The sequence below is a fragment of the Arachis hypogaea genome, chromosome 12 (genome assembly GCF_003086295.3).
Source record: "Arachis hypogaea cultivar Tifrunner chromosome 12, arahy.Tifrunner.gnm2.J5K5, whole genome shotgun sequence".
Classification (NCBI taxonomy): Eukaryota; Viridiplantae; Streptophyta; class Magnoliopsida; order Fabales; family Fabaceae; genus Arachis; species Arachis hypogaea.
The window spans coordinates 18,396,625-18,468,713 of NC_092047.1; the positions used below are offsets into that span (position 1 = coordinate 18,396,625).

At 32.9% G+C, this 72,089-nt stretch overlaps 7 protein-coding genes across 8 annotated transcripts; 6 read left to right on the top strand and 1 right to left on the bottom strand.

Moving 5' to 3' along the window:
* The first annotated feature begins 5,405 nt into the window (after positions 1-5,405).
* Positions 5,406-6,840, top strand: LOC112727048 (uncharacterized). Its single transcript, XM_025776647.3, has one exon. It carries the CDS (start codon positions 5,797-5,799, stop codon positions 6,712-6,714), a length of 918 nt encoding a protein of 305 aa, XP_025632432.1. The 5' UTR covers positions 5,406-5,796; the 3' UTR covers positions 6,715-6,840.
* An 18,245-nt stretch (positions 6,841-25,085) lies between these two features.
* LOC112727049 (inorganic phosphate transporter 1-4-like) lies at positions 25,086-28,031 on the top strand. Its single transcript, XM_025776648.3, has 2 exons — positions 25,086-25,176; positions 26,170-28,031. The coding sequence occupies exon 2, from the start codon at positions 26,222-26,224 to the stop codon at positions 27,797-27,799; it is 1,578 nt and encodes a 525-aa protein (XP_025632433.1). The 5' UTR covers positions 25,086-25,176; positions 26,170-26,221; the 3' UTR covers positions 27,800-28,031.
* A 6,215-nt stretch (positions 28,032-34,246) lies between these two features.
* Positions 34,247-37,970, top strand: LOC112729794 (uncharacterized). Its single transcript, XM_025779943.1, has 4 exons — positions 34,247-34,859; positions 34,940-35,010; positions 36,894-37,106; positions 37,263-37,970. The coding sequence occupies exons 1-4, from the start codon at positions 34,247-34,249 to the stop codon at positions 37,968-37,970; spliced, it is 1,605 nt and encodes a 534-aa protein (XP_025635728.1).
* A 183-nt stretch (positions 37,971-38,153) lies between these two features.
* On the top strand, positions 38,154-38,570 carry LOC114924897 (uncharacterized). Its single transcript, XM_029291044.1, has one exon. The coding sequence runs from the start codon at positions 38,154-38,156 to the stop codon at positions 38,568-38,570; it is 417 nt and encodes a 138-aa protein (XP_029146877.1).
* A 4,363-nt stretch (positions 38,571-42,933) lies between these two features.
* On the top strand, positions 42,934-46,483 carry LOC112727050 (uncharacterized). Of its 2 annotated transcripts, none has more exons than XM_025776649.3 (7): positions 42,934-43,190; positions 43,315-43,409; positions 44,482-44,582; positions 45,052-45,121; positions 45,843-45,870; positions 45,957-46,017; positions 46,197-46,483. In XM_025776649.3, exons 1-7 carry the CDS (start codon positions 43,178-43,180, stop codon positions 46,300-46,302), a joined length of 474 nt encoding a protein of 157 aa, XP_025632434.1. In that variant the 5' UTR covers positions 42,934-43,177; the 3' UTR covers positions 46,303-46,483. The 2 variants fall into 2 exon arrangements, with proteins under 2 accessions (XP_025632434.1, XP_025632435.1); XM_025776650.3 differs by having other exon boundaries at positions 43,000-43,190; positions 43,278-43,409.
* A 2,058-nt stretch (positions 46,484-48,541) lies between these two features.
* Positions 48,542-49,030, bottom strand: LOC140176651 (protein MAIN-LIKE 1-like). Its single transcript, XM_072208185.1, has one exon. It carries the CDS (start codon positions 49,028-49,030, stop codon positions 48,542-48,544), a length of 489 nt encoding a protein of 162 aa, XP_072064286.1.
* A 13,360-nt stretch (positions 49,031-62,390) lies between these two features.
* Positions 62,391-67,269, top strand: LOC112727051 (protein root UVB sensitive 2, chloroplastic). Its single transcript, XM_025776651.3, has 10 exons — positions 62,391-62,554; positions 62,640-62,762; positions 64,047-64,135; positions 64,230-64,314; positions 64,581-64,640; positions 64,741-64,834; positions 64,936-65,033; positions 65,200-65,379; positions 65,828-65,950; positions 66,444-67,269. The coding sequence occupies exons 1-10, from the start codon at positions 62,543-62,545 to the stop codon at positions 66,867-66,869; spliced, it is 1,290 nt and encodes a 429-aa protein (XP_025632436.1). The 5' UTR covers positions 62,391-62,542; the 3' UTR covers positions 66,870-67,269.
* Positions 67,270-72,089: the final 4,820 nt, after the last annotated feature.

Here is a 72,089-nt window from a genome sequence, read left to right on the forward strand (position 1 = left end):
GCAGAAGCAACAACAATGCAACAACAACAACTAGAAGCAGAAGAACAACAACAACAATAGATAATGGAATCAGAATAACAACAACAACAAAAGCAACTAGAAATAGAAGAAGAACAACAACAATAGATAATAATAAAATCAGAAGAACAACAACAACAACAAGGATTGATGGGGGGTTCCATAATGGTGGTTATGACCGGAAATCCTGCAAAAGAAAGTGATAATTGAATAAGTTGTCTCGAAGGGTGAATGAGAAATTGAGAGAAGTGCAAACCTGAAAGAGAATTCGTCCATAAGAGTGTTGCCAACACAAGTGGCACTGTTGCTGAGCAGAGTGGTGACAACAAGGGCGGTAATCTCAGCTTGAGGGTGTGTCTTTTTCCAATCAGGGTTCCCAAACCCCGTCACGTTCCCTTCACATGAAATTTGGAGAATCATTCAATTCAACGAAGCAGATAGAAAAATGCGAATAAAAGCAAGGAATATACAAAAGACAATTACGAACATGTCCTTCACTGCAAAGGTTAGGCCATATAGCATTTGGTTGCGCGCGCCAAGGAAAGGAAAAGGCTCAAAATGCTACATAAAGGCACCGTACAACTCCTTATCGGGGGAGCTGGGAATCCTCCGCCTCCGCCGTCTACAACGAGTTTCGGTGACAAGAAGGACGGCAGTGGTGAGGCTAAGGCCGAGGAGAAGCCAGAGTTTAGCGTTGGAAACATTGCACTTTAGAAGATTGAGGACTTTGGACATGATGCAGAAAACAGAGAGAATAGAAGGTGGTAGTTGGCGGTTGAGGAAGCAGCGGCGGTGACTCTTTCCCTTTCTCTTCCCTACTTTTCCTTCCCCTTCTTCTTCCCTGAACCAACCCTCTTTCCCGGCTAGAAGTATTTTTCGGAATAAAAATTAAAAATTTGGTAAAAAAAACAATTTTAAAACTAAGTTAAATTTTAGAGGCGATTTTGTAAGAAAAAAATTGGGGACAAAAAAAATTTTCAATTCCTACTTTAATTTAGGAATTAAAATCGTACTTAACCCTAAAAAACCTATCAGTAAATTCGTCCTTTCTAGTAATATATATGAATATTTTACTAATTTTATTTAAGAAAAAGTTCTCACTTAAAAATTCTAAAAATATAGATTTTTATCCATTTTTATAATTTTATTTTTATTTTAATTATAATTTAATATAAGGTGCATTAAGGATTCTTCTTGATGAGACGCAATGCTTAAATTAAATGTAGTAGTGGATAACGCTCACACTCATCAGTAGCCAGTGAAATTGGAATGTAGTGTATATATATGACAAAGGCATCAATATATATATATATATGGAAAATTGATTGAGAGTGACACTCATGACACCTACTCATCACACAATGCACTTGGCTTATATGTGAGGTTTCGTTTTGGATATGAATAGTGAAATTGATATAAATAATGAATAATGGATGAATGAAGTTTTTTATTTCATAGCATTATTTTAATTTCGTCCCCTTTTGGGGTAGTCGCCACCCTGTTATTGGTCCAAGTTCGTTCTAGACTTCTAGTTTCTTTACAATATGGCAGTTGCCCACGTTTCCTTTGTTTCTTTGACTCACGTGCCTATTATAATTATATTTCAACATATAATACTCACTTGAATTTCATTGAAGCATTGAACTATCAAAATGTTATAAAAATATTTTTGTTTTGAATTTGTTGGGTTTCGAAAATATCTATTTTCAAGATATAACCGAATTTAGGAGAATTTTCCTTACAATATTTATTAATTTAATAGATCAAGAACTAATTTATTATAAATCAAAATTTTATTTAAAAATTTATTATTAGTTAATAAATTATTATTTAAAAATTTATTAAAATCGAATTCACAATTGTTTAAATGAAAGAGTGAACTAATTATTCGACCAACCAAAATTAATTAAAAAATCTCATTTTAGATAATGTTATATCTCTAACAGCAGTTTTTTTTTTTTTTTTTGAGTTTATATAAATTTTAGAAGTCAATAATATTTTAATTTTAGACCTTTTAATTATATGATATTATATCATAAATTTATTTATTTTAAAAAGTTTAAAGTGATAAAAAAATACACATAAATAATTATATCTCTAACAATAAAAAATCTCTTATTTGATACATACAATTAATTTTAGGCCTTAAATTTAATAATAAGTTTGGTAACCAACTTTGGTTCGTCGAGGAGTCAAGTTACTCGTCTGCTTAACTAAGTGTCGAGAGTTCGAATTCCATCTTTTATATGCAGCAACTCATTAGTCAATAGCAGGCTTTTAAATAGAACTCAGATCTGTAACACATTAATCTTTGACTTGATGAGTTGAGAAATATTATGAAAAAATAAAAATAATAAATTTGGTCACCTATTTTATATATTTATTGGAATTATTTATAAGATACGTTTTCAACTTCTTTGAACATTTGTTAAGATATTTGCATATTATTATTTATCAAAATGAGGACTTTCATATTGACAATGAGAATAATTAAGCTTCAAATTTTGTAAATTAAGAGAACATTTTTTTTATCACTTATCACTTATACCAACTATTTTTTAGGGTAAAAAACGTAAATAAGCCAAGAGAATTGAGAAATTACATAAATTCGTCAAACTAAAAATTGCTTCACGAATGAGTCAAAGCACATTACTATATAATTTCGAATTAGGTTGGTTCGAACTACAAAAACACATAATTCGAACCAAGGTAGCTCGAATATTGATGGAACAAGTGATGCATGTAATTCGAATCTAGTTGGTTCGAACTAGGATTGAGAGTAATTCGAACTAGGTGAGTTCGAATTACACGTTTGGACGCTTCAGCAAGTTGGTTCGAATTAGTCAAAGTTTGCCTCGAATAATAATTCGAACTATGCTGTTAAAAAATTAATAATTTATTAAAAAAAATTATTAGAAAATTAATAATTTAAAAATTAAAAATATATATTTTATTTCATCCAAAATAATTAAAAAATATATTTTATTCTATATAAAATAATTTTAAAAAATAGCTTAAAAGATGTTATAAGTACTATAAAAGTTTGTAATATTCTATTGATTTAGGTAAATATATGATAAAAATATTTTTTCTTTAATTTTTAAATTATTAGTGACTATGTGGAGTATTTCTTTAATGTCCTAAGTCATTAGGACATTACAAATTTTATTGTACTTCTAACATTTTTTAAGCCATTTTTTAAATTATTTTGCATAGAATAAAATATTTTTTTGTGGTATAATTTAAATAAATTTATTAAAAAATATTCATGGTAATTTTTTAATAAAATTATTTAAATTATATGGTGAGATATTACATGATTCGAATTACGCATGTGGAAGTTCCAATCACTCTGATTCAAATTATATGGTGAGCAATTCGAATTCTATACAATACTCTTCTGCCAATTCTTGATAGCTAATGAATATTTTTTAATAAATTTATTTAAATTATACCACAAAAAAATATTTTATTCTATGCAAAATAATTTAAAAAATGGCTTAAAAAATTTTAGAAGTACTATAAAAATATGTAATATCCTAATGACTTAGGACATTAAAGAAATACTCTACATAGTCACTAATAATTTAGAAATTAAAAAAAAATATTTTTATCATGTATTTACCTAAATCACTAGAATATTACAAACTTTTATAGTACTCATAACATCTTTTAAGCCATTTTTTAAAATTATTTTGTATAGAATAAAATATATTTTTTAATTATTTTGTATGGAATAAAATATTTTCTTTCATTTCTAAATTATTATTGACTATGTAGAATATTTTATTTAAAATTTGAGTACATTCATGTATTTATCTAAGTTATTAGAATATTACAAATTTTTATAGTGCTCCTAACATTTTTTAAGCCATTTTTTAAAAATTATTTTGCATAGGATAAAATATTATTTGTAGTATAATTTAAAAAAATTATTAAAAAAATTTATTAAAAAATATTCATGAGCTATTAAAAATTGACAAAAAAGTATTGTATGGAATTTGAATTGATAGCTCATTAATATTTTAAAAAAGTCTCGTAATTAAATATTTTGTTAGCTTTTTTTTAATGTATGAAATAAAATATATATTTTTTTAATTTTTAAATTATTAATTTTTTTAATAAATTTTTTTAATAAATTATTAATTTTTTAACAGCATAATTCGAATTAGTATTCGAGGTAAACTTTGACTAATTCGAACCAACTAGGTTCGAATTACTTGCTGAAGCGTCCCAACGTGTAATTCGAACTCACCTAGTTCGAATTACTCTCAATCCTAGTTCGAACCAACTAGGTTCAAATTACATGCATCACTTGTTCCATCAATATTCGAGCTACCTTGGTTCAAATTATGTGTTTTTGTAACTGGTTCGAATTATATAGTAATGTGCTTTGGCTCATTCGTGAAGCAATTTTCAGTTTGGCGAATTTGCGTAATTTCTCAGCTCCCTTGGCTTATTTACGTTTTTTACCCTATTTTTTACTTATATAATAAAAAAGTATTGTTACTTGTACTTTCAATTAATCCAAATTTGACACCCAAAATAGTTTTCAGTTTATATGTGTATTTTTTTAATATCCTAATAGTAAAGTATTGTTTTAATCTCTAATTTTTAGATTAAATTTCATCTCAAATATTTAAAACGTTTTATTTTTATTCGAAACGTTTTGTTTTATCCTATTTTTTGTCTTTTGGTTAAAATTAAATTTTTTTTTTGAAAAATATTCTTTCTTCTATTACGAATTTTTTTTAAAATAATGATAAAATTGTAATTGTAATGGTCATAATAGTTTTTTTAATTATTTGAGAGCTATCAATGACATAATAAAAAATAATAATAATAGAAAAAAATATTTTAAAAAAAAATATTTTTGACCATAAAATTAAAATAGGACAATATAAAACATTATGAAATTAAATATAACGTTTTAAAAATTAAAACAATACTTTATCATACGTCTAATTTTTTTAAGAAAAAGTATGGATAAACAATAAAAATATTAAACAATGTAAACAATAGATATATTGGATGTTCATTTTATTAGTGTATGGATGGTTATTTTAATATTAAAATTTAGAAGGTTAATTTAGAGGTATAATATATTTTTATTTAATTGATGATTGTTCATATTATTTAACAAAGTCATTGTCCCCTAACATTCTCTTTTTTTAAAAGAAGAAAAGTATGAAATAAAAGAGGAAGCCGGGAAGGAGAAGAGAAAAGGGAAACAAATAGTTTGTTTTTTATTTTTAATAAAGAGACTAGCAGAATTTAATTCGAACCTTGTTGCCACTAATAAAAAATAAATATATTTGCCACCCTAGTTACTTTTTGACATTTTATATTGAGGCTCGATAGGTTGACCGTTTAACAGTACATACAACAATGATACAATCTAAGGTTTCATAAAATAAGGAAAGACATGCATCCTCCTTGCCCAATAATCCCAATTCCCAGCATTACTTTATTTTCCTACTTTATTAATTCTTTTTTTTTAAATAAAAAAGGAAAAAAAAAATCGTCAATTGTTTTATGAATCCAATGTCTTGGGTCCTTCTGTTGTTTTCTTCCCAAACTGGTATATAAGGCAAGAACCATAGATCTTTTTTTTCAATTCATCACATCATAAAAGCATACACAATTATTCTAGCAGCAATAGTGGTTACAAAATCATCGCAGACACAAAAAGAAAAAACACAAGAAAACACAACACAAACTCATCTCAATTTAGTGTATATTCAACTTTTTGTTTTTTGGTTCCAATAATCAAGAAAAATGGATTTTGATCCTTCTTCTTTGTTCCAACAACAAAACACTACTACTCACTGCTACTCTTCATCAAATCCCTCTTTTTCTTCTTCTTATTCTTCTTTATTAGATCCTTATAATTACCCTTTAGAAGACTTATTGTGTTTCTTAAATTATGAAGAAGATAACAACAATAATGTTAACAACAACAACAACAACAACCTTATTTTTCCCTTCAACGAAATCAAGGAATCTTCATCTTCCTATGATGATTCTTCCAACAATGAAGGATCTCAAGGAAGCAACAATGAATCAACATCATCATCATCACAAGAAGTCTCATCTCAAGGCCAATTATTACCACCGGTATCGCCATCGCCGCCGCCGCCACTGCCGCCATCAACAACAACAACGAAGACTACAACAACAAAATTACCATTATACCCTCCAAGGGAAAACAAGGAGAAAAGGCCCTATAGAGGAGTACGGAGAAGGCCATGGGGTAAATTTGCAGCTGAGATTAGAGACTCAACAAGGAATGGTGTTAGGGTTTGGATTGGAACATTTGACACAGCTGAAGCAGCAGCTTTGGCTTATGACCAAGCTGCGTTGACCACAAGAGGTTCCATGGCAGTTCTCAATTTCCCTGAAGAAGTTGTTAGGGAATCACTCAAGGACATTATGGTAAATACCAACAACAACAATAATAAGGAAGAAGGCTCTTCTCCTGTTTTAGCACTCAAGAGAAAACATACTATGAGAAAAAAGTCAAAGTCAAAGTCAAAGTCAAAGGTGATGATTAGTAATAGCAACAATAACACCAACAACAATAGCAATAAGAAGGCCAAAAGGGATGATGATGTTTTGGTGTTGGAGGATTTGGGTTCTGAGTATCTTGAACAGCTTCTGAGTTTGACTTCTTCTGAAAGCATTATTTGCTGGTAGCTATATAGTATATAGTAATGTGTTATTAGTTTAATTAAAATGTTTTTTTTTTTTTTCATTTATTATTTTAACCTTTTCTGATTCTTTCATTACTTTGGTAAATTGTTAATGCTTTGCATTCTGGAATTCCCTTCTCTCTGTTCTTCATCTCCTTTATTTTGAAGTTTTTCTTTGAATTGTCAATAATAAAAAAAAGGAGAGAGAACCCAATTGTATAAAAGAAATATTCCTTTAAGGAAATTTTAGTTCATAATAATATTTTTTGAAAAAATAAAGAAACTTATTGTTGAAATTTCAAATGCAAACAATGTGGATTTTTTATAATAAGTTCTATACTAATTAAATAAATTACAGTATATATAGTTTAAGCAAGAATTAGACAAATACTTACAAATTGAAGAAACAACTAGTACCCTTGTATTCAATTAGACCAATTTTATTATCTTCTCAATTCTTAGATTTATCAAGTTTACAAATTGAGCACCAATTTAATCAACAAAATAAGCATTTCTCCTATATTAGTAGTACTAGTTTGTGCAAGAATTTGATCAATAGTTACAAAACTTCATTACCATTGAGTTTAGGAAACACAAACAAAAATAGTTTTGACATAAATAAAAAATATTATAGATAAAATTTTTACATTAAAAATATTAAACAAATTACAAACACTAAAGATAAAAAACATTCTTTACTTGTTTATGGTTGACATTCTTTCTTGTATTCTAACCATCCCACCAAACCCTAGTCATATTCAACAATTTTGTGCCATGTACTTTCCTTTTCCTTTTAAGATGTAATTTTATTCGTTTGTATTATATTGTCTATTTGTCAATCTAAGTACGTATTTTAATTTATAGCATTCCAATTACATATATAATAATATTATTGCTTATGTGAATTTTGACTTAGTTACGTGCTTATCATAAAAACTAAATATCTTCAATGATATAATAATATATAACTAATTAAACATTAAGTGGGAAATCTTAAAAAATAAAATGACAAATTGTTGATCAGTAACCTGCCATAACAACAGGACTGCTTCAATGGGATTAAAATGCGTATATATCAATTTATAATTATTTTATTTATACATTAAAATTAATTATTAATATAAAATATAATTAAAATATAAAATATATTAAAAATAAATTAAATAATACATATAAATACATAATGACGAATTTTAATAACTGAATTTAATATATAAATAATATTTTTAATCTATCTATATTTTTTTAAACTAACAAATTATTGTGTTAAAAATATCATTAATAATAATTTAAGAGAGAATGAAGGGTTATGAACTGGACAACAACAATTGATTGAAAGGATAAATATTTTTTTTTTGGTGACTGAAAGGATAAATATTTATTAACAGTGATTAATTTTGAATTTTTTTTAAAATACTAAACAGTCAAACAATTTTTTAACTAAATTCAATCAAGTCAATTTGTATTTTTTTTTTGGTATATACACCCGTTTCTTCAATTTTTTTTTTCCTTCTCTTTTTCCTCTTACTCTTTCTTCTTTTTTTTTTTTATTTAATTTCTTCTCTTTTTTCTTCTTTTTATTTTTCTTCTTTCTTTTATATTATCATCGTCGCCATCATTATCATTCTTCGTTTTTTTTCTTTTCTTTTTCTTTTTTTTTATCCACTTTTTTTATATATGTTCAATAAAATTATAAAACACAAAAATTTTAGTAGATAATATAAAAATATTTTAAAGATCATATATTTAAAATATTAATTTATTTAACTAACAAAATATATTTATAACAAAAATTCATGTGCTACGTACAAAAAATTCTATATTTTATCGAATAGAACAACAATTGATATTTATTAGAATATTATATTAAAAATTTGACCACTTTAATTCAAATCAATCTAAGATTTTATCAATAAGGAATAAAGATCTGGCAATTTATTTTCCAATAATTTTAGTCCAATGAAAAACTAACATATATACTACTTTAATCGACATATTACATTGACCTAAACTAATATAACTCCCATTTATCAGTCACATCTCTAGTTCTAATTAATTGTATGCTGCACTTTATCATTAGGAAATTAGCAATTACGACTACATGTGTGAAACATGTACGTCTGAAAAATGAAACAGTAGATTATTCGGTCTACTATATAAGTATTATATTGTTATAATGATCTTAGATATATACTTGATAGTTGTGTGTTAATATACACCTTTATAGCTATTAATTTTTTTATTTATTAAACTATGTAAAATAATAATAAATATATGATGAAATTAGTCTAAATGACAAATACTATTAAAGTGTAAACTAAAATTAAGAAGTCCAATTTATTTTAATTCCAGTCTGAATTCTAAGACACTGTTTGATTTAAGAATATATGTTTTTAAGAACTATGTGAATAAATAAATAAATTTCTATCTTTACTTTGTGTTTTAGATTTTTTTTTATTTACAAAATTAAAAAATAAAACCAAAAACTTAACATACCTTGGCTTGGAAGTTTTTTTCAGGGAGAAGTAAGAAAATAAAGTTTTGGAACTGAGGCCAGAAAATATTTGGGCTTAAAAGTTGACCCATTGTTATGATAAGCTTACCAAGCAATGCTTCGGGGGAAAATCTATAAAGCTGATCCAAAATAGAGCACCGGTTCTTTCTTTATTGGGCTATCAGGAAGTTTGAACTATGCACTATTTTTGAACGGCCTTAATTTCTTTTCTTATCTTATTTTATCTTGACACCTTAGTGTTATTGTCCAAAATAAGACAAAAAAATCATTTGGTAAAGTACCATTCTTCTTATACCAAAAAAAAAAAAAAAAACAGAAAAGTAGTATTCTTCTTTTTTATTTTTTTACATTTGAAAAAAAAAAGCTATTTTATTATGGTTAACAATTAATAAAAACTAAACAACATAAATTAGGCTTTATTTTTTAGTCGACAATTTATTTTATTTAATTTTCATTTTTTTGAACTATAGTTTTTTTTTAATAAAAATCAATTTATTAAAAATCTGTTTTTGTGGTTCAGTCCGGTTTTGAACCAAATAGCACTATCAATTTCAGTAACAACTGCAGTGATAAAGTTCAGAAAATTACAGTGCCAATAAAAATCGTGTTTTTCTACGTATCATACAATGTGCAGCATATATGAAAAATTCAAACTCGAAATTTAAACCTTGAAGAATTCAACCTAAAAGAATAACTTTATACAATTAAAATTAGAGTGATGCTAGGTAGTCAAAGAATAATTACAATATAGAAATATCAAGTAAAAATTCTCATTCTCTTGATAAACAAGTGATATACACTTCCTTATCACTTATTCTCTTTATCACTTATCATTTTGCTGCATGTCTGGAGTCATTAATGTTCTTTCCAAAATCAATTTCAGTTCCTCCCAAATCAAATCCCTAACATCTCTCAATCACATTATTATCCATTAAAATGCAATAATTCTCTACAAAAATTATAAAAATTAAATTAAATTTTTTTAACAACTTCTACTAATATATATTTTGCATATAGACTATTAAAAAATAAAAAATAAAAAATAAAATATAAAATATAAATAAAATTCAAAAATAAATTTTTAAAAATAATTATTAACTCTTCATATTAAAATCAATAAATAAACATACATACGAATATTAAAATAAAAATATTAAAATAATTAAAATCATGACCTATTAGTATACATATGAGATAATTTGAAGAATATAATAAGACGTATAGTTTAAAATTTGATAATATTAATTATAAAAATTTATTAATTATAGACATCATATGTATGAAATTATGAATATTATGAGTACAAAATTATGGATATTATTGATATGAAATTATGGATGTTATGTGTATGAATTTATGGATGTTATGAGTAAATTTATTAATTGAATAAATTAATTTAAGAATTTGACATTTTTTTAAATTTAATTATGATAAAATTTAAAAACATCTGTGTTAATTTTATAGTTACTTATGCAATAACTAGAAAATGATATGTGTATGGATGTAATATCCAATAAACATGAATTTAATTTTTAGATGTTAGTTGTATGTAATTATGGATGTTATGTATATATAAACGTATGAATGTTATGTGTATGAACTTAGTTAGTACAATATAATTATAAATACATATAAAAATACAAAAAAAAATTAAAATAATTTATTACCATACCTCATCAAAGCTAGTGTAGTTTTTCATATTCTCGAAAATTGATTAACTGACAATAACCTCGTCAGGTGAGCATGGTTCTGAAAACCGGTTCGAACCGGCCAGTCGGACCAGTCAAACCGTGAACCGTTGAGAAAGCGGTTCGGATAATAAGCAAAACCGTAGATTTCAGAAATTGCCATCAAACCGGTGAACCGAACCGAACCGTGACCCGACCGGGTTTTAGAGAAGGCAACTAAACGTTGCCGTTTCAATCCCCAAAAATCCCTAACTATTACTCCATCGCACAGCCAAGCCCTAATCGAGCTCCTCAGTCCTCTCAGTCTCGCACACACACTCAGTCAGGGGGAGGGCTCCTCAATCTCATCGAGCTCACTTCCGTCCAGCCACTGTCTCGTGCCGCCGCCGTCGTCGTTCCTTCGAACAGCCACCGCCTCGTGCTCGCTCACTTTGCCTCCATCACGCAGCAGCCAGCGCAACCTTCAAAGCCTCCATTGCGCAACCTTCGAAGCCTCCGTTGCGCAACCTTCGAAGCCTCCATCGCGACCTTCGAAGCCACCGTTTGCTGCTCTGCTCCCTCGGTGTCTCTGTCTCCCTTGGTCGCTCGGTGTCTTTGTCTCTGTCTCTTGGTGTCTCTGTCCCCTTCCACAACCACTGTCTCTTGTGTATTCTCTAGGTAATTTTTTTTATTAACTATGAATTTATGATTGAATAATTGCTTGATTCTGTGTGGTTTACTGATATAGTGAAGTTTTGTGAACTCTGATTCAAGTCATTCAACTGTAAACTGATATGTGATATAGTGATTGAATAATTATTTTTCTGTGAACTGTGAAATGTGAACTAATATAGTGATTGAATAATTGATTGAATAATTGTTTGCCTGTTTCAACTGATTTTTCAATTGAATAATTGAAATTGAAATTGAAATTCTGCAACTAATTTTCTGGTTTGAGTGAGTAAGAGTCAGCTTTTTCTGCTATTTAACTTCATGTTGTTTTATGGGAGTACAGCTTGATAGAGCTATTAAGGAAGCTTTTAATGTGGCCTACAACAATATATATGCATTCCATGCTACTCAGAAGACATCTGAGAGAATTGTTGAGAACATGAAAGTATGTATGCCATTTCAATTCTTATTCTTACTTTGGATCATCCATGTTTTATTAATTCAATTTTTTTAAACAGTTGAAAATAAATTATTTAAAGATACGTTAAGTGGTGTCCTTTTATGACAATTGTTGCTTGCCAACTTTATTTGGAAAAGGCTAGATATTCCTAGAAAGATTAAATACAAAATACGTGGAAGATTTATTTTAGTTCTAGTCAGATGTGCATTACTGCCCCTGATTTATGGATTTTCACCATTATGTTTGTGCCAAGTCCTTTGATTCTGTAATTATGCTTATGTGTTTGTTCATTCTTGGGGTGTTACACCAATATTTTTGTTTTGAGTCTTCTAAACATACCAGGGAGTTCAATGCAAGCGAGTTGCAAGAAGTATTAATTCTGTGGGTCTTTATGTTCCAGGAGGAACTGCTGTATTACCATCAACAGCTTTGATGCTTTCTATTATAAGTGAAAATTTTTATCAAACTTGAATCAGTTGGATGTTGGCATGTTTATGTTTGATTCGTTGTTTTTGTTATTTGACTTTTGAGTTTGTATTTAAATGAGATCATAACATTCTGATTTATGTAACACTTTTGATTTGGATGATATTTTAAGATTTATATTAGACTATAATTATATTTTAATGTGTTTATTTATATTTTATTTATTATTTTATTATAAAATAGTTTTTTTGGTTCAACCACGGTCGAACCGGTTGAACCTATAAACCAGTGAACCAGTAGCTAGAGCGGTTCGATGACCGATTCGGTTTTCAAAACCTTGAGTCCATCTGTTGTTCAAATTCTTCAGCACTTTCTACCATAGGTACCGTATTAAGGTTGAATTCAAATGCCATACTATTTAATGATAAAGATGATTTCTTGTAAAATTTCCTGACCTATTCTAATTGTGCTTGCAATAGTATTAGAGTTGTGAATTTTGAATAAAAATAATTGAATTAACGGAAACAAAATCATATTAGGGTAGCTTTCAGATTTTGTATTTCTCTATTAAATGATGATAAATGACTTAACAAAAAAAGAAAATTAATTACAATAAAAAACGGTAATGATAATAATAATAAAACAAAAAAGCGTTTATAATAAGAGAGTGAGCTAAAAATCAAATTATAAAAATTATAAAAGGAAATATTATAGAATGCCTAATAGTAAGGGATATGATATTATAAAAATATAATAGGAAATATTAAGAAAATATTAAATATTGATTATAAAAATTATAAAAATTATAAAAATCAAATTAATTTTTATTATATTTTTAAATATAAAAATCAAATTATAAAAGGAAATATTAAGTATTCATTATAAGAATGCCTAATAGTAAGGGATATGATATTATAATTAATATCATTAATAAGTAGAGTTGATAAGAATATGATAAGTGGAATAATAAGAGAGTGGGCTAAAAAATAAAACTGTTATTAAATGATGTAAATGAAGTATATTATAGAAAATTTTAGCTAATTATGGCTAAAACTTTTTGGTTACCAAACTTTTTCCTTAAAATTATATGATAAGTAGTCTCAAATTCTCTTCTTCTACATAAGCTAGTAAATTTTAAGGAGCTACTGAGTTAAAAAAATTTTCTTTTCGAATCAAACATGACCTGGTACAGTGAAACATAAATTGAAAAATGGTTAGATTTTTTGATTAAAATAAAGGACTCATTTGAAAGTAGAGAAGGCAAATCAATTATTTTTTCACTACAAAGATAAGAATTATCTATGGAATATAAAATCACAAAAATTTTTCAGTTCAAAAAATAAAAGAAAATGGCAAACTATGTGTAGTAATGATTTTTCCACTTCAGTTTAGGAGAAACGGCGAAAAAATGACTCACCTTCGTTTTGAGGATGAAAAGATGAAGTTGTGATGGACCTGTCACGACGATGATGATGCCGCAGTGGCATGGTGGACGACGAGGATGAAGCTTCAATATTGGTGACAAGGACGGAAAAATTGGGAAGGAGACAAGAAACAGATTTTCATATTTGAAAGAAAGTGAAATTGAAAATTTTTCTTTCTTTGTTAAATAAAGGACAAATCTATAATTGTATCATTATTTGCTCCTTCACCATCATTTTTCATCTCATGGTGGACGAAAAAAATTTTGGATGGACCCTAGACTACTTTTTTCTTTTCCTCTTAATTTTCTATGGTCATCTAAACAATGAAAATTTTGATTTTTTACCCATTTTTTTTTACATTTTCTTTCCCCTCATATTTCTTTGAACCAAACACTATGTAAATATATTTTTCCTTTAAATTACACATTCAACTTCTTACATATTCTCTCTTCTTTCTTTTACGTTTTCTTCTTTCTCAAACAACTTTTTTCTCTATTCTTTTTTTTTTTTTACGTTTCTTCCTTCTTTTGTTTACTTGTATTTTATTTATTTTCTAGAAATTTTATGAAGAAGAATAAAAGTGAGAGAGAAAAAATAAAGAATTAGTATCTAAAAGATATCAGAGTAGTAAATGAAAGAGAGCAAAAAAAAAAAAAAACAAGAAATCAGAAAGAAAGAAGTGAGTACTAGGGAGTACTGGCTATTGTATTTGAGATGATAAATTGAACCACAGAACCAAGCTACCGTGCCTCTCTTACATTATTTATAGACACAGATTAAAAATCTCTATAATACAACTAATTCAGCTGACTCAGCAGAAGCTTAACAGCACTAATAGATACTAACAACAATGCTTAACAACCTAACAATTATGTGTAACTAACTTTCTCTTGCTCATTCTCTCCATCATTCTCCTTCAAATTCAAGGATGCTAAATTTTTATAATTATACACCTTGAGTTTGGCCATTAAGTCAAGAAAAATAGCTGAGGGTAATGCCCTGGTGAGTGTATCAGCAATCTAGACCGAACTAGATACATGACTGACTCGAATCACATTCTTTGTAAAATACTCGTGCACAAAATGTAAATCAATCTCAAAGTGCTTAGAATTTGAGTCCAAGATATGATTGGCTGCCAAGAGAACTGCACTTTGATTGTCATAATAGGCAACTGGAGCTTCTGCCACATTCTACTTTAATTCACTCATCAATCCCTTGATCCATATCAGTTCAGCCACTAAATCCGCTAAGGCCCGGTACTCTACTTCAGTGCTTGATCTTGCCACTACACCCTGCTTCTTTGACTGCCAAGAAATTAAATTCTTTCCTAAGTATACACAGAAACCACCAGTCAATTTTCTGTCATTGGGATCTCCTCCCCAATCAAAATCACAGTAGGCTGACAACAACATCGAATTATCTTTGCTGAGCTTGAGGCCATAGGTTGCAATATCGCTTACATACCGTAGGATCTTCTTTACCAACTTTCAGTAATCTTCTAAGGGATTTTGCATAAACTGATCCACTTTATTAACACTATACGACAGTTCAGGTCTAGTAATAGTGAGATACTGAAGACTGTTCACTACTGACTGGTAGAGGTGGGGATCATCGAACACTGCCCCTCTGATAGCTCTAATCTTCACAGTGGACGGTAGTGGCGTATAGCAGGATTTACACCCTACCAAGCCTGCTTTGCACAACAGATCCTGTATATACTTCCCTTAAGTCATTATTAAGCCCCTATCATTGTTTTAATGGACCTGAATTTTCAGAAAATAGTGCAAGTTTCCCATATCTTTTAAAGAAAAAGCATAGTTCAGATTCTGAGTAACTGTAGAAATTACCTCATTTGAACTACCTGTGATGATGATGTCATTGACATAGATCAAAACATAAGTAATTGAGGACTGAGAGTGCTTCACAAAAATAGAAATGTCTGACTTAGTGGCGGAGAAACTAAGATCTTGCAAGGTTGTCGAGAGTTTCAAATACCATGCTCTTGGAGTCTGCTTCAGGCCATAAAGAGCTTTGTTGAGCTTGCACACGAGCATGCCATCACCTTCTTTGTATCCTTGTGGCTGCTTCATGTAGACATCTTCTATAAGCTCACTATGCAGAAAAGCATTGTTAACGTCAAGCTACCGAATACTCCAAGACTTTGCCAATGCTATGGACAATATAATTCTGATTGAAGTTGACTTCACAACTGGGCTATAAGTCTCAGTAAAGTGAAACCCAGGCCTTTGGGAGAACCCATGAGCGCCTAGCCTGGCTTTGTGCTTTGGATCGTACCATCAGTATTATACTTGATGCGAAATATCCATTTATTCTTGATTGCTTCTCTTCTAGCAAGGAAAGGCACTAGAGTCTAGGTATTGTTCCTTTGAAGAGCAGCAAATTCAAGATCCATGGCACTCTTCCACTGTAGATCCATGAGGGCTTGAACACAGACCTAGGCTCAATATTAGTCTGAAACACTGTAGGTTTCAATATTCCTACTTTACCTCTAGTGATCACGGGATGGATATTAGTATTGGTAGTAGGTTGATCAGGGATGGAAGGGAGAACAATTTCCAAATAAAAAATTAGGATCGGAATAGGAATATTGGATGGGGCTCTATGTGATGCGGATTCAAGAGGGGTGGAGGAATTTAGTAAGGAAGGCTGAGGTGATGATGATGATGATGGCAAAGAAGGTTGAATAGAGTGATGTGTGAAGGGGTAGTTGAAATGGGAATTGTGGTTGTGACCTGAAGTAGAGAAGGAACAACAGAACTTGGTTTGAAAGGAGAGAAGGAAGAACGGGTATGTGTGGTGGTGGTGGAGAGTAAACAATGGTAGAATCTGGTTGGTTAGAGCCATAAAACATGGAGTTTGGGTCTTTGAAGGGAAACCTATCTTCATGAAACACTACATTGCGAGTGATTATCACCTTGTCAGAGCTTGTGAGACATTTATAGCCCTTATGTAAGGTGCCAAACCAAGGGAAACACTTGGACAGGATCTGAATTCAAGCTTGTTCCTATTGTAAGGTCGTAGATAGGGGAAGCATAGGTAGCCAAAGACCTTTAGATTCTCATATGAAGGTGTAGTTTTGAACAACTTTTTAGCTGGGAGATATAATTTAGCACTAGTGTGGGAAGAATGTTGATCAACTTGGCTACTTTGAGGAAAGCTTCACCCCAAAACCTAGTAAGTAGTAATGCTACTGCAAGCATAGTTAACCCCATCTCCACAACCTGCCTATGCTTCCTTTCAGCCATGCCATTCTGCTGATGGACATGAGGACAAGAGAACCTGTGGACAATTCTCTGCTCGTGTAACATTCTGGACAAGCTAACATATTCTCCAGCATTATTACTTTGAAACATCTTTATTTTAGCATTTAACTGTGATTCAGCCATACGTTGAAAATGCACAAAAACTGACTTAGCTAAGCTCTATTTTTGATTAAGTATAACCAAGTAAATCTAGAATATGCATTATGAAATTCACAAAGTAATTATTTCTATTGGAACTAGAGGTTGGAGCTGGGGCCCAAATGTTAGAATATACAAGCTCTAGAGGAGCATGATACACAATTTGTGTAGCAAAAAAAGAAAGAGAATGAGATTTTCCAATGTAACAAGGTGTACAAATAGATTTATTTAGGGAAAGGGGAGTATAAAAAAACTTCAGAACTTTGGCAATAACACTTTGAAATGCATAACCAAGTCTAGCATGCTACATCTGTTGAGTTTAAAGAACTAACAACATATTATAGATGATGACTAAACATTATTATTGGGTTAAAAGCCAGTTCTGTGCTTGATTATTGTGTTTTGTGTGAAGAAAACTAATTTAATTGAAACTGGCCCAAGAAGCATGAAAAATTGGCCCAAAAATCATAAACTCAAGCCCAACATTAATTCAGCTTGAACAAAGCATTTATACCATCTTAATCAAAAATTGAGTAGCTGAACTACATGGAAGAATAGCAAGAAAACTGGCCCAAAACCAATCACAAGTCCAAAACAGTAGTCTAAGTCCAACTCTTCACTTAGTTGCTAATTAAGTAATTCAAGTTCATTTGCATCTGAACCTTCAATTACCACCGAACTAAAAATTTCTCTTCTCTTTCTTTTCTTTGTCCAACCTTATGTGATTTCTCAGAAGAAAAGAAAGAAAAAGAAAGTTCTGAGCTAGGACAAAATTAAAGAACAAAAAGCAAGTTTTCAAATCCAAGCAAAGAAGAGAAAGTCGAAAAGGGTAGAACAAAAGGTAAGATCACGTCCGAAGAACAAATCACAAAAAGGAGTTTCCAGATTTGTGCTTCATTGAAGCTCGATGAAGAAATCTTCTCTTTACAAGCACAGAAGTAGCAAGTTGAAAATATTGAAGATCATGGAGCTCTGCTGTGGATCAACGTACAAGAATTTGACTTGGAGTCAAAGCAAGAATATACGGTCCAAATTCAAGAAGCAAGATAAAAAAGGTTGAAAGATAATATAAAAGGTATGGATGCATGTTTGGTTAAGTCACTGCTTCTACTCTATCTCTCCTCTGTCACACTGCTGTTGCTTCTGATTTTAGGAGAAGAAGTCAAACAAGTGCTGAAGCAAGTTTCAACCCTTGAAAGCTTCACTCATCTATTAAAGGGGTGAACGGCCAAGAATTGGGGCAAGGGAGAAAGTACAAAGTTTGGGTTTCCATAGCTCACTGAGTTATCTATTCTTCTCCTTCATGGTTCTCATTGAATATCTTATTTTCTCAGTCTAGTCTTTCTTTGTTTTCAATAGTAAAAGGCATAACAGTGAGGTTTGTAAGAAAAAGCCATTGAGTGAAAAAAGGCAAGAGAGTTAGACTTGGAGAAAAGCCAATGTTTATTTCAGAATTCTTTTGTAAGTTTTTCTGTTTTGTTGTCATGATCCTGAGAGGATTTCCTTGCAAGTTGGGTTAGCACTTTGCTGTTGAAAGCTAGGGTGAGTTCTTAGTCAAGTCTAGTTTGGGTTAGAAACTGAATTTGTCCCAAATAGGATTGGTTAGAATCCTAAGGAGAATTGGTGAATGTAATCTTGTTGAAAGATAGTGAAATTTCGTCATTATTTTGATGGAGACTGGATGTAGGCTGTATTGTACTGAGTAGCTGAACCAGGGTATATGACTGTGTTACTTCTTCTTCTCTTCTCTATTTTTGGTTATGCACTTTAGGAGATAAAACAAAAGTATCTACTGATTCTTCTATCCAGCTATACTTCACTATAATACACCTTGCTCGTAATTCTGTTTTGACTCCTACTGTATCAAGAGACAAACCCAAAGTGTCTCATGTTTTTCTACTCAAAGAGTCCTAACAGAATCCCAGTTTGAAAGCAAAATAAAAAGAGGTCAAGATTCAACCCCCTTCTCTTAGCCACTGATATCCATCAATTGGTATCAGAACTTGGTCTCAAAGAGAGCAAGCTTCACAGCTTGGAGAAAAGATCCTGATAGCAAACATAATCCTTGTTGTGTGTTTTATGTTGAAATTGTCCTCAAAACCTGAAATTTTCATAATTCTTGTTAATCTTTGGAAAAGTTTGTTGCTGCTGCCTAATTTTTTATTGTGTTAATGTATTTTAATTGTTGGTGTTGTTGCTGTGTTACTTTCAATTTCTTATTGGTGTTGCTGCTTTATTTTATATTTTAATTGGTGTTTTTGTTGTCTTATAATTTGATACTATTTATCTAAGTTTTGGCAAATGCTAGACATTAAAGTTTAAATAATATTTTGATGTTTGTATTTTTTTTAATTTTTAAGGGTTTATTTATAATTTAAGGAAGCCATTGTTCGTTTTTAATTTAGTTTAATTATTTTCCTTGATCATTGCAAGGATGAAGAATTAACTTCAAAAATAGTGGCTTGGTGCGGCTGATTGTGCTAATTTCAGGTCAGGATCCAAACAACTCAAGGTACTCATCATTTCTCTCTCTTGTTGTTGTTGCTCTCTATGTGTTTGTAAAAATGCATGTGTTGTTGCATCAGTGTTGCTGTAAAGGGAGTAACTGCTACCATTTTTTAAGTCAAGTTGCTGTAAATAGAGGAGCATCTTCTGCCTATAATTCTACTTCCAGTGATTTTTCCTTCAGTTCTAATGAGCATCACACTGGTGAACTTCTTTATTATTTTATAACTATCAAGACATTATTGTTCATTATGTGTTGATGCTATTATAGTTAAGTTTGTAATGTTTTGAAATTGTAGAAGAAATTATTAAAACTAATCAACTAGCTCAGACCAAAAGTAAAAAGATGAAGGTATTATGTTCTTCATTGTTCTCTGTCAGTGTAAATTTTTATATTAATTAACATTTTGATAAAAAAAAAAGACAATCATGCTACCACTATGAAATAAATATCTTATTTTTGTCTTTTAATTTCAAAAAAAAGAGTCATTGACTTTTTACACTCTATATTCATACTTAAAATAAATACGGCCTTGTTGCCAATTTCTTTTACTATTTTTATTCATCATGATTGGGGCTTTGTGTTGCTTTCACTAGATTTGGATAATTTTTTTTTTACCAAATAGCTACTTACATCTACTTTTTGGTTTCAATATCTTTTTAAGTCTAGTTGTAATTCATCTTATTTTATAAAATTAGCATATATGATGAGAGATATTGAACTCATTTAGGGTTCATCGAGCTGGGTCGCGAGAAAAGATATATTATAAACCAAAAGAAGTAAAGGCTGTAATTGTTACCTGTGAAGGCCTTTGTCATGGTCTTAATGATGTCATTAAACAGGTTAGCAAGTGATCAATTTGGTCTTTTATTCTAAATCTTCTCCCTATGGAGTGGCCTTAGTAAATATTGCATTGTAGCTTCTTACTCTCTTTTTACTCATTAGCCACTATGATAGATATCTCAATTTGAAAATGCTAGTCGAGACCTAAATTTTTTGTATAAGTCATTTGCATCAACTCGTTAGTGCATTATTCTATATCCAGTCATCCTTTTTGTTTGTGAATAAATTTTAATTGTTACATGACTCACAGCATTTTATCTAGCATATGAATTTCTATATTTGTTGCTCTTTTCTGGACATTCTAATATGTAACCTAGACTTAACTTTTTTCTTTTATTTTTCTTTGATAGGTTGATGAGCTTGTTGTTCAAATATTTAAAGTCAAGAATTTAAGCAATGAGGAAAGAAAAAGAAATCAAGTCTTCAATTTCTTGTCTGATATGCATTCATCTTTGAAAGTTAAAGCTCTATCTTTTATTGCATACTCCTATTTCTGTTCATATTTCAAAACTGTGTGTGCGTGTGTGTTTGCATACTCCTGTTTCTATTCATATTTCAAAACTGTGTGCATACTCCTGTTTCTGTTCATATTTCAAAACTCTGTGTGTGTGTGTGTGTGTGTGTGTGTGTGTGTGTGTGTGTGTGTGTGTGTGTGTGTGTGTGTGTGTGTGTGTATTTGCATACTCCTGTTTCTGTTCATATTTCAAAACTGTGTGTGCATACTCCTGTTTCTGTTCATATTTTAAAAATGTGTTTGTGTGTGTGTGTGTGTTTGCATACTATTTCTGTTCATATTTTAAAACTGTGTGTAAAATTGTAATTTATTGAAGATTCACATATTTTTTAGTGTCTACTGCATTTTTATCTGTCTTATTAATAGTACAAATATATTATATATCTGCCTTATTGTTAGCAACGATTTTATAAAGTTTGATGTGATTTTGAGAAGTGAGAAAATCAAGACAAGTGCATTTTAAACTTAAATGTTAGCTGCATTATGCAAACATTGTTCAAGGCATTAACAATTTAACATATTGTTGTATGTTGTTAATTTCTGATCTTTTTGTTCCATGCAACAGGCTCCACCACTCCAGTACTTTTCTAGGAAATTGGCCATTCATTAAACCCTTTCAATAGCATGGTATTTTCTTTTCTTTTCCCCTTATAATCTTGTAGTGTGATTGTTATCATTAGTCTTGAACCAAGTATAATATGAAGTTGGTTCCTTCATGCAAATGTGTTTAGTTCTCTTTTTGTTTCTTTTTAAATATGTCTTTAATTTCAGGTGTTGAAAGTTCTCTCGACATCTCCTTTAGCTTATTCTGTCAACCCAAATTCAAAGTTAGCTACTCCTCCATCACTTACCGAAACTTCAATGTCATTAGTTTCGGTTGTTCAAGTTTTCTAACACTTCTTTCCTATTTTTTCTTAATGTTGTTGCATATATGCATGTGTTTTATATTGTTTGTTGCCCTCATTTTGTATTATTTAAAAATATATTTTTTGGTGGCAAATATTTTTTTGGTAGCTAATATATATAGCCTTATTATTTTTTGGTTTTTCATGGCATTTTTTGGTATTATTTTTTGCTTCTTGATTTGTTCTATTCTTGCTATGGTTTATTCTTCATTGCTATTGTTTGTTGTTCTTGATTTTCTATTCTTAATTTCTTGTTCTTCAGTGTTGCTAATCTTTTGTTGTTGCTTTTTAATTTGTTGTTCTTCATTGTTGGTTGCTGTTATTGTTATTTTTATTTTAAATTTGTTAATTATTATTGATTTTAATTTATTGGTTCTATTATTTTTGTTCTTGATTTTAATTTTTTTTAATCTTCATTGCTATTCTGATGACCGCTATTTTTTGCATTTAATTTGTTGTTGATTAAATAATATATTGGTGTTATGTTTTTGGTTTTTGATCACATTGATGAAATTGAAGGTGAAACTGGTGGACATATTTTTTGTGCAATTGATATGCCAAGTCTTAGATGTTGTTTGTATTTTTTATTTTTTTTTTTTAATTTTCAATGTACAATGAGAAATGAGATGTGTAATATATAACAAATTTTATGGAAGTAGGATCACATTTTTGTATCCAGATTGAAACATCTCTAAAGAAGTGAGTGAATACTTACTTTTACATGATATTGTAACCGAGTCTTTTTCTTTATTAGTTTACTAATTTAGTCATGATTTTTTAGAGCTATTGAATAGATAGAATAACATTTGATCAAACCCAAAGGTTTAGTTATTATCAGGTTAAGCTTCAATACCTAATTTCTTTAAACATGGTTTGGATTTTTTTAAACATGTATAATTTTGATGAACTAATTTTATTTGTATGCTATATAATCTTTTAGTTCAATTACTATAAAAAAATAATTCACTGTTTATTTTAGTATAGTGATATACTCGCAGTTGATGATGGTGGAAAATTAAAGACTTCATTGCGATTAAAATATGTGTGAGATACCTATCGATTTATTACTAGTTTAAAAGGAATTTGCGATAACATTTTGCGATAGTATTGCAACTAATTGACTACATATTATTTCCTAGTAAATTAGCGACTACTTTATAACTCTACTTTCTCATTTAGAATAGTTTTGGTTTAGCAAGAAAATTCCTACAAATTTGATTAAGAATTTTCAAAGATTAGCTATAGATTTGTTACAAAATGTGACAGATTTGCGATCATATTAGCGGACAACTTGCAACGAATTAAGTTCGGAAAAATTTCTCGTTAATTAGCGTCGACTAAACATTCTATTTTGTCTACGAAGTTAGCTTGGAATTAGCGATGAGTTTGCTGCGGTAGAGTTTGTCGCTAATTAGCGACTACCTTTTAGTCTATTTTTTCTATGGAATTAGTTTTTACTTTAGTTATGGATTTGCAACTATCTATTCGATAGCTAAAAAACTTTCCGATGAATTAGTGACTATTGTGTTTGTCTCACTGATCTGCGATTTGTAATTAGCGAGGAAAGCATTAGTTGCTAGGTAGTAGCTAATCCGTCACAAATTATATTTTACGTCAGATTAACGATGATTTTACGACTCTTTTTGTGGTAGCTAATCGGTCATATTTTGATAGTGCATTTAACTACAAAATATGCACAGTTCAAAATAATTTCTATATTTTTAATAAAAGTTTTTGAACTTTTTCTTTGTAATGTATATGTACAATTAATTCAACTTAAATTGATTTATTTGAGTGGAATTTTCTATTTTTTTAAGATAAAGATAGAAAGATACATAAATTATTTTGTATTAATAACAAAAACATAAAAAGAGAAAAAGAAAAAGAAGAAATAGGTTTTTATTGTGTTAATAAATTTTTAGACTAACTTAATTACTCTTGATTATCAAAATGATTTTTTTATAATTTTTTATGTTTTATTTAAAATATTTTTATTTTAAGGTGTACCTAAACACCTTTAAAACTTTATTAAAAAAAATTTTAATTAAAAATTAACATTTTAACAAGAGAAACCAATCCAAATGCACAACACATTAATAGGGTATGTTTATTTTAGTTTTTCCGTTCAAATAATAAATTTTTAATTACAAATTAATTTTAACATATTTATGTAATATATTATAATAAAAAATTTAAAAAAGTTGTAGTTATGGAAAATAAAAAAAAAATCAGAGTAACTACTTCTGATTTTTTTTTTTGGTGACTCGAGTAACTACTTCTGATTAATAAGCTGTTCTCTATTATATACAAAAATCAAATCGTAAAATCATACAAGTAAAATAAATTACAAAGGTGAATATGTCACCAAAAAAATTACAGAGGTGAGTTTGACCAAGGAATTGATGGGGAGAAAAAGAAGGGGAATATCCAATTATCCATTGCGTTATGCTAGTCGAGATGTTGAATATTTTGAAGGAATTCAATTTAGTTCGTTTTTTTTTTTCCTAATTTGGGAGCGGATTTGTTACAGAAATGTCAGTTGCGGACAACGTTACTTTCAAGAGACAAAATGACATATTTGTCCCTCCAGTTTTATTTTTAATTTAAAAATTAATTATTAAATTAATTATTTATATAAAATATATATTAAAATATAAAATATATTCTAAAAATAATTTAAATAATATATATTTATACATAAATATATGATGATTTATAATATTTTTATTATTATATTTGATTCAATTTTAATTAAATATATGGTTGAAAATTTGAATTTTTAGATTATTTACAAAAGTTTGTTAAAATCACACAAATGGCCCAACTGCAAATGTTAGAATCTCAAGTCAATATAAATTATAACCACCTTGACTCAAAAGGAACCGTTTGATTGAATAGAAACCAATCCAAAGAATCAAAATAAAAGGAGAACGATTGTAGCTGTGTAATGAATCATTGAATTCTATTTTTTGCTTCATTTTCGTTACCTATTAATAATTGTCCACTCTCTTCACCACATTTGCGCTAAGCCAATTCTTTTTTCCATCACTCTCTTTTCTTTCTTCTCCTCTCTCTCTCTCAAAACTCATTAAAGCTTCTCACATTCTTGCTGGTAAGTTTCTTTCATAATTTCTAATTTTGTTCTTTTCTTCCATTCTTTCACTCTTCTTGTGTAACTTTACTATGTATACATACATTAGGTGACTACAGGTTTCTTTTTTTCCACTAATCATCATTAAGAGAAAGAAAATCGTGGTACATTATATTGTTTTTCCTAATTAATTCTCATTTTCTGTACTGGATTGATCATCATAATTTTTATTTGTTATTATGTCATGCATTCAAGTGTGTATGTGCGCGTCAGAAATATCACAGCTATGTATTTTGTATGGTTCTTTAAATACTATAAATACTTTTAAAATATGCATTAAATATGCTTAGAATTGGACAAATATTTCTTCAGAAAGTATGTATATAACTTTCCCTTAGAAAGATCTGAATTGACATACGATGAAAACTTGATTAGATTAGCCAAATAAAATTATCTCATTGCTTTGTTTGTCCTTTTGTTTAGAAGGTTAATTGTTTTTGTGTATGAAAATTGAAAATATTTTATATTCACGTTACCTTATTTACATGTGTTTTCAATTAGTAGCAGCAGCATGCTATAGTGATTATTATTAGAGGCTCACTCTGATGCATGTTGCAGAAAAGATAAATATTGTGTTTTTTAGATTTTTTTTTATGCTTATTTTGTATACTATTTATATTTTCAATTTGTATGCGAATAATAATAATAATGATAATAATAAATATTATTATCATTATTATTATTATTATTATTATTATTATTATTATTATTATTATTATTATTATAATAGTTGAAATGATTATATAAAATTGACAATATTTAAAAATTGTTAAAATATAAAAAAATGTGTGATTTTTAAATATTGTCAAAATTATATAGTTACACTAGAACTATCATAATGATAGTCACTGTAGACTCTACGGTAGAAGTACACAGTACAACACAATAGTTTTTAAGTCTTTTTTATAAGACTAATACTTGTATTAACTATTGACATTCTTTCCTTTTTAACAGTTGTAGGTGTATTTTTATCTAGGATTAAATAAAGCTTCAGAGATAATTATACATGGCGAAGGATCAACTTCAAGTGTTGAATGCACTTGATGTGGCCAAAACACAATGGTATCATTTTACAGCAATCATTGTTGCAGGAATGGGATTTTTTACAGATGCCTATGATTTGTTTTGTATTTCCCTCGTAACCAAGCTACTCGGCCGCATATACTATCACGTTGACGGCGCACCAAAGCCGGGAAATTTGCCGCCCAATGTCTCCGCCGCAGTTAACGGCGTAGCCTTTATCGGAACACTCTCTGGCCAGCTCTTCTTTGGCTGGTTAGGTGACAAGCTCGGCAGAAAGAAAGTCTACGGCATGACTCTGATGCTTATGGTGGTTTGCTCTGTCGCCTCCGGCCTCTCGTTCGGCCGGGAACCGAAGTCGGTTCTGACGACGCTCTGCTTTTTCCGGTTCTGGCTCGGATTCGGTATCGGAGGAGATTATCCGCTTTCTGCCACCATTATGTCGGAGTACGCAAATAAGAAAACTCGCGGCGCATTTATCGCCGCCGTCTTCGCGATGCAGGGATTTGGTATCTTGGCCGGAGGCATATTTGCAATCGTTATCTCATCGATATTCAAGGCGAAATTCGATTCTCCGCCATATAAGGTTGATCCGGTAGGCTCAACTGTTCCAGAAGCAGATTTTGCGTGGAGAGTAATTCTTATGGTGGGGGCTCTTCCTGCTGCACTGACATACTATTGGAGGACGAAGATGCCGGAAACCGCGCGTTACACGGCGTTGGTTGCGAAGAACATGGAACAGGCTACAAAAGATATGTCTAAAGTTATGCAAGTAGAACTCCAAGCAGAGGAATTAAAGAAAGAGGAGGATAAAACTAAGGATTTTGGCTTGTTCTCTAAGCAATTCGCGGCGCGTCATGGTTTACATTTGCTTGGAACAGCGAGTACATGGTTCTTGCTTGATGTTGCATTTTACAGTCAGAATCTCTTCCAGAAAGATATCTTCAGCGCAGTCGGTTGGATTCCTCCTGCGGAAACCATGAACGCGTTGGAAGAAGTTTACAAGATCGCCAGAGCTCAAACGCTTATAGCTGTCTGCAGTACAGTTCCTGGATACTGGTTTACAGTCGCATTCATTGATAGGATCGGAAGATTCACCATCCAATTGATTGGTTTCTTCTTCATGACAGTGTTCATGTTTGCCCTCGCAATTCCTTATGAGCACTGGACTCAGAAAGAGAATCGCATTGGATTCGTCGTGTTGTATTCATTAACATTCTTCTTCGCAAACTTTGGACCTAACTCAACCACTTTCGTCGTCCCTGCGGAGATCTTCCCTGCAAGATTCCGCTCTACATGTCATGGGATTTCGTCGGCTTCAGGCAAGCTTGGTGCTATGATTGGTGCTTTTGGATTTCTATATTTGGCGCAGAGTCCGGACAAGACCAAGACAGATGCAGGTTATCCTCCCGGCATTGGTGTCAAGAATTCTTTGTTGGTATTAGGAGTGGTTAATATTTTAGGGTTCTTGTTTACATTCTTGGTGCCTGAGCCAAAGGGAAAATCTTTAGAAGAAATATCAGGTGAGCATGAACAAGAAGATGAGCTTGGAAATAAGGTATAGTCGTGTTGTTTGGCACAATTAGGACGAATAATAAAGCCGTGCCTTCAATTTGGTATTCGAATCACCCGGCCCAAAAGTAGGTTCTTTTCTATATGAGTTGCTCTTTTTATTTGATTTTGTGTTGTCATTTTGTATAGATAACAGGTGCTATTTGTTCTGTGATTTGGAAACGTATGTAATTGTCTATTTCATTCTTTAATTTGATGACTATATATATATGTTTCTTTACTTTTAATAACCATCTCCCTTCTTCATCACCTACGTTCCCCTTATATGTATTACTTCTTTGTTGGCCAATGTACTTTTTTGGTCTAATGTGCATTCTTTGTTGAGAAGTAATCATGGTAGTTTTTGGTTTTATCTTTTATGTTTAATTTTTATATATATTATTGACTGTCTACCAAAAAAATGTATCTTTACATTGTTACATATATTTTCATTTTATCCTGTAATTTGGCACATACTTTGTGCTCTACATCTTTACAAGATTTTCTAGAGTATACCAACTTAAAGTTGATATATTGTGAAGAATAAATACTTGTAAATATTGATGATCTACTTCATCTACTTCTAGTCTTCTACTATTATATAATGGAATGGAATATGGAATGGAATATAGAAAGGAACTGGTGGATAATTTTTTCTTTTAAAATGTCTTTTAAGTTTTAGTATAACTTACTCTCTAAATTTAAACCAAATTTCTTATTATTATCTACATCTAATTTATAAAAAAAATAGATTAATAGACACAATAATACTTATCAATATACTAATATTGATTAATTTCAGAGTTATTATGAAAATATATATTATTCAATAAACAAAAGATAGCTTATAAAGTAATTATTTTCATCAAAGATAGATATTTTATTCATTGAAATAATTAATGAATATAAGTGATCTTAAAAAGATAATCCGTCTGACTAATAATTTAGACTTCCCACGTAGTTTTTTATAAGTTAAAAACAACATAGAATTAGAGTTCAAATAGAGAAGAATTCAAGACGTGGATGTAGTTATTGTAAGTATTTTATTAGTTTTCAATTCCTTTACTTTAAAGATCTTCCAATTCTTTGTCTTTCAAATTTGTCATAGAATCGTTGCCACCATAGATATTTGCTTTTATACTTTATTTCAGCTTAAACTTTTGGTTCGTCTCTGTCCACCATTTTCATAGCTCGCCGGATTTTGGTATCCTCAAAGTTGAGATTATTCAGCTAAGTTCTAGATTTTTTTTGGTGTGTGAGTAATTTGTGCCAGAACATTTTAGTTTTGGGTAGACATTTTAACTTTTAGATTACCTTTTGAATTTGCTTTTGTTGGCATTATTCTGTGGCGTCTTAGGAGGAGGACGGAAGAACTGAAAAGTAATTGAGTAGCCTGAAACATAATTTTCTTTTTCTATTAAAAAAATGATGTAATCAATATTATGATTTTAAAAAGCAAATCAAATCGGTTAGTTCAACTGGATTAAAAGGGATACCATCTAAGAAGTGGTAAATTCGGTAAAAAAGAATAGTAAACTCACATTATTCATGTAGCCTATTTTTTGTCTAATAGACGTCACGTTCTTCAATATTCACGTTCTGATTAGTGAATAATTACTCCACCTGCAACACATAATATTAATATGGGAAATGCTAGTTGTACAATACTAATCAGCCTTTAATCAGCCTTTAATCAGATTTAAATAATATTTAATTATTTTTGTAGTGTAACATGTTCCTATTTTGTAGATACATATCTATAATTAGATTTTAATTTAAATTTAAATTTTAAAATCCACCCACTTCATTGGTGGTTACGGTAACTTTGTTTTACTTTCGTAACTTTACGTAACAGATACAGTTTTTTAAATTCCTTATTCTACGAGACATTCACACGCATTAGTGAATCCCAAACCAAAAAGGATGCTGCCAGCTGAATTCTCCATCTCGTTTTCATTGGTGAAGACCATCACCACCTTCCAGCTGAAGTACTCTCTCATTTTGTATTGGTGAAAGATATCATTATTTTCTACACATGTGTTTATGTAATTTGTTAAGAAATATCATGTTCAACATTTTTAATTATATTTTAATTTAAACATAAAAACACTCTGCTGATTTAATTAGAACAAGGTTGATCTTATTTAATTTTATTAATAAAGTTGTTGCATAAGTATTTTCTACGTTAGTTTGAGCAAAGAAGCAAAAAAAAATTTGGAGTTTAAGAGAGAAGATGTAGTTGATATAGTCATAAAAATTCTGTTGTTATTTATCAATTATAACACATGATAGTATGATATTTTATTCAAAATATTTTTAAAACACATCCAAAATCAGGCTAACTTTAAATATTTAAATTTAAACGTTAATAATACAATTAATCTTTTGATTTTTTATTCGATCAAATGAATATAATACTTATTACTTAAATTATCAGTTAAATTTTTTTCGATACTTATTAGTTTTCAAAATTATTATAATCAACAATTAATTTAAAATTGTGTTGTTATTTTTCGATTATAACACATCTGATAGTATGATATTTTATACAAAATATTTTTAAAACACATCTAAAATCAGTCAACTTTAATAATACAATATAAATGTTAATAATACAATTATGAATGGTCGAATATAATTATATACATAAACTAAAATATTTTCAATTGTAGTTTCTTTTTCAATTGTAACACATTTAAAATATTAAGTTATACAAAAATATTTTTAAAACACATCCAAAATCATAAATCTAAAAATTAAATTTAAACATTAAAAAATAATTGTAACACATCTAAAATTATGAAGTTATACAGAAAATATTTTTAAAACACATCCAAAATCATAAATCTAAAATTTAAATTTAAACATTAAAAAGACAGCGTTGTTGTAAATGAGCGCCGAAAAGGAGGAAGGCAGCGTTGAGGATGAGCGCGGAAGAGGAAGGTAGCATGGATGAACGACAGCGGAGGATGACTTCTCTATGTGCACCTCTGAATTTTTCATATGCGCCTCTGGATTTTCGACATGGCACAAACGTGATTTCTCTGCTTCTTTGAGTGTTTTGTACGAGTTTAATTAATAATTTGATAGTTTAAGGTTTATTTTATAATTTTAAAATCAAAATTTTGAATTTTGAATAATTTAATTTTTAGATATGTATTTAAATTATAATATATTAATAATTAAATATATTAAATCTGAAACAGAAATTTAAAATTTAAATTTTAAATTTCAGTTTTTTTAGATTGTATTTTGAATATATATTTAATTTTAAAAAGACAATAAATCTATTCATAATTTTTAGTTGTTTGTTTTAATTTTTTTTTAATTATTGTAATAAAAAGGCTGAATGTTGTACTATTTTTAAAGGATACCTAGTTGAACCGTATTAATATTGCCAGTAAAATGTAAATAAAATACGAATCTAATTCGATTAACTTATTAATACTGTTATTTCATTACAACCGGTATTTCAGTTGGTGTAAACTGCTATTTTAGAATGGGCGTAAACTACAGCATTCGTTTTCACGCCTAAACAAACAACAAATTAATTAGTGGATCATCCATTTCGTTGTAATTGTATTCTGATATACGGTACAATAACTTATAAAGATGCATGAGAGTTGCTGACTCCTAATTGTAAGTATAAATTTGCTCAAAATTTTAGAGCAATAGTAGATACTTTGCGTAGGTATATGTCGTTGACTTATCCGCAAAGAGAGTGGTACCCAATAGATCAAAGATGTGACATCTAACGTATCAGTGAACAGACTTCCAAGTGTCTAAAGGTTGTGTGTCTTTAATATGACGAACTTAAGACAACTTTATGTAACTTTGGAGGGACTAATCAAAAGTTTGCTGCTGAAAATCGCTAAGTTGTGCTTGACCAAGAAGTTATGATTGTTATCAGTCCAATCGGTTATGAGCACTCCATCAATCGACAGGACATATATATGTGCTATGTCTTCGAGTGTCACCGTAACCTTACCGACCAGTAATGCGAAAGTGTGAGTCTTCTACCTCCATCTTTCTTCAAGAGCAGCTAGCAACGCACCATTTCCTCTAATTTCTCCAATTCTTGATATGTGGTAGAATCTCATTGTTTATGAGGTCTGATCAACCGCCGAATGTCACATCTCCGGTGGATCAAGTTTAAGGGGCAAAATATTCTTATTAGCCTAGTTCAACTAAAATGCAAAAAATAAATAATATTAAAATTGAAATAAAAAATAATTAAATAAAATTAAAAAATTAAACTTTTATATTTATATTATTTATTAATTTTAATAAATACCAATTACAACAAAAATAATAATATTGTAACAGAGAATTAAATAAAAAATAATTACCGAAAATTCTTATTTTTTATTAACATTTACAAAAATATTAATTTAATAATTATAAAATAAAATAAATAATAAATATTAAAACAAAAAAATAACTAAATAAAATTCGAAAAAATTTAATTTTTTATATTTATATTATTTATTAGTTATAATAAACACCAACTAAAACAAAAATAATAATATTGTAACAGAAAATAAAATAACAAATAATAATCGAAAATTTGAATTTTTATTTATTTATAAAATATTAATTTTAATAATTACAAAATAAAATAAATTAATAATATAAAAATAAAAAATAAAAAATAATTATATAAAATTTGAATAAAATTTAATTTTCTATATTTATATCATTTATTAATTTAAAAAAAATACTAATTGCAACAAAATAATAATATTGTAAGAGAATATCAAATAAAATATAACTACAGAAAATTCAAAATTTTTATTAATATTTATAAAAAATATTAGTTAGTTTTAATAATTTCAAATTAAAATAAAATAAAATAAAATATAATTGTAATAAATTAAAAAACATGTTTTATATTTATATTATTTATTATTTTTAGCAAATTAGAATAAAATAATAATATTATAACACATAATAAAATAAAAATAATTACAGAAAATTTGAAAATTTTTTTATACATTTATATTATTTATTAATTTTAATCATTAAAATTTAAAATAACATAATAATACTATAACAGAAAATAAAAAAAATTACTACACAGAATTTCAAATTTTTTTGTATGTATATTATTTATTAATTTCAATATTTAAAAGAAATATAAAATATTATATTACAGCAGAAAATAAAAAAGAATTACAACATATCCGATAAATATATTTATTAATAATTAATTAAATAATAACAGAAAATAAAAAATTAATAACAAAAAGTTGAAAAAATAATAATACTATCATCACAGAAAATCTACAAAAAATAAATCAAATGATTAACTATACTAATATTGTTAATAATAATATTAACTAAACTAATTATATTTAGTATATTAATCAAATAATAAGCTCTAAATTAGCGAAAATAATAAAAATTTACATAATTATGTTATCTAAATAGTTGATAATATGTTCTGTCATCGACATATAATTATGTATTATTTTTATTAAATACCCGTTTAAAATTTTTTATATATAAATTTCACATCTATACATTAAAATACTCTCTAAAACTCAGTAAACCAAAATACTCTCTCAACTCTCTTTACAATGTGTTGAACGAGTGAGGAGGAGAACCAGGTGGGAGGCTTTTATACTTTGTTTGGATGAGATGAATTTAGAGAGAAAGAAAACGAAGGAAAAAAATGGATAAAAAAAGTGATTTTTCTTCGATGGGACAACACGAATTTTTTTATAAAACTGGTGCGACACGTCGCATTTGTGTTGGAAAAGCTACTTTCACCGCATACATCACGCTACTTGCATGTTAACAGGGACTTGTCAAGTATTTCTCTTCTTTGCAAAGTCTAGTTTGAGTTACCCTATTGGTACAGAAAATGTTGCAGCTTCACATTATGACAAAATCTACCATGATAGAATATAATTGTACAACATATAGTTATTGTCCATTAAAAAAAAGTAAATGCTATATTGCCTATCATTAATTTAGATATGGAAAATATTGTGGTGTATTGGCTGAAAATGAAGATACTGTGTGTATTAAAAACAGATGGACGTGTCAGATGAAGGCACAACACGCAGGGGCGTGGTGCCTGAATCACGTGGGGGGCGTGGAGGCTAGGTAGCATGGTGTGGTTGAGCCAACTAGGCAGCACGCAGGGGGCGTGCTGACATGGCAGAAGTTGGTTGGCTACGAGGGGCAGCACGTGGGGGGCGTGATGAGTCAGCACGCTGGGGGCGTGCTGACATGGCGAAGGCTGATTGGTCCAAGTATGCAACACGTGGGGGGATTGTTGAGTCAGCACGCAGGGGCGTTCTGACACGTGTCAAAGCGTGATTGACTGAGGCAGGCAGCACGTGGGGGGCGTGTTAAGTACACCCCTCTATATAAGGCAGAGCTCGATAGTGTTTTGCATACTGAGTAAGATTTGAGTGTGTTGTGAGGATTCTTTGAGGCTGTTGTTATTGTAATGGAGGGCACCGCAAATTTGGTGGTGTATCGTAATGGTGAGATAATACGTAATACTCATGAGGGAGTGAGATTTGTGTCCCAGAATCTATTTTCGTTTGTGGTTCCATGCACGATGACGTTAATGGAGCTGCAGAACGGCCTCTGTCAAAACATGGAGAATGGTACGTTAATGAGAGTGAGCAGAATTCTGTACCGGAATCCGATTGTAGTTTTTGGTGGTCTAATACGATTTGATACCATGCCGATCACGGATAAAGCGAGTATGCAGAATATGTTTCAAATTCACCGACAGACACATATGCGACACCCACAGATTGAGTTGTACGTTGAGTTTGAAGCTGTAGAGGCAGTAGCGGTCCAAAATGATATAGATGTAAATGATGATAGAGCTGCAGTGTACGAAGGAATGAATAATGACAGCGAAGAGGACTTCGAAGCCACTTATGAAGCCGGCGACGAAGATGAGGATGGTGATGTGGGAGTTGAGGCAACAGCAGAGAATGTAGTGGTTCATCCCTCGAGCAGTCAACCGATGGGCGTTCCACCTTTTATGCGTGAGTTGGATCTCGACGCCATGCATACCCCCGAGTTTCTGGAATATGCAAACATAGGTACGCGTTGACTAAATAAGAAGTTTTTGTTAGTTTATACTTTGGATTGATCAATAAACGATGATTTCGGATTTCTGTAGGAATTGCTGATCTTGAGGACGGAGAGTTCCGGATTGGAATGGAATACAGTTCTAGAAAGTCGGTTGTCGCAGTAATTAGAAGTTTCACTATATCTAAAGTGATGGTTTTCAGTGGCTAAGAGAAGGGGGTTGAATCTTAGCCCCTTTTTCACTTAATAACACTTGATGGTCTTTAAAACAACTTCTGGAGACCTTTTGATTTTTGTCTCGTTCCCAGCCACGAGACTTTTTCTTTTTGTCTCGTCACTCGGCACGAGATATTTTTCAGTTTTATCTCCTAGGCAGCAGAAACAAAAATGGAGTAGAAGAGAGAGAAAATTACACCAAGATATATCCTGGTTCAGCTGCAAAGTGCAAGGCAGCCTACATCCAGTTTCCATCACAACAATGATGGAATTTCACTATAATCATTCTTGATTACAAACACCAATTCTCCCTAGGAACTACCCTTCCTATCTAGGACAAGTCCAGAATCTAAACCCCAATTCTGAACTTGACTTAGTTACTGCCAAGCTTTCAACTGCTAAGTGCTAACCCAACTTGCAAGGGGATTCCCACAGAATCATGAAACACAACACAGATGTACAAAGGACTTCTAAGGACATCTATGGCTTTTTCTTTTAATTTTGCACTCTCTGCCTTTTTTCGCTCTATGGCTTTTTCATACAAACCTCACTGTTTGCCTTTTTCCATGAGACTCAAGACAGACAAAATTAAATAGAAAAATTACAAAATGAAGAACATTGAAGGAGAAGAACTTCTGTTAGCTTAGGTAGCTATGAGAACTCTGTGCCTTGCACTCTCACTCCTTGCTTCAAGCCCTGGCTGTTCACCCTTATATATAGGGAGAAGCCTCCACGGTTGAAACCAAACAAACCAAGCTAATCTTCTTCTTCATGCAAACCGGTTCGGCCAGAGAGAGAGAAGAGGAAATTGAATGTAAAACCTAACATGCAATTACCTCTGGTCCTTCCTTGGTCACCAATCTTCATCAATCCGAGCCTTCCATCTTGCCTTGCACCCTAAGATGGACTCCTACCCCTTGATGCTTCATGATGATGACAGCTTCATCTGCTCCAACTTCTGCCTCTTCCATCACGTAGCCACTGTAGCTACCTCCTATGGTGGTTGAGCAAAATCAGAGTCAAGCCATCCCTCCAAGGATCTTCTTCTACTGACCGAAATCTTCTTCATCCATTTTTGGGTATAAAGAAGCCAAGATCTCTTCACCAAATCTTACCAGAAGTGATGAGAATCTCAGCCACAACATACTTTTTGTTTTCTTTTTCTTGCCATCATTGTGATGGTCTTGTTACTTACTTCTCCTTCTTTTCGGTGGCTAGGCTTAGCTTCCATGGTTTCTGTGATATGACCAAAAGAAGAAGAAAGATTAGAGAGAGAAGAAAGAGAAAGAAAAGCAAAGCTATGAGTGTTAGATAAATTAATTAGGTGCAACTCTCCATGCTTTGTGTAGTAGCGTGTAAGCTACACTTAATTGCAATCAAATCACATTTTCTCTTTCATGTTTCCAAGGTAATAAACTTAAGCAAAGAAAATTTGAAATCCACCATATGATGGAAATGAAATCCGTTAGAAGCATAAGGCAAAAATATTTGCTTCCTCTCTCAATTGGTTTCAGACCAAGCAAGCAAAATACTTTGGGCTTGTATCAATAATAATTTAAATTGGCCCAAAAAAATAAAACATTTCAGCCAACATTCATATGACAAATTTGTATAAGGCTGAAGTTTGATATTATTGGGCTTAGGATCTTTTCTTTTCGACCTATTAACAAACCTGCATAGCAAAATTATTTAATTAACAAATTTGGAATCAAATTAATAATTTTGCAATTAATCATATTAATAATGTTTGATCATCACTAATTTAAATTAGAGTTTTCCAAACTCATCATAGAGGAGTTGACTATGATGTGTATGAGTCTGAGCCACAGACGTTCTATGCAAAATACAAGATGTACGGGCGTGGATGTGACTGGCTTATCCGAGCCAGCTTGATATGGAAAAAAGGTTGTTGGGAGATACGCAGATACAACGGTAGGCACACGTGCACAATCGGAACGATTTCACAAGATCATTCCAAGTTGGACTCGGATACAGTTGCTGAGGATATAAGGCCATTGGTCGAGACGGACCCGTCCATCAAGGTGAAATCTATAATTGCGGAAGTCCAGTCAAGGTTCAACTATACCATTAGTTATTGAAAGGCTTGGTTGACAAAGCAGAAGTTCGTAGCCAAAGTTTTTGGTGGTTGGGAGGATTCTTACCAAGCCTTGGCATGGTGGCTCTCGGTCATGGTGTAGAAGATTCCTGGTTCAGTTGTCCAAATAGAAACACGACCACTGTACAACGGGAATGAGGAGGCACAAGGTGTAAAAATACTTCATCGTATATTTTGGAGTTTCAATCCATGCATCAGGGCATTCAGGCATTGCAAGCCCCTGATTCAGGTTGACGGCACACACCTATACGGAAAATACAAAGGTACACTTCTAGTCGCTGTTGCACAAGATGGGAACCAGAACATTGTGCCTATCGCCTTTGCATTGGTGGAAGGGGAGACAGCTAATGCGTGGCACTTCTTTCTCAGGAATCTGCGAACGTATGTTGTTAGAAAAGATGGTGTGGGTATGATCTCAGATCGGCATGAGTCAATACGGGCAGCAGTTAATCGTTCCGATGGTGACTGGCAACCTCCAAGAGCATGGTGGATGTTTTGTATAAGACACATCGGCAGTAACTTCTTAAGGGCATTCAAAGTCCCTCACTTGCAGAAGATTGTTGTCAACATAGGGTATTCAAGAACGGTGGAGGAGTACAATATCAACTATAAGAGGTTGGAAGAGCGAGGCGAGGCATATGCCAGGTGGTGCGATGCCATCGGACTCAGACATTGGGTATTGGCATTCGACGAGGGACATCGATGGGGTCATATGACAACGAACCTTGTCGAGTGCATTAACTCAGTGTTGAAGGGTGTCCGTAATCTACCTGTGTTGGCGCTGGTCTGAGCAATATATTATAGGTTAAATGAACTCTTTACGCGGAAGAGTGCCGAGACTCACGAATGCAAGCGTGCTGGATTTACGTACTCCGTATTTGCGCAACAGCGGATAGAAGCAAGTATGCAACAGGCTGGGAATATAGTTGTGCACCGCTTTGATAGATGAAATGAGATGTTTGAGGTGCGCAAAATGACTACTGGAAAGGTGTTAGTTGTTGATCTTGCGCGACGGACGTGTGACTGTGGGCACTTTCAGGTTGAACGAATACCATGTCGCCATGTTATTGCTTGCTATGCTAACCAGCGTCTCGATTGGCAGTTTTATGTGCATGATGTGTACAAGATGATGGAAGTTCGTAAGGTATATAAATTTGAGTTCACACCATTAGGAGATCCCGAGACATGGCCTGCTTATGAGGGACCCACATTGGTCGCTAATCCCGCCCTGAGGCGAACGTCTAAAGGCAGGCCCAAACTGACCCGATACTTGAATGAAATGGACTCACGTGACATGCATGGTCCTCGGATATGCCGTCTCTGTGGTGCTCAGGGTCATAGTCGGAGTAGGTGTCCGCAGCGTGCTGGACCGAGTGGTGCTGCTTCGTAGTTTAATATGGTCATGTTTGTACTTTTTAATTTGCATTTTATCAGTTGATACTTTTGAAATCAGACGTGTTTGTATTTTTCAAATGAAGTCTATCCATTGATATTTTAATGTCTGCTTAATATTGTCATTAACTGATTTCCTTAAGTTAATATACAAAAAAAGAACTACGGGTTACATAAGTTAACAAACCAAATATTAAACACGAATTACATTAACTTAATTCTGAAAATAAAATCTAGATAACCTAAACCGAAGCTCACTTCTTTCCAGCTAAGTAGTTCAGTCCCTTACCCATAATACCCCGACCGAACCGCAATGGAGTATACCTATCAGGTGGATTTCGCTCCATCCGTAGGTCATATGGGTGACCTCGAACTAAGTCATCCACCCCCGGAGCTCCCGAACCACCTGCCTCTGTAGGAGCGGCCGACCCACCTGCATCTGTCGGAGCGGCCGACCTGCCTGCCTCTGCTGAAGCGGATGGACCGGGGTTGAACGTGTTAACAACTGTGTATGCCCGCTGACGCTGGATAAAACCACTATCACATGACGCACTCCCTGACGTGTGGTCGGAAGTACAACCCCGCAAACCATGGGCCATATCTACTGATGCCCTATGTGGATCAGCTGACACCGACAGTGAAGGGATACCACTAAAATCTGACCAGCCACCCAAATCAGCGTTGGTCCAATGCTGTAGTTGCTGATCTCCGTGTCCGCTGCTGGAGAAGTCAAACCAATCATGACCGGAAGGAATAGTAAGTATGGGATCATGATGCTGGCCAGACTGACCCTGGTCACTGTGCTGAGAATGGTGACTGCTCTGAGCGTGGTGGCTGTGCTGAGAGTGCTGAGAATGGTGGCTGCCCTGAGTGTGATGGCTACCATGACTGTAGGCCGGTGGCTGTGGTATATAATAAGGAATCGGCTCAAACACTGTATGCTGTGGGGCAGGTGGCTGTGGGGCAGGAGGCTGTGGATGATGAGGAATGTACCCCGTCAATCTCAACAGATGTCCGTAGGAGCATACGTACCAATCCCAGGACTCCACCGTCGGTAAAAAATCCCAGTCGGAAGGGGTGCTGATCTCGCAATCGACTGTGTCGCCTGTTGGCCCACTCCGCTATCCATGGCCCATGCAAAACTGTCCAGTCATGAAGCTGCACTCCGCGTAGAACGATGCAATGCTGATCAAGTGGAATATCCCTTGCTGCCCGCGGAGGAGGTTGTGCATATCCAAACTGACGCATCACTCGATCCACAGGGTGCCACTCGACACACTCGAATGACAACAACGGAGCAACGATGTCACACACCTCAAGATAGGGATGCAACTCGTCCGGAACGATCAATCCGTGGTACGGCCGCCACTTAAACTGCCACAGTATTATTGGTATATTAGAACCCTAACAATAATGGTTGGAAAAATGAAACAGAAAAATCATAACTATTTACCTCCTGCATGTAGTCTATATCATGCCTGAATGTCTCTATGGTCTTGGATAACCACGCTGTGGTCCGTTTCGAATGACTCCACCTGATACATTATTAATTGAAAAAATTTAAATAACTCACCATAAGTCAAACATGCATCATGAATATAACACATGACTAAAATAAGACTTATTACCTCCTGGCAACTGATATCTCGGCCGGTAAAAGGGTTTGTCTCGGTACGGGAGCAAGACACAGCATTCGCTCCCATGCCCAAACAAACAACAGATTCAGAGGGCCATCCATCTCCTTTGTATCATATCGTGATGCACGGCATAGTGCTCTGTAAATATGCGCAAGACATGCTGACCCCCAACTATAAGTATGGATCTGCTCGAAATCGCAAAGCAATAGTAGATATTTCGCATGGGCATATGTGGTTGACTTGCCCGTGAATAGGGTCGACCCTAACAAACAGAAGATCTGACATCTGACGTATCTCCTGATGGACTCCTTAGTGTCCAACGGCTCTGCGTCTCTGATACGTCGAACCCAACCCAGCTTTATATAGGACTTCGCATTATGACTGACTGATGGCTCACGACCGAATATCGCTATGCCCTGACTTTGAACGAAGTCGCTACTACTATCTGTCCATCCATTGACAGGCTCTCCATCAATAGGTAGGCCGAATATATGAGCGACATTCTCTAATGTCACTGTAACCTCACCGATCGGCAATACAAAGGTGTGGGTTTCAGGCCTCCACCTTTCAACCAGAGCAACTAACATGGGGTGAAATCCTCTTATAACTCCAATTCTAGAGACGTGGTAGAATCCCGTGGCGCGTAAGTAGTTCTCCACCATCGGATTCCACGTATGTGGCGGATCCAGTTTACGCACCAACAAATTCCTGTTAGACTACATCAACAAAGATATATGTTATATTAATTAAATAATAATCCTTATAAATATTTTAATAAACATTCACATATTTATTTTAAATATTTATTTATTATAATATTCTTTATTTTAAATATTTTAAACATTCTTTATTTATTATAATATTTATTTATTAATATACGCAACATATTTATGTTAAAAAAGTCAAAATATTTTTTTTATTCTTGAATATATTCATAACAACAAAAATTAAAAAAAAATATTAAAAAAATTACATATTATTATTATTAACGTTTATTTCATAAAAACTATTATTATATTGTTAAAATATTTATAAAATACACAAAATAATATTCTCATTACAAAATATATATACATTAAAAAATATAAATACATAAAAAATAAATTTTAAATACAGAAAAAAAATAAAATTTGCCAACTTACATAAATAGGATGATCCAAATAGTTGATAATATGTTTTTCGGGCGTCATATAATTACGTACCATTTTTTTTAAATCCCTAAAACTAAAAATTTTTTCACCGTATAAACTTTTAATTCACTACTACTAACTACTACTCACTACTACTCACTACACTCTTCTCACCCTAAACCTATACACCCAGACAGCCCACACTTCTTTCCTTCTCTCTAATTTCTTTGCTTCAGCAACTATTTCCCTTACAATATGCAACGAAACATGCATATAGAAGAAGGAGAGAGCTCGCTAGTTACCGGAGGAGGGGGCTGTCCCCTGCATGCAGGCAGCTTGCAGCACGCCCCCACGTGGTGCAGTAGTAGCATTGGAACTCCGCGGGAATCTCTGCTGCGCTTCACGGGTCTCCAGGCTCTACGCCCCCTGCGTGGTGAGTCAGCACTCCCCGGCGTGGTGGAGGAGGGTCGCCACGTCGCAGGAAGTATGCCCCCAGCGTGTTGAGAGAGTGCCGCCACGTAGCCACCGACTGAGGCACCACGTCCCCGGCGTGTTGACCGTTGGTTCCATACTCCAGCAATATCCCTCCTTGGCCAATATCCAGCCAATATACCATCCCTGCATCCATAAGAAAAATAATTTCTGTCATTTTGTACCTAAATTATTAAAAAAAAAAAAATATTTAATAAATTTTATATAGTTTATTTTTTATTTTAAACATTTTATTTTTTACTTTAGAAGGAAAGTTAAGCAATTTAGGTACCATAACAAAAACACCATAGAACTCATCAAAAAAAATTCTATATTATAGATTGATTATTTTTCTTTAATTTTTTATTTTTGACTCGTACTATTCTAGTTTATTAAAACTAAAATTAAACTAGTTTTAGGATAAAAAAAGAAATATTTTTTACTTTTAATAAAATAAAATATTTCTTTGTTTGATAATTATTTATTTATTTTATTATATATATTTTATATTTTTAATTATAAATTTAGTTTTGATATATTGTATAAAATATTTTACATTATTAGTATATTAAAATTAAACTATTTAACTATTCTGTTATGTATATAAGTGTCATTCTTTCATAATGTAAAAATTTAAAATTCAGATAGTGCTAGAGTGAAGAATGTTCTTTTTATAAGAAAAAAATAAAAAAAAAACCATATACAATATACATATTTTTTATAAATTTAAGTGATAATTTTTATTTTTTAATTTAATTCTAAGTTTAATTATTTTGTTGGTCTATTAAATTTTTAATTTGGTTTTTATATATATTTTTTTTAATTGAGTATACTATTTTTAATTTTATAATTATGTTCTTTTTAGTGTAAAAAATATTAAAATTAATAAAATAATTTTTCGTAAATTAAAAATATTCATAATTAAAAATCTAACTAAATCTTTGACTTGCATGTATTTTTTAAAAAAATATTCTATTAATTTTAATATTTTTTATATAAAAATAACTTAATTACAAAATTAAAAATATTATAAAAATTTAATTAAAAAATATAAAAAATTAATTAAAAATTTAATAAAATTACAAGAACCAATACAATAATTAAACCTTAATTCTATAGAGACAGAAAAAACCTTAATTCTATTAAAAAAAATTCCCTAAAAATTCATCTATGACTTGGCAGTTGGCACGGCATGATTGATTCTTCCTTTAGTTGTTGACTACTAAACTAGAATTCAAATAAAAACCTATTGAAAATCCCGCACATAGCAACAAAAAATGCTAAATTTGGGGATTTAGGGTTTTTTTTTTTCCTATCTTCATCGTTTTTTTCCAACCAAGCTTGCAATAATTTAAGTTCGCGCCAAAATGGAACCGGAAGGTAAGCTTTTCTTCTTCCTTTCACCCTTCAATTGAATTGAATTGATGTTTTTGTTTTTAAATCAATAATTCAACACTGTGTTGACAGTGTTGTATGTGATTCTGTACCCTTCATCACGTTTTAGGGCAAAAGGGTACCGTAAACCCTTCAGCAATGCTAGCTTCCTTGCTTAGTAGGAGAGCCAAGCTTCACGAAGATTTGCGCAGCATTGAAAAGCAGGTAAATTTTCCAACTTGGTGTCTGTGTTCGTTGCTGTGCTTTGCTTAGTAATTGGTGGATATTATTCTTGTCTCTATTCACTTTCACAGTGTTCCTTTATAGAGTCTTCATTTTATGCTAATTTTTGAGATAGGATTGCAAATTGGGTAAAATGTACTATAACCTAAGTAAACCCTAGTCTCAACTCTCACCCTGACAAGAAACATAGATTACAGAGTTGTTCTTTGTGATTCAAAATTGATAAATTTGTCTCACAATTTGAAAAAGGTGACATATCAATTCTTTTGGACAAAATTCTTAATTGCACAAGAGGATATAATATGTTTGTTCCATTTAGTGATGAAAAAACTAACTTGTCGGATGAGGATACAGTAAGACAGTGAAGGACCAATGTGTGTGGTGAAGGACAAATTCGTGTCTTTCGATCTTAATTGACTACTTTTTCCCCTGTGTTTTTGGTAAGACTTAAGAGACTGAATTTAGGTTTTAAACCTAAATTGGGCACTTAACTTGCATACATCTTGATTAAGTTTGCAGATTTTGGGAGAAAGGGGCAAAGTCTTTGTGGCAATGTGCTCTATATACCATATTTATGGAGTATTTGATTAGAACACAATATGTGCACCTCTATTGATAGGTTCTTAGGAAAACTTGTTGTTTGGGATAGAATTAGGTGTCCATCATCTATTTGGTGTAAAGCATATGGACTCTTCAGAGGACTTTCCCTCCCCAGATATCTTAAGAAATTGGAAATCTACAATCCACTGATTTTATAGTTTTCTTTGTATTTTTTTAAGTTAAGAGGATCCCTTTTCCTCCACTTCTTTATATTTACTCCTCTTATCTTAATAAATTCTTTCTTTTGTAAAAAAAAAATAATCGTTTGACTTGAAAAACAATTTCATGTTCAAGTTAATGTTAATGTTAATTTAATGCAATAGGATTCAGTTGTATGTTTCTTGTTGAGTTGGGGTTGGGTATTCAATGGTGTACTTTGGGTGCAATATCTTTCATTATGATATACTCATACAAGACAAGGGGAATAGGGGATAACGTTTTTCTCTCAACACAGGTTTATGATATGGAGACAAGTTATTTACAGGATCCTGGGCAATGTGGCAATGTACTAAAAGGATTTGAAGGGTTCCTGTCTTCATCAAAGAACACTGCACTGTATGGAGCTTCTTATCTCTGGCTCTCCTTTTCTTTTATGATTTGGACTTTTGAAATAATCCTGACTCTCGTACTCTCTCTTGACTTGTTATGATCAAGGGACCTCTTCCCTTGATTCTCTTAGTTTTAGAAGTTTATTTTGTGATTTTGGTAATCTTCAGGAGAATATGATAGATGATAGCATGCTGATGATCTTCTGTACATATTTGAAAGCTGTATTTTGTAGGCATATATTAAAATATTCAGTGATTTTGATTCTTGGGAAAGGCTATTGTGTGGAATTTGTAACTTGCATTCACTGCAAACATGCCACACAATGGACTTGCATTGATAGCGATCATTTTATATATATATATATATAGAAACTCGAATGTGTTTGCATGTTCTAGGTGGAATATAAAGCTAAAGATAGCTTGACTAATGTTTCAATCTTTATATGACATTGGTGAATATAATTTCTTCATGGCAGCTTGAAGCGGTCAAGAAAGTTTCAGCCTGAAGATAGACTCTTTTCATTATCTTCAGTGACCTCGCCTGCGGTATTTTCTGATATTCTGGGATAATCTTCAATCCAGGAACTTTAAAAAAAAAAAAAGAAAAAAAAGGCTGCCCACTTGTGAGAACTATGTCATAAGACTGAGATAGGAAGAAATGAAGATAAACCTATGCTCTAAATTGTTTTTTTTTTTTCAGCGTCTACATCCTTTTAATGTTATCGTATATTTTGTGACAATTTAACCAAAGAATGTCTGATCTGATGTTATTATTAATCATTTCAATCAACTTGAAACAGAATATTTTTAATGGCAAATTTTATGTTAATGTTAAACATCATTGATGCTTAGAATTTTTTCCTTGACCCTTATTTGAATGTTCAAAGCATAAAGCATACTTTTTGTCCCTAATGTTTGCTAAATTTTTCAAAACTACCCCTAATATTTAATTTTGATTCAATTGAAACTTATTTCCAACATTAGGGACAATATTGAATCAAATTAAACATTAGGGATACTTGTGAAGAATTTCACAAATGTCGGGTATAAAAAACATACTTCACCCATGTTCAAATGTATGGTTTTTGGTCAATTGTGTCCAGCTTAGTTGTTGGAGTATAGGTTAGTACTTCACCGTCCTCATGACCCGTCTTTGGTTAGTACAACCCTGTTTTTCTCAGTGAAGTTATTTAAACATCCATATCGTTTTGCAAGTTGGTCATTTCTAACATGTAACATGCATTTAATTTCATCTGATTTACTATAGGCTGAAGATCTAGCAACTGGTAGAGATGGTGAGTTCATATAACCAAGCATTTCGTTAACATTACTGCCGTCAATTTTATTGTCTGCTAATTCATTGTATATCCACTTATATCAGATGGGAGACTGGATTTCGGTCCTGGTCGTTCAAAAGGTGGTGGAATTTATGCAAATGGCCAGTAAGTACTGAACGAATGCGTGTTTTGATTTGATTTGATCTTGTTGAATTTAGTGTCTTTTCTAAATTAAGAATAAATAAATAAGTGTATAGAAATATCTTATATCTTGGAAAATATGTACAAAAAGTCAAAACCTTGGTGGATTTTGGGCTAAGATATCTGCATGTGTGCACCCTTAGGGGTAAACCAAAGAAGGGAAGAGGTGGTCCAAGGGATGCAAAGAGATTAAGGCCTTCAACTGAACAAGATTTTGATTATGAAGATGATCCTGATTTGACATTATGATTGAAAATGTTGGTGCTAGTTTCTGTTCACTGTTTTGATCCTAATGTCTCATTACATTTTGTGTACATATTGTACTCTTGTTGTACATGTTTAGCTCCCCCAAAGTTATGGAATTTATTATAATAAAGCCCTTGTACTCATGTTGTACATGTATTTTTACCATGTATCTGGTTCAAGTAAATGTCTCCGTGCACATGTTAGTTTTCTTCCCTTTTTTTTTTTTTTTTTTTTTTTTTTTTTTTTTTTGTCTTTTGGCAATTTTTTATTTTTGGTTAAGGCAAATATTTGGTACACAGGCAAAATTAGCACAAGAACTTAGTGTTTCAAGAATAGTTGAATGGGTTAATGTGCTTTTCCATGTAATTAATTATATGTGAAGGTTTCGTTTTGTTCTATTTTTATTGATTTATTGACAAAGCTCTTAAATGAAGCTAATTTCCTTCCATGGTTTGAGAACAGGAAGGAATATTAGACCGGTCTGGTTCAGACAAAAAATTAGTTGTGAGCAAATCGATTAAAAATCGATAAAATTGGTAAAAATCTAATAAATCATTAAACCAATCGATTCGTTTTGTTTTTAGGGATTAATTAATTTAAAATAATAAAATAAAAAATTATTTATATATATATATTATATTTGATTCAATCTCCTGAATTTCAGTTAAACTTTCGATATTCAAAAGTTTATTGATAAATTCGATTTTCCATATGCTTGCTTACTTCGGTGTTTTTTTACTTCTTCTGGACAGGTCTTCAACTTCAACTCTGAATTCTGATGTTTGGCTTTTTTTTTTGGTCAATATGTTTGGCAATTGTTTATGATATATGATATATCTTTATATATAGGCCTAATTCAGTAGTAGTGGATAATGGTAAATTGAAACCATTAGATTTGATATATTACGAAATCTTCTGTATGTATAATTCAAAATGAGTTAATTCGATTTAGTATATTTCTAACATATATAAATACGAGTTGAATGTGAATTTTTTACTATAGTGGAACTCACAATAGCTAGTAATGAGAGTTTTTTAGTTCTGGTACACTATAGAGGGTTGATTAAGAAAAAAACGCAATCGAGAATTAAATTTACTGATAAGGACCCGCTAAGTGTTTTCCTTAAGCCTTTGACGAGTTTCACCGAGTTTCAGAATACTATACTCCAGAAACTAGGGCTGCATGGCGTGAAATGTGTGGAGAAATTATTCTACAGAATTTCGATTTTCGTGTTGCGCGATGATGTGAAGTACGATTCATTCGTCATAGGTAGTAACGAAGATTTGCAAGTTCTGTTCCATTGTCGTCGTCAGTTTCTCGAGGTGAGGACCCCTAAGCTGTTGGCGAAGCTTGTGGATGTGGTGTGCAGTTCTGGAGGTTCGAACTGGAATCCTCAATCCTCAGCAATACCAGCCTAATCTAGTTCCATGCCTGTTGGTGCCTCGTTAGCTGTGCCGATGATTGTACCTAGGGCAGTTTTAGTTGCATCTCCGTCCTTTGCAGCTAATCTAAACTATTGTGATGACGGAGGAATATGTGACATTGGACCCTTGGGTGAGGTTGCGATTGCGATGTCCAGTACTCCTATTATGGTCCCAATTTTTGGAGAGGGTAGAGTACCGGATGGCGTTGAGGATGCATTGCATGATGATGTACCAACTCTGTAACGTATCAGGAAATCACCGATCTCCACCTCTTCCATCCTTTGACATCAAGAAATCTATGTCCAGTGCGGCACAGGGTCGATGCTGTACTCCACCAAGCTGCGGCAGCACCCGATCCACCTGATGGCACTCTATGACAGCAAAATAGATCAATGCTGTCACAGCCCTCTACAACGCCATATGTCGTGGCTCCAATATCTCGGGGTGCACCACCTGAACGACATTAGGCAAGCTATATGGCATCCACACGAACTGTGAATAGAAGTACTTATCGTTAGTCATCATAAATAGTAAATAGTGCAAACAGAACATCTGCGATGAACAAATTGAAACCATAAATACTCACATCCCCAGGCTGGAGTAAATATATCCTCCAATGTGCGACTTGAGGCCCTTTGTCGCTCAATGTCGGCTAATAACCTGACCATTTGAAAACCAAAACATTTTATCAACAAGGAAGTAAACCGATAACTTATTAAAAAAATGTTGCATAACCCAAAAGCAAGTACCTCGACGTCAATGGCCAATGAAAGATATCAAATCCATCCGGTCGGAAACCAGGGAACCTCCAGAAGATCTACAACTGTAGGAGCTGCAATGGACTAGCTAACTTGACGACATTCCTGTTGGCCACACGACACATGCACCGGTATAACCATGATAGAGCAGCAGACCCCCAACTATACCGACCCATGTCCTCTAGCCTGGCGACGTAGGGTAGCCAACGAATGTGAAGACGTGTACCAGACTTATCACCGAATAGTTGCATCAATAAGAGCATCATGATATACGCTCGGGCATACCTCCTAACCGTCTCATCATCTGCACCCTGCGGAATCTCACTAAATGTCTCCTGCATCCAAGTGCACTTCACCATGAACTTGTCAATGCAGTTCGCAGAAGGTAAAACACCCAATAACTCCTCGAACCATGCCCACGCTGGGTGGCCACCTTTGATATGTCGCTCAAATTCCATGAGGCATCCGCTGACATACTGACCGTCGATCGAGAGTCCTAATTGATACGCTACATCCTGCAGCGTGATCGTGCACTTTTTGAACGGCATGTAAAAAGTATGCGTCTCCGGACGCTATCTCTCCACGAATGTGCTCACTAATGGCTCATCCAATCTAAACCAAGTCTCGTTCAGCCTTGTAAGATGGTATAAACCGGTCATCTGTAAGTACGACACGATCCTGTCATCCAATGGCATACTGTGTTGCCTTCTCATGCTGGTAATACATCGATAGAGCTAGACAACAAGAGAAAATTGTTTACCACAACCATAACAAAATAGTGTTCGATTAATAAAATTCTTAAAACGCTAAACATTGCACGTCCTAATTTATAAAAAATCGTTTACAATAGCCATGAAAAAATTATTTATAGGAGCCAATCCAAAACACTAAATAATACACGACCTAATTCCAATAAAAAAAACTTAACCCAAACATATAATTTCACATATTTAAAAAAAATAGAAAATGCTAAAACAAAATGGGCTTACGTATGCAATACTCAATCAGATGATTATAACAATAGACAATACTCAATAATAATCTTGAAAAAAATTTATCTTTAATGTTTAAAACATATCGCAATACTCAATCAGCATCATGCCTACAACAGTTGGGTTATATTGAACCCTAATCTTAAACTAAATCTTGTTTAGTCATTCCAGTACTAAATCGAATAATAATCTAAAATAATAAATATAATTAAATAATTATATAAAATATTTTACACTATCCGTATATTAAAATTAAACTCACGCTTAATATCATCACATAGAAATAATAGACAACATGCATGACTTACATAACTATGGAGAACTCCTGTGCAAAAATTTTGGGGTTGTATATCCTTTAATGTAAATTTAAATATATTTTGTATTTTGATATATTCTCATAAAAATTTTCAAGTTCCTGAAATGGAAAAACTACCATTTGTATCCATAAATTTTATGAACGCTAACAAAAGTATCCATAGAAGACGGAAGGTGACTTTGTACCCATAAAAGGCTGGGTTCGTCTGTCGATAATACCTAGACATTATTAACTCGTTTGCTCCGTTAACTTCAAGGTCAACATGGCACATTAAGTACTTACCTGACTATGAGACAGCAATCTAACATGAGGCCTGCTACACATACAAGCAAAAAGGCCTTACAAGTTATCCAAGCTACCAGCCCACAATCCTTCCAGACGCACAGTGAACAGCATTGAATGGGGCGTCATTTACACGCGCTCCACTCAAACGGTTACGCTTTGCGTAAATCGCCCCTTAATGGCAGACTCTTCCACTTCTTCCACTTCTCAAAGCCATTCAGAGAAAAAGCAAACGTTCCATTTTCGAGCATCATTCGATACTGAAGATATACAACTCGTTGCTAAGATTCAAAAATTCCATCAACACAACATAGAACTCTCGATCAAGAATCTCCAGAGAAAACAAAGCTATAATACTCAAGGTACATTACATTACCATTCCTGTATATTTTTCACATTTCAAAATTGAAGAACTAGGTTTTACTGTTCTTCTACGTTGTTGTACGTTTTACTATTCTTCTTGCTCTACGTCTCATTTTACAGTTTATCATGTTCTACTTGTTCTAGGTTTTAATGTTATTCTTGGTTCTATGTTACACTGTTCTTCTTAGTTCTTCTAGGTGTTACTGTTCTTGTTGTTCTAGTTCTTCTGGTAACTGATTTTTGGGGGTATATTCCATAGTTTGGTGGGTGTATATGAGGTAATTTGTTGGGTGTATATGGCACAAATTGTTGGGTGTATATTTCTGAACTGATATACTGTAGTCAGCAGTTGCAACTATTCTTATATTTGCTTGTCCATGGGTGTATATTGCTTGACCTTGTAATGTTGCTTGACCTTGTATATTGATGCAAGTTTGAGTGATATCTGACTGATATATGGGTGTATCTGAATCATATCTATGGGTGTATCTTACTGATATCTATGGGTGTATATGACTCATATATATAGGTGTATCTTACTGATATCTATGTGTGTATTTTTCATTTCAGAAAAAATGGCAGCGAGAAACCAAGCTGGAAAAAATGTAAGAACAAATATATGTCTTAGATGAAATCAGTTTTATATAATAGAAACATATCTGACTATAATTTTATTTTTGTTTACAGCAAACCAAAGACCTTAAGTGTGCAACACATTTGTTAAGTGATAAATTCAGAAACATGAGTGAGGAGAAGAAAACGATTGTGAGGGATTTGGGATTCGGTGGCTTGATGCACATCCCACCACTAAGGGTGCATCACAAAGTGTTAAGGGAGCTGGCTAACAACTTCAAATTAGGGGAGAACAGACTGGAAACCGGATACGGTTCTTTTAAAATAACACACAAAAAAAAAAAAATAGGTGATGCGCTTGGCATCAACGCAACAGGTAACTCGCTAAAAATTATAGGTGTATATTAACTGACGCTTGGGTGTATATTAGTTGATGCTTGGGTGTATTTGAACTGATATTCATACTTTGTTGTTTTCCTTTTTGTAGGAGATCTATTTGCTCAGAAAGTCAATTATAAGGAACTTTCTGAGGATGACAAAGAAATTTTTAGAAGATTCTAGGGTAAGACCCTCAAAAGTCTTACAGATGAGATGATGGATATTGGCGTTGGTAATGAAGAGGATCGCCTAATGTTCAAGAGGATTTTCATCCTCTATATACAGATGGCGTTCCTTTTACCAACGACAATAAACAAAATCTCGCCTGTGCACCTGGCCCCAATTTTTGAGATGGACACCATAACAGAGCGAAACTGGGGAGGGCATGTTTTGAGTTTTATCGTCAAGGGCTTAACCGACTACAAGGAGAAAAAGAAAAAGGCAATTGATGGCTGCCTCTTTGCCCTGATGATAATTTACTTTCATCTTTCTAAAAATAAAGGTAAGAAGAGGGCTGAAAGACCGCCAAAACCCTGGATTGCCAACTGGAGTAAGAAGCAGTTGGTCGAAAGAATGAGTGCGGAAATAGAGAAAAATATAGTAAGTGAACATAATATGTTGGGTGTATTTTATTTACCTAAACGCTGCTAACTAAAATTTCTAATGTTTCAGGGGATTGTAAAAATGGCGCAAACAAGAGAGAAAATGAAAAAAATAGAGAAAAAAAAAACAAGAAATCAAAAACACAAAAAAAGGAAGGCAACTTCAACATCGTCTTTGGAGACAGAAACAACTGATAGTGACAATTCTACCTCTGAGTCTGAGACTCAAGAAGACTCAGACGATTCACCAAGAAAACAACCCAGCAAAAAAGGAAAAAAGTAAGTACCATACTTGAGTGTATTTTCTTTATCGAATTGGGTGTATTTTGTGGAACCATTTGGGTGTATTTTCTTTATCAAGTTGGGTGTATGTTGTTTATTAAGTTGGGTGTATTTCGTTTGTTGTGTTGGGTGTATATTGTCCATTCAGTTGGTTGTATCTTGTGCATTCATTTGGGTGTATTTTATATCTTTAGTATGTTCTAAATAATGATTGTTTGCCTTCCAGAATGGACTCCAAAAAAAGGAAGAAGAGTCAAGAGGATTCAGATTCTGATTCAAAATCTGAATCAACTGATGAGTAATGTTCTGAAATTATTACTCCTTTCTTTTGGCTTAATTATCAAGATTTCGTGTATTAACTGAAGTGTCTCTTATTAACTTATAGAAGCGAAGAATCATCACCGGTGAAGAAGCAAAAAAAAGAAGAAGAAAAAGACACAAAGAACACCAAAAAAGTAAGCACTTATTTGGATAATATTCTGTGATAAAATTAATTTTTTATTTCTGATTCATACTTGTTTTTTCCACCCAGAACACAATCCAAAAAGGAAAAGGTTGTTGTTGAACATTCATCTCCTGAAGAAGATCAATCCTATGATGGGTACAGTACTTCGTAAGCTATATTACCATCTATCATCATAATTATTTTTGTTAACATCTTCTTTTATGAATGTAGTGAGAGATATGAAATAGGAAGTGAAGATCTAGATGAATTGTTAAGGGAAAACAATGAAAAATCTGCTGTAGAGGGGTATGTCTTGTTGGGGTGTATAATCTTGTTATCGTGATTTACCTGTATCATATTTTATCTGAATAACATGAAATCTATTTAGAATACCGGACGTGAACTTGGGAAGTGATGATCCTTCCTCTCAAGGACACACAGAACAAAGTAGTGTAAACAGGCCTGCAGAGAGCATGTAATTTCTCTTTTAAATAACCGTTACTTTTGTTCTTTTATTACCTTCTACTTCTAATTCTGTATATATATATATTTTTTTAAAAAAGCCCTTTATTATTTTATTCGAGAAAAAAAAAGGCAGGAAAAAAAGCAAAAACTGCAAGTATGTAAGTTCTCAAAAAACAAAGCCTATCTTTCTTTTGAATTGTTCGGGTGTATTTTTTGACTTTCTTTGGGTGTATTTTAGGTTGAGTCTGGTTTAAGAGTCAGCGAGTGAGCCGGCTGATTCGAATATAATGGTTGTGAGGGAAGAGACACCGTCGGAAGGGCTTGCAATGTGAGTTTTTCAAGAATATTTCAACCTTATAACCTTATTATTTTCAAAGGCGTTGTTAACCTTTCATTTTTCTTCTTGTTTAGAGTTCCGATTCAAGTTTTTGTGCCAGTGTTCAAACAACCACTGTGCCGGAATTTGAAGAAACATCTGAGACAGATTTTGAACCAACCCCTCTGCTACAAATTGAAGGAACTACAAAAACGTAAGAAATAGTATTGGGTGTATATTTGTTTAGAGTTTGGGTGTATATTGGGTTACAGTTCGGGTGTATATTGGGTTACAGTTTGGGTGTATATTGTTCCTAAATAGTTTTTTTTACGCCATGATTAATTTTGTGTAACTGTGCAGCACTTCTAAACCCCCCAACAACTTGAAGAAAGCACACCCACGCTTCCCCCAGCTCCATCTAAAATGTAAGTTCATCAGAGTAAAATCAATCTTTGCTTATCATCCGTATATTATTACTCTTATAATACGTTATACATGATCACGCAGTTATCCAGCCGCAGAAGACGCTGCTGCGCTGATGATGATGGCACGGACAGCATCGTATGTTCCTAAAACAGATCTAATGCCATCATTCAGCCTTGGCTTGACTGATTCAAGCCAAGAAGAAGCAGCAACGCAGGAGGCAGACAGGGCAAAAACTCCAGAAACTGCAAATTTGCTAGAACAATTAGAGGATTTGGTACAAAAAATAGCAAGCAGTGCGGCGAAAGAAGAAAGTAAAAGTCCACAAATTCAAAACGAGACTGGCGGAGAAAGTTCTGGGAAGTTTGAAACTCCTGCGGGAATAAATCAGAATACGGGTGATATGAAAGAGAAGTGCTACATCTGGGGGACGCGAGTGAAGACATACGCAGATGGCAGTACTAACGAGTTTGACAACGTATGCACTCTGATTGCCCAAGATAAATACATTTTGTCTAGAATGCACCTTGCATCGCTCCAGGCAGAAAGTTATATAGAAGCTGAGGTAATATTAGAATAACATTAATGTTTTTACACCAAAGTTAACTGCATTGTTTATTAATGTAAATTGATTTCGGCATATATTTCTAGATTGTATCTGCTATGTGCCTCATCCTCAACCAGAAAAATGATAAAAGGTTTCGAGAACAAGTATACTGTCTCCCCCTGATATTGTGATAAGTGTTACTTCTACGAATTTCGGGTGTATTTTCTGTATTCCTTAAGGTATATATTCTCTGATGAACGGGTCTGTTTTTGTATTCATTTGGGTGTATTTTTTACGTTCAATTGGGTGTAAGTTGTGTAGTCATTTGGGTTTATTTAAAGTATTCACTTGGATGTACTTTCAGTATTTCATTTGTTGCTTCACAATTGTTGCAGAACATGGCCGTTTCAAAGCACCCAAACGAGGAATTCATATCACCTAAAACCAATAAAGAATTCAGGGTGGAAGACTACCCAATGTTTATTCCCTTCATAGATGCGAAAAAATTAACTTCGCATCGATATGTAAGTTTTCATTTGTAAAATTTGTTAGTACCGTTCTTTACTTATATGCCAAATAAAATAACATACTATTGAAATGTGGCAATCCTTCAGATTTTTGCGCCTGTTTGCTACTCAAGACATTGGTGGTTATGGGTGATTGATACAATAAAGCGGAGATTTTATATACTTGACCCGCTACACAAGAAAGCTCCAAGCAATAAGAGAAACCAGCTTAATAAATTCACTGTAAGTTGGCTCTGTGTTCTTTATTTTAATAGATAGGTGTATTTCAATTCAATATAAGGTATATGTATGTTTTGCTTTGGGTGTAAGTATGTTCTCCTTTGGGTGTATTTCATTCGGGTGTATTACTGATTTGTTTTGTTTTTTAAGGGATATGTAATTTCAAGAATGAGAGCATATGCCGGCGGGGCACCTCTGAAGAAAAAGGAGAATAAGTTGGAAATTAAAGCAACATACGTTAATATCTCAGGCCAAAAATCAAGGTATAAATTTGTGACTCTGAACATTAAACTTTCCTAAATGAGATTTGTAATTTATTTTCTTCGTTTTCAGCTATGACTGTGCTATTTACGTTATGAAGTGACTTGAGTTAATTGAGCCCGAAAACATTAAAAGGGCAAAGTATGAATGGGATAATTGGCTACAGGTAACTGTCTTTAAAACTATATAACTCTGTATTACTTTACTGAATTAATATTGTTGTTTAAACAGAATATACTTTTTAATTGTAGGACGAGGTGGACCACTATAGAGTAGAATATGCTTCGCGGATACTATTCAGTGAAATGAATAAAGAGAGAGATCAAGCAATTAGAGCGAGTAATGCAATAAGACTGTCCAAGCCATCCTCAGTATTATTGAGTCCATTTTGTCAGATAAATTCTACTGATATAGAAACTGAGTAATCTAACTGCTAGCTAGTTTGTAAATTGAACAAATGCTGTAAAAATTTGCCATTTATAAACAACTTCTATTCAATGAAATTTTTTTCCATAGTTAAACTGTCTGTGCTGTTAAACTGTCTGTGCTGTATTTAAAAGCTCTGTATTACAGGTGGTAAAATATGAAGGAAAACATCAAGGCAGATCTAAACACAAATTATAAACTTTTACACTCAACAGATGTTTAATATACACCCAAGATTGCTTAAATATACATCCAAACTGTCTGTGCTGTTAAACTGTCTGTGCTGTATTCAAAATGTATGAATTACAGGTACTATAATATGAAGAAAAACATCAAATCAAATATACACCCATAACCTGCGATTTTTTACACCCAAACAAAGTTGAATATACACCCTGAAATCTATCTCCCCTGATGCTTTGAGCCTAAAACCCTGAACCCTAAACACTTAAAACCTAAACCCTTACTCCTAACCTGTAAACCCTAAAACCCTAAACCCTAATATTATATATATGTATCTATATGTAAAATGTGAATCACAAGAAAATTAAAAAAAATACACCCAAAAGAATAGTGCTTTTACACCCATATTCTGTAACTATACACCCAAAGAGTTATCCCCTGCTGCTGGTACCCTGAACTGATAATTCATAACATGTCCTTGATATTGGCTGGAATTTGAATGCACCACTGATGCAGCATCAAACAAGTTTATCTGAATATAAGAAACTCACATATTAGCTAAACTATTAACGAGAAAAATAAACTCACCACAAATTTAAAGAACATTACTTTTACCTCGCTTAAAACTTTCATTTTCTTCTTCTTTGTGGCATTTGCAATCTGTTTGTCCAACTTTGAACCTAGCCTATTTTTTGGACGTCCTCTTGTTTGAATCCTTGGCGGGCTTTGAAGCTCGTTAACAGATTCCAAGTTGGCGTCTTCGTGGGATAAAGAAGATGTCCCCTTCCTTTTGGCTTTTAATGATTCCATCTCAGCCATGACGTTATCGTACGCACGGTACAGAATTACAGTTAGCTCCTCCAATTTGGATGCAAATTCACAAATATTTTGCGAACGAAAAACCAATTGGTCAAACCTCTTGCTTCTTGGCTCCAACAGTGGCTCGTCGTGGCTGCTCTTGATGTGTGTGTGTCGCCTATTTACCTTCTTGCTCCATCGTTCCAGTATATATCTAGGTGACACTTGGCTTACTTGTTCAAAGCTTAACACGCTTAGTGCGTGACGACACAGTATCCCTCTCGACTCGAATAATAAGCATTGGCATTTTACCTCGGCTGCAACTGAGTCGTAAGTAACCACAAACTTGTTGAATATTGAGCTGGAAACTTGTTCTCCAACTTCGTATACTGAATAGCCTAGAGCGGAATTCGTTAATCTGGTGATGCAATTCGCCTTTTCTCTGAATTGCGCTTGGACTTCCCTAAACTTTTGATGAGTGTACACATCTTGAAACTGAGCTTCAATGGAGGATTTGGTTGCACACGGTATGACCATATGAAAATCTGCAGCATCTGATTCTCTCTTTGCTTGCTCCCTGCTTCCGAGGCAATTATCGTATTGTTTGACGAATTGAATAAGCGAGCTGTTCCGGGTGATAAACTTGTTAAAAAAGGAATGCATGTTCTCGCTCCTTTGTGTGCTTCTCATCCCTGCCCAAAAGTGGTGATCCAGATAGATAGGAACCCATATATGACGGTCTTCATACAGATCTGCAGAATACACCCAAACACAGACTATAAATACACCTGAAAAAACATACAATTTACACCTCTGCTGCAGATTTTAAACAAACATTACCTGAAAGCCACTTGTTGTCCACAAGACCAAAATTCAGCAGAAAATCATTCCAATTCCTATCGAATGAGTCTTTGCTATGAGAGTTCCAAACAACTTGGCTCATTTCTTGTTCAATATCTGCATGTCCCTTGTACCCATTTAATTTTCTTGGAATCTTCTTCATGATGTGCCAAATACACCAACGGTGAATTGTTGTTGGCATACAGGCCTCTAAAGCCCTTTTCATTGATGTGCATTGATCGGTGAGAAACCCTTTCGGAGAGTTTCCTCCCATGCAACGAAGCCAACATTGAAATAACCATTTGAATGATTCAATTTCTTCGTTTTTCATCAAAGAGCATCCGAGAAGTGTTGACTGACCGTGGTGATTCACCCCGACAAAAGAACCACAAACCAAATTATACCTGAAACAAATTACCATAGTGCAGAATGCAAAATCATTAGGTACACCCAACAAATGCTTCGTATACACCCAAAAAACAGCCAATATACACCTCTGCTGCGGATTCATAAACATACATTAATTTAGCATCATAAACAGGGGCAGTTTGTTACCTGTTTGTATTGTAGGTGGTGTCAAATGAAATAACATCTCTGAAATATTCAAAGGCAGCTCTACTTCTTGCATCGGCCCAAAAAGCCAGCTTAATCGATTGATCCTCCTCGAGTTCAAGCTCAAAAAAGAAATTCTGATTCTTCTCTTTCATTCTTAACAAATATTTCCTGAATTCCTTTGCATCTTCTTGTTCGGAAACATTCCGCACTTCCCTGGTAATATAATTCCTCACATCCTTTTCGATAAAATTTAACTCGCGGTGACCCCCGGCAGCCGCAACAAATGATTGGTAGGTTTTGCTTGGTCTGATACCGGCCTCCTCGTTATTCTCTATTGTACGACGAATGGACATGCTTAGTTCCCTGTGCTGTTTGAGCATCTCTGCTTTACTTGGACAGTAGGGGTGTGAATGATCCAGCACAACCTTTGAAATGATCCAAGCACCAACATTCTTCAATGTGTGTATATAAATTCTTGCAGGACAGTTTAAACCGGCTGTCGGATTAGTCTTCTCGGTCAGAGATATTTTAGATTTCCATTTTCCCTCTCTGCTACATGTAATCAATTGATTCTTAATCTCGTTTCCCTTCCTATTTGTGCTCCGAACTCTTGTAGAAAAACCTGCAGCCTTGGCGTAGTTTCTGTAAAATTTTCCAGCATCTTCAAGTGTGGTAAAGGTCATTCCAACCTTCGGAACAAACTGGTCATCAACAACAGAGAGAGGATGCAGAATACACCATGTCAAAAACTAAAAATACACCCAATCATGTCTGATATAATACACCCGAACCGCAACAACTCAACTAAAATGACAGTAAAAGCCATAAACTGTAAATACACAGGCTGCAGAATACACCATGTCAAAAACTAAAAACACACCCAATCATGTCTGATATAATACACCCGAACAACAACAACTCAGTTAAAATAACAGAAAAAGCAGTAAACTGTAAATACACCCACACTTCCCGCAAAAATACACCCAAAAAAGTTCTGATCTACACCTGATCGTCTGCTATAAATTCCAGATAATTAATCAAAACTAATACATTACATTCAATCCACATATTTATCTTCATGCGTTAGTTTGACAGTCAATGTTCAGGAATTATTCACCTACACAATGCTATACAAATTACTGCAACAAAATTCATAGTAATCCTATGTAAATCAAACCTCAGGAACTTCGTTAGATTCAAATTCATAATCCACTTCGCCTGGATTCAGCTGACAATCTGAGGTTGAATCATCCATTATCTTCAAAACGATTTCAAAATTTGATTTCAGAAAACAAAAAATCAAATAGAAAACGAAGCTGGAGTTACAGAAAGAGGAACTAACGTAAATGACGAAGAAGAAACGAGTGAGAAAGGAGGGGAAAAGAACGATCGAAGAAACCAGGGGAAGCTTCGCGAGAAGAAGAACGAGCAAATCTGCAAATCAGAAAAACGAAGAAGGAAACAAATCTTTTAAATTTGGTAGTTATATATAGCGCGTGTATACGACGTAACCATTGGAGGGGGTTTTAGGTTTTATTTGTTAACTAACTTGTAAAGCATACAAGTCGTTAGCGCTTGTATGCAGAGCTTTTCTGATCTAACATTAATGCCCATGATTGTTAATATATTTGATATCTGTGACATTGGATGCAACACAAATTTGACAAAACAAGACATATAAATGTCGTGAATTCACAAATCTAGCCGAAAATTTGGTATTGTACACTAAATAACAAAAATGTGACCTGGAAATAGAACTAAATAAAAGACGTTCATTCCATATGCTATAATAAACCTTGAAATAATTTTAACATAAACATTTATCAACAAAAGTCTCAAAACAAGTATATGAATTTGATGTGAATGTAGCAAATCCAAATTACCTAAAAGTACCAATAGAAACCATAAATATAAAAGTATCAGGTAGTGCAATATAAGCACTAGGCATAAGTTAAAAAAAAACCATAGTATCAGAGTTTTAAAACTCTCATTACAGTGAGTCCTTGATAAAAAAAAAAAAAACACAAGTCACACTAGAAAATCCTATTTGTTGGCTGTGGAGTTGCTACTGCCACTAGAACCTCCATTGTTGTTGCCACTTGAAGATGCTTCTGTTGGTGGGCGAAACCCAGGTACCATCTGCAGTGAGTTCTTACAGTGAGTCCTTTATAAAAAAAGACTTATATTAGGTGAATCTGAAGCTGATGCTTTAGCATCTGCAGCCTCCAAAACTGACGTTGACTACCACTACCTGCTGCAGCTTCTTCACTAGCTATAGCTTCTTTCTTCTTGTCACATTCTCAGTTGTTATGACCAAAGTACTAAATGAAATCAATTAAAGTTTATAAATGAAAATCAGATCAATTAAAATAGTTAAATGACTAAGAGTACTGAATAAAAACAAACAATTAACCTTACTAAATGAAAATCGGATCAATTAAAATAGCTAAATGACTAAGAGTACTGAATAAAAACAAACAATTAACCTTACTAAGTTTTAATCAATTATTAAATAAAAACAATTTGGAATGAAAACAACATAATCAACCATGTTTACCTTTTTCATGTCCGACATTAGGTTAAAGTCATTTGTTGCATGGTCACCGACATCATCTTGTAGAACTCCAAGAACCATTTCCAACTATCCTGGTTCTCCGACTCAACAATTGCATATGCTATTGGGAAGATATGATTATTTGCATCGACTCTAATAGCAGTAAGTACCTGGCCTCCATAGTATCTTTTTAAAAATGTGCCATCTAGTCCTATAAAAGGTTGACAACTCTCAACGAAGCCTCTCTTGCATGCATTCAGACGAGCATAAACTCTTTTAAATAAGAAACTCTCCAACCCAACTATAAGAGAAGTATGTACCTTTACTGTACTCCCTAGATTTGTCTCCAATATCTCAGTAGAATAGTCATGAAGCCTAAGTATCTTTATTGTATTCCCTGGATTTGTCTTCAATCATCAAAAAGTGAATAAACCATCAATAAATATAATTAGTTTATAACATTATCCAACACCCAGTTATTTTCAAAATTAAGAAGACGTGAATAAAACATAAAAAATGAACAAATCATAAAAATACACCTACTATTTTCCCAAATTTTTTAAACTGAAACACAACCCCTACAGTGACAAACTCTATGCGACCAATGAAACGAAAAAAACCTAACTTCAGTTAACAATTTCATGGTGTACGAGTTCAATGAAAGAGAAAATTGGTAACTAAAATAAGAAATTGGGCACTAACACTATAGGAAGATGGCTTACCTCTAGAGTGACGACTGTCTTCCAATTGTCTTGACATACCCACGCCACGAAAGGATCACCACCGGACCATGATGGTGGATTTTGGAGTGGCCGCCTTCAACCTTCAAAGCCTAGTAGATGGTTCACGTCTCTCTCTGCTAGGACATACAGAAAAATAGTGAAGAAGAAGATGGAATGGTGCGAAGTGACCTCTAACTTCTCTCTCTTTCCTATATCTATATCTACCTGGAACCTTCTTGAAAAAATAAAAAGTAAAAATCAAAAGTCAGGTAACACTTAACATGCCATGTTGGTCTTAACGTTTGAGTACTATGAACAGACGAACTCAGCTTTTCATGGATACAAAGTCATTTTTCGTCATTTATAAATATTTTTGTCAGCGTTCGTAAAATTTATGGTACAAATAGTAATTTTTTTCTTTAAGTTTACATAAATGTACTTTTTTGTCTGCTTACTACATTACTAACATCCGTCACTCATGTAAAAGTGTTAGTTGTTAGAAGTAGATTTAAAATTAATAAAAAAATTTAAAATAAATTAAATATTTAAAATATTTTTAAAATTTTTAACTGAAATAAAAAAATATTTACTATTAAAAAAGAGGATGGGTAAATTTTGTTCTTTTCAAAACCTATCTTTTCAAAAACAATCCCGTTACGTTATCAACAGTTTTTCTGCCAACTTTTGCCAATTCTTATTTATAATTGTGTTTAATAAAAATGTTTTTATAGATATATTTTTTGAATGTGTCTCTTTATATATATGTTTAAAATATAATAATTAATTATTATTGATAATAAATTATCAGATAATATATTGGTATTCTATACTTTTTCTTTAGAAAAAAAATAAAAATTGGTAAATATAGATAACCGGATATTGTCTACTGCGCACTGCGGTGTTGCAAAGTCTATATTCCATTGCGGCATTGGCCACTTCCTAGTTCCTATCTCTTTCTTCCCCCCTCTGAATTCCAATTCTCTTTTACACCATGAATTTACTGGTACCTATTCCTTCCTTTTTCTACTATTTTTTTTCCTTTTCTTTTTCTCATTTGCTCTGGTTTTGTTTCTTCTCGAAAATTGCAGGAGAAGCTGAAACTGCAGAAGAGGAGTTCAGCAGAGAAAGAAGATGAAGGTCCTGTGTTCTGGTTTGAGACCACTGCCTCTCTTTCTCATCGTTTCCAATTTGAACCCACTGGTCAACTTTCCGTACGACTCTCTCTCTCTCTCTCTCTCTCTCTCTCTCTCGTGTTTGTATTGATGTGTATATGTTTGAATTTTGGCTTCGGAATTTGGCAGTGTTTATTAACTACAGGCATTTAACCAATTGAGTTCGTTGAGTGTTAAGCTCACTTGCTTAAGCAAAGTATTGGGATTCGAATCTCGACTTGTATTTGCAGCAACGGTGGTAGACCTTAAATAGAGCTCCCGGCGGATTAATCTTGGTCCGTCGGGTTTGGGGATTCCGTGGAAACTAAAAGTTTATAGGCAATTTTGGATTACTGATTTTTTTCAGGAGTGAATTATGTTCACAAATGCCGGTAATGGTAATAGAATTTAATTATATACATCAAATTATGTGTTGTCACATCAATAAAACCAATCAATTTTCATGCTTGGTGCTTGAATTGTATATGTTAGTTAAAAACTTGTTAAAAGCTTGTTCGATAATGTATCAAAAGTAAACTCATGGCAATAATATGTTAGTTAAAAATAATTTGTTAAGGTTGCGAGTTTGATTCGTGCTGAGCCGATTTGCTATAGTTGGGCAAGTTGAAGTCTGAAGTCTGATTCATTTCAAATAAGATTCGGAATTTCGGATCCTTGAATATTAAAAAAAATAAACATGGTCTTGTGATTATTTACATTTCACCATTGATAAGATTACTTTAGAAAAATAGCAAGTAAAAAAGATATCCAAATTGAAAATGATTAGCAGTTTAGGGATGGCATATTATTTTTATTAAACTAAATATGATAAAGGAGATGTTCCATGATATATATTCTTAACTTGAAAAACTTGTTTTCCCTGTCCTCCCCCCCCCCCCCTTCCTCTCTCTCTCTTAAACATTCCATTATTTGGAAATATTGTAGAATCCCAATTAAAAGTTGTATCCTTTTCTAAAATTCATGAATCGTTGCATTAATAATGTTGGAGATATGATCAAAGCAGTTCATTTGCCTTCATAACACATAAATTGCTTTTCTGCTATGCTGCTTTTTGTGTTTGTCTCTTAATTCTAGTTATACAATATTTTCTAGCTGGTAAGGTTTTGCTGATGTCATGACTAATGCCATAGCTTTGATTTGTTATTTTAATCAAGGAACTAAAAGAATGTTATCATCTTAGCTTGTGACATGAAGTTGTGATGTATTGTGCTGGACATGAAAGTGAATTATGTACCGTGTTTGCTTTGTGAGTTTCTTTAAGAGTTTGTTTGGCTAATCCTTCACTTTTTGCACCATAACATGTATCAATTTGTGGCTCTGTAGGTAAAGCTTGTTGATGATTCCAGACCATTATATCGCAGGGTAGTTGAGTCTTTCCTGAATAAATTTTTCCCCTCAGGATATCCTTACAGGTCATTTGATTTCTTCCTGAATATAATGCCTGCTGTAGTAATATTAATATCATGGGGACACTAGTTCAGATTTTCAGTTTTTTTTTTTTTTCAGTGTGAATGAAGGCTACCTTAGATACACACAGTTTCGAGCACTGCAACATCTCACCAGTGCAGCACTATCCGTGCTATCAACTCAGGTCTTCTTCTGATAACTTAAAATTCTTAACAAAGCATGTAGTCGGGAATAAGTTTATATCATTGAATTCGGAATTTAAAACCTGCTTGCCTAGACTGAAAATATGGCATTAGTTTTAGTTCATACATTATTTATTCATATTATAGAATGGAGCTATGCTGACATGTTAATTTTTATTTATTAAATTTACTTTTTAACAAATGGATCTTCATAAAACACTTGATTATGAAGAGGTGTACTAGGTTTTTTTTGCTTATCCTATTGCAGTCACTGCTGTTTGCTGCAGGCTTGCGGCCCACACCTGCTCAAGCAACTGCTGTTAGTTGGGTAATTGGCGTTACTCTGCTATTAATGCCTGACGGTTTCTCAGACTAGTTGTTATAGCATCCGTTTGATATATTATTTTGTTTCTCTCTCTGGCTTCTAGATTCTAAAGGATGGTATGCAACATTTAGGGACGATAATATGTAGCAATTTGGGTTCAAGAATGGATTCCGAGCCTAAAACTTGGAGAATTTTAGGTTTACATTTCTGCCAAAGCTTTTTTTCTGCCTCCATGTTTATTTAGTTCTTATTTGTCATTCTCAAGGTGTCTAACTATGATAAGACTTTCTTCTACTAGCTGATGCCATGTATGATTTCGGCACTGGCTTGGAAATGCTTTCCCCGTTATGCCCACATCTTTTTCTTGAGATGGCAGGACTAGGAAATTTTGCCAAGGTATAATCTTTTAAACTAGCATTTATGTGTTATTAATTGTTGTGATGTAACTAAGTCAGTCTGTCATGAAAGATAACTTTTCTGTATTGTGCTAGTGAAACTAACTGGTCATCGTCCTGCTAATCTTATATTTCAGTATAACTTAATGTTATTTTGGATTTGATAGGGTATGGCAATTGTTGCGGCAAGAGCTACTAGATTACCTATATATTCAGCATTTGCTAAAGAAGGAAATCTCAGTGACCTCTTTGCTAAAGGGGAGGCTATTTCAACTCTCTTTAACGTTTTTGGAATTGGAGTTGGAATTCAATTAGCATCTACCGTTTGTGCATCCATGCAGGGCAAGGTATAGATAGAGATTATGATCTTGTTTAAATTTTTTCAAACATTTAGTATTCTATTCTTTATGCTAACAATCGATGAATAATGCTATTAGTTATTACTGGAATGTATGAAGCTTGAAAGAATTTGCATTTATAGGATAACAAGCTGAGGCAGCGCTGCACCAATATAACTAGTCACTGGTGCAGTGTATACTCTCAAAATTTAACTTCTGTTGAATGCTGTGGTTTAAAGATTATTGACCTAATGTTGCTTATTATGCACTTATGACCAATGGCATAGTCCATACTTCATATTCTTTATTTGTATTAGAATCAATAATCAACAAAACAGAAGCAATTTTTATTAGTTTAGCTTCTAGAGAGATATAACTAACCATGCTAAATATCTCAATGATGATTATGCATTTTTAATTATTCCAAACTGCTTGATTGTTTAACATTTGTCAACAGTTGGTTGCATACCCTCTACTATCAATTATACATATATACAGCGTTGCTGAAGAAATGAAGGCTACTCCTGTCAATACATTGAATCCACAAAGAACGGCTATGATCGTAGCTGATTTTGTCAAGGTATGGTTTGAACTGTTATTTTAAATGAGTTCTATTTCTTTCTTTGTGTCCTTTCTTTATTTGAAGGTTTGATTACTCTAGAGGATTCTATAATTTAACTCAATTTTCAATCAGGTCTTTCTAGTTTAAACATTTGTAGTTAAGTCTTTACATCATACAAAAATGTTCAATCAGGGTTTATCATTTAAAAATTCTTTTCAACTAGACCTTGGTAGTTTAAAAGTTTTGGAATAAAAAACCTTATATTGGATGATAAATCACTTTGTTCTAGAAATATTTTGTACAATATAGGAAGTTTGATAAAAAATTTCCAAAACTAGATGGACTTGCTTGAAATACGTATGTACATATAGAGACTTGATTAAAAATGTTTAAACTATAAGAACTTAATTGAAATACAATAATAGAAAATTAAGTGAAATTATAGGAACTTCAGAATAATTCAACCTTATATGAATAATTGCACTCTACTGTTAAATGAATTCCAAGCCAGGCAGGAAATGTGTCGAGCCCTGCTGATCTAAGATATCGAGAAGACTTGCTCCTTCCTGGGCGACTCATTGAAGATGCCGGAAATGTAAGAGTTGGTAGGGCTTTGCAAAAGGTGATTAAGCCTTCAAGACTCCTTGAGTTAAGGCAACTATTCCCTGGGGAGAAGTTTCTGTTAAATCACGGAGACAAATGCACCGACATGGTACTGGAACAAGATGCAAGTGGTGAAGATGCATTGAGAGGTTGGCTAGTCGCTGCCTATGCGGCGCAAAACATGAATGCCTCTGATGAGCTTCGTGTCGGTACCCTGCAAGAAGCCTATGAGAAAATGAATGGTGTGTTCCCGGTGTTCTTACAAGAACTGCAGAACAAAGGGTGGCACACGGATCGTTTTCTGGATGGAAACGGGAGCCGCTTCGCATTTTAGCGTTCCTATAAATCCGAGACTACGTAGGTATTTTCATCTATTCTGTGACACTAGATGCATACAAAAAATGGTTTTGATTAGTTCTTTGATGTTAGTCATTTGAAACTTGAAAGTAGCCATCATTGTATTCTGTAGCGACATATCATTCATCCACCATTGGATGGGGCATGGGGCTCCACTTAAACTAGGACACGCGCCCCATTCAATAATAGATCGGTGATATGCCGGTGTGGATTATGATGATGATTATGTTATAGAAACATTTTTTATTTAACTAACTATTACATGACATGTTACACCCTTGCTTTCCGTGTGCTTTAAGGAAAACATGACGGATCATAAATTGATTAAGAATGAGAATCAATAAGATTAGAATAATGAATGCAATAAACATTTTACATATGCACTTGTACTGTGGTCAATATTTGTGACAAATAAAGGGAGATAATCAGTAAGATGAAATTAATTATGAAAATTCAAGACGACCAGAATAACTATTGCAATAAGTGTTTTACATGTGCTCCTATTAATCTAGGGGTGGCAAATGGGGAAGCCCACCCGTCTCGCCTAGTGAGGCGGTCCTGAATTTCTTTCTTGTCCTACCTAATGGCGTGTTGGCAAGTTAAGACTGCCAAATCTTTTTTTTATTTTTTTTATAAACCATTAAATATTAAACAATATATATAATTTTACAACCATTTCAATAAATTTATAATTTCTAAACACAAAAAAATTATAATTTCTAAATTCACAAACATTAAATTCTTTATAATTATAAATATGTAAAAACATAATTATAAACCAAGTTTTTTAAAACAAAATAATAAAACCAACATTATCCAAAGCAAAATAAATACTATCCAAAACAAATAATTAAACATCTTCAAGTTTATAATCAATCAAACATAAAACATAATTCAAAATATAACTTAGAACACCTTCATTATCATCTTCATCCCCTTGTAGTTCAATAACATTATAGAAATTTGTAAAAAAACGCCTGGTTTGGCGGGGAAGCCCGTCCTGCCCTGCCGAAGCCCGTCAAAGCCCACGGATTAGGCAGTGCGGGTTAGACGGACTTTTTAAGTTTGACGGTCTCAAGTTTCCAGCTCAGCCCGCCTTTTTAGCGGGTTATGCAGGTCGATCCGACGAATTTCGGCCCGTTTGCCGCCACTAATTAATCCCTTACTATGTTTCTTGTAATTAGAATAACTCGGTTATGTACTTTCCAAACTTTTAGTTAATAATTCATCACCATTAATATATTATACTTCTCTGTTTTGAAAATTTGTGCATATTGTATTCCATAGTTTGCACTTGGAATAAAGTTTAACTGTCTCCAAATCATTGTCCTTTCTCTATATCATTAATTATTTCTTGTCCCATGGAAGGTATATATAAGAAATTGCCGAAAAATTTATTATTTATCTTTCACTTTGGTAAGAGACGATTGGTGAGACAAGTGATAAGAAGGAGATTTTAGGATAGGTGATTTCATCATTGTATCAACCTATGAAGCAAGAAGACTTTGCGGGAATCACATATCGGACACATTTTCAGAGGACACTCATTTAACATTTGTCCGACACACATATTTCGTGTCTTGATAAAAATAAAATAAAAAATGCTTCTCTTGACATATTTAGACACACTTAAATATCATCACGTGTCAGTATATTTTGTATTATTTTAACATTTATATTTGAGATGAGTTTAAAAATAATATATATTATTTGTTAAAATAAAAAATTATTTTAAATACTTTATATAATTAGAAAGACATTAAAATCATATAAAATAAATTTATTTTTTAATATCAATAAAATATTAAGATATTACTATTTATTAAAAAATACATTGTGTATATATATTGTCTTTTATGTCTTACAAAAAATTGAATTCGGGTGTCAGTATCTATGTTTAATAGCTATTAACCTTGTATTCTAAATTATTACATCAAATGATCTTTTGGACTTTGGCAGTGAATTAGGAATATTTCCATAAAGTAGGAACATCGGAAGGCATGTTTTCATGATTAACTACTTGATTTTCTTAGGCCATTAACTCTTCTTTTCTAAAAAGACTGGCAATCACTTCAGTAATTCAGTTATTTTGTTGGTGTACCCAAAATAAATAAATAATGGTATTCAATATTAATTTTTTGGAAAAGTATAGATAGACAATAAAAATACTAAACAATGTGAACAATGGATATATCGGATGTTCAATTCACTAGGTGTGTGGATTGTTATTCTAATATTAAAATTTAGGTGAGTAATTTAGGGGTATAGTGTGTTTTTATTTTATTTGATCAATTTAAGAATTCATTGTTCACATTGTTCACAAAAATTATTATTTACCTAGCAAAATTTTAGTTTTTTTGACCTGATAATTGGGTAAAACACTTTTGATATTTGGCCTTTTTGAACTCAATTTCTGATAGGGGTTCATAAACACATTTATGAAAAATTGAAGAGAGTACGCAGGGGAGATGTGTGAACGGGTTGACTCAAATTAGTTCAAGAACCGGCCAAATAACATTCTTATAGGTCAATAATGCTTGCTATATAAACCTCCCTGACAATTATACCAGATAACTACACAAAAACAAGATAGAAGTCTACAAACAAACAACAATAAAGCCTTGTTCTACTAGGTGGAACCAGATACATGAATTAAACGATGCAATTGAGTTCTATCATGTATCATGTCTACAAAGAAATTGTTTATATGTAAATTTCGTTTGACCACCTTATGGATGGTCTTCTTAGATCTTCCTCTACCTTTTATCCCTTATCCATCTTCTATCTCATCCACCCTTCTGACTAGATGTTTTGTCGGTCTTCTTCTTACATGTCCAAACTACCTGAGACGCGATTCTACCATCTTTTCCACAATGAGTGCTACTCCAACTCTCTCCCTTATATCTTCGTTTCTCATTTTATCCAATCGCGTATGACCACTCATCCATCTCAACATCTTCATCTCTGCCACACTCAACTTATGTTCGTGCTCCCCTTTGGCCGCCCAACACTCCGTACCATAAAGTATAGCCGGTCTTATAGTAGTGCAATAAAATTTACTTTTAAGTTTTAAAGGTACTTTTTTATCGCATATAAAATCAGATGCACGCCGCCATTTTGACCAACCTGGTTGGATCCTATAATTTACATCATGTTCAATCTCTCTATTATCTTGTATGATGCACCCAAGATACTTAAAACTTTTAACTATTCGTAGGATGTTTTCTCCAATCTTCACCTCTATATTAGGTTTTCCCTTCTCAAACCGAACTTACATTCCATATATTTCGTCTTGCTACGGCTTATGCGCAGACCATACACTTATAGAGCTTCTCTCCAAGTCCAACTTCTTATTTAAGTCTTCCATTGACTCTCGCATAAGGACGATATCATCGACAAAAAGCATGCACCATGGTACAGGCTCTTGGATGTGCTCTATGAGTACTTCCAAGACTAATGTGAAAATGTATGGACTTAAGGATGATCCCTGGTATAATCCTATACCAATAGAAAATTTATCTGTCACACCACCTTGAGTCTTCACACTAGTTATGGTCCCATCATATATGTCTTTAATTGCACGAATATATGCGATCATTATTCTCCTCTTTTCTAAAACCTTCCATAAGACCTCTCTTGACACCCTATCATACGCTTTTTCCAAATCAATAAACATCATATGTAGATCTCTTTTATTACTACGATACATCTCCATCATCCTTCTTAACAGGTATATCGCTTCGGTGGTGGATTTTCCTGGTATAAATCCAAATTGGTTATCTGTTACTTGTGTCTCTTTTCTCAACCTCCGTTTTATCATCATTTCCCATAACTTCATGGTATGACTCATGAGCTTGATCCCTCTATAGTTTTCGCAATTTTGTATATCCCCCTTATTCTTGTAGATAGGTACCAATGTGCCCTTTCTCCACTCCTCAGACATCTTCTTTGACCTCAAAATCTCATTAAAAATTTTGGTTAACCAGTTGATTCCTTTTCCTCCAAGGCCCTTCCAAACCTCAATCGGAATATTATCAGGTCCTACTGCCCTGCTATTTTTCATCTGCTTTAAAGTCTCTTTTACCTCGAAGTCTCTAATCCTTCGATAGTAGTCAAAGTTTTGATCTTCTTCCCTTGTGCATAACCGACCAAGACTCGGAAGAGTCTTATGTCCTTTATTAAATAACTTGTAGAAGTAGCTTTTCCACCTTTCATTTAATCTTCTCCTCTTGAGCTAGCACCTCTTCATCCTTATTTTTTATGCACTTAATTTGATCCAAATCTCTCATTCTTCTTTCACGACTCTTTGCGATTCTATATATATCTTTTTCTCCTTTTTTCGTGCCCAAAGATTGGTAGAGACCCTCATATGCTCTTGTTCTTGCTTCACTTACAGCCATTTTTGTCTCTTTCTTAGCCGTCTTATATTTTTCTCAATTATCTGCATTGCGGCATAAAGACTACTATTTAAAGCACTCCCTTTTTATTTTTATCTTTTTTTGTACACTCGCACTCCACTACCAGGACTCCTTGTCTCTTGGTCTTATTCCTTTAAATTCACCAAAACTTTCTTTTGTTATTCTTCTAATAACTTTTGTCATCTCCCTTCACATCTCTTCTGCACTTCCATTCCCATCCCACTTTGCCTCTTCTCCTACCCGTCTTAGAAAGTTTCTTTGTTCCTCACCTTTCATCCGCCACCATCTCGTCCTTGGGTTCTTCGTATGATGTCTTTTCCTCAACTTTTGCTCAACGCGAAAATTCATGACGAGCATCCTATGTTGTGTTGTCAAACTCTCTCCCGGGATAATTCTACAGTTAATGCAAAATTTCTGGTCGACTCTCCTCAACAAGAAGAAGTCGATTTGAGAGCTTGTCATGCCACTCTTATAGGTTATAAGATGTTCGTCTCTCTTTTTAAAACATGTATTTGCGATGAGAAGGTCAAAGGTTGAGAAAAAGTTCAAAATAGTTTTACCCTCGGCGTTGATCACCCCGAAACCATGGCCTTCGTGAATACTTCCATACCCAGTCACTTCTTTTCCAACATGGCCATTTAAATTTCATCCTAAGAAAATCTTATCTCCCAAAGGTATGTCTTGAACCAAACTCTCTAGATCCTCCCAAAACCTTATCTTGTGTTGTTCGTCCGAACCCACTTGCGGTGCATAGGCGCTAATCACATGAAAAACACCTC

Bases quoted from the DNA above. Each gene is read 5' to 3' on its own strand.
- LOC140176651 (XM_072208185.1), bottom strand. From the start codon at position 49,030: ATGCCGTTCAAAAAGTGCACGATCACGCTGCAGGATGTAGCGTATCAA.
- LOC112729794 (XM_025779943.1), top strand. From the start codon at position 34,247: ATGGAGGGCACCGCAAATTTGGTGGTGTATCGTAATGGTGAGATAATA. The intron at 34,860-34,939 runs GTACGCGTTGAC...GGATTTCTGTAG, and splicing joins TCTGGAATATGCAAACATAG to GAATTGCTGATCTTGAGGAC. The intron at 37,107-37,262 runs GTGAAATCTATA...GTCATGGTGTAG, and splicing joins AGACGGACCCGTCCATCAAG to AAGATTCCTGGTTCAGTTGT.
- LOC112727050 (XM_025776649.3), top strand. The intron at 43,410-44,481 runs GTAAATTTTCCA...CTCTCAACACAG, and splicing joins TGCGCAGCATTGAAAAGCAG to GTTTATGATATGGAGACAAG. The intron at 46,018-46,196 runs GTAAGTACTGAA...GTGCACCCTTAG, and splicing joins GGAATTTATGCAAATGGCCA to GGGTAAACCAAAGAAGGGAA.
- LOC112727049 (XM_025776648.3), top strand. From the start codon at position 26,222: ATGGCGAAGGATCAACTTCAAGTGTTGAATGCACTTGATGTGGCCAAA.
- LOC114924897 (XM_029291044.1), top strand. From the start codon at position 38,154: ATGACTACTGGAAAGGTGTTAGTTGTTGATCTTGCGCGACGGACGTGT.
- LOC112727048 (XM_025776647.3), top strand. From the start codon at position 5,797: ATGGATTTTGATCCTTCTTCTTTGTTCCAACAACAAAACACTACTACT.
- LOC112727051 (XM_025776651.3), top strand. The intron at 64,136-64,229 runs GTCATTTGATTT...TTTTTTTTTCAG, and splicing joins CCCTCAGGATATCCTTACAG to TGTGAATGAAGGCTACCTTA. The intron at 65,380-65,827 runs GTATAGATAGAG...ATTTGTCAACAG, and splicing joins GTGCATCCATGCAGGGCAAG to TTGGTTGCATACCCTCTACT.